This window comes from Callionymus lyra, chromosome 7 (assembly GCF_982586985.1).
Source record: "Callionymus lyra chromosome 7, fCalLyr1.hap1.1, whole genome shotgun sequence".
Classification (NCBI taxonomy): Eukaryota; Metazoa; Chordata; class Actinopteri; order Syngnathiformes; family Callionymidae; genus Callionymus; species Callionymus lyra.
In genome coordinates, this window is record NC_141824.1 from 14,454,079 (window position 1) to 14,526,167 (window position 72,089).

Below are 72,089 nucleotides of genomic sequence, written 5' to 3' on the forward strand. Positions count from 1 at the left end.
AATGTTCACATTTGTTACTTTTACCTGTCTAAACTCTTTGCAATTTATTTCAAATCATTGACTCATGTTTTGTTGACCGTATCTGATTTTTCTTTTCAGCCACGTTGTTGTCCACCTGAGTGTCGAGACACAAGTGGCCAGTTCAGTCCACGGGTCAAGGAAGATCATGGATCGCAGCAAGAACAAGGCCGACGGCACCTCACAAGTGGCTCTCTACTCAGTCATGTATCCTGTCTTCAAGCAGGTAAACAAGCCAGAGAAATTGATTTATTTCTCCCTCATTCATTTTATAGCGATGATTTCCTTCCAGCAGGGTCGCGAGGGGAACCAGCAACTCTTCAGATAAGAGCTGCTTCTCTTATATAAAGATTAGAATAATTAAAGTAATAATTATTTTTAAAGTGAAGAAAACCCAGTGCTTCACTGCCTGAAGCCTCGCTCTGCATTTCAAAACTTTATTAGTAAGTGGGTGGAATTATTAGAGAAATCTTCAAACGCACAAGAGGCTCCGGAGTTGATCATATTTCCTGCCTTTGATAATCTCATTTGCTTGTTAAATTTTGAAGGCAGAATTAAATCCAAGATAAAGGAAACAATAAAAGCCTGTTTTGTTTGCAGTTGGAGGAGGCTGATGTTTCAGCAGCACAGATTTTGAGATCAGCCTTCTTGGAGGTAAGCCGGTCTTTTTTATTGATGGCTAATTGGGATTTTCTTTTGCCTCGCATCCACTGAGGAAAATATTCAATGAGTTTCTGTGTTTGTGTGTGTGAAGGCGGAGAAGCAGAACCCGGGCCTGACTCAGGAATTTATTCAGAAAATGTTGGAGAAGAAGAAACCAGAAGTCAACTATCATGAGGCACTACTTCGGATGGCTGCTGCTGAGGTGGAAGGTCTGTCGATGGTCGTCACAAGCCTGCAGAAATTGTGTACATAAAGCCTTTGGATGATTTGAAATTTTCGCCTGAGTCCACTTGGAGGCGCTGTTTCTCCACGAATCGTCACATTCCAGTTCGTAATGCTCTTTAATTGAATTTATTGAGCAGTGAACAGCGATTTTTGGGAAATAATGAAAGTGTAGCTACTCCTGCACGCTTAGAAACGCATACAAGACAATTAAAAAAATAAATAAATCCCACCACATCATGCCACACACTAGACGTGGAGGAAAACCCTTCTCACCGATGCTTTTGTCGATCTACCTATTTATTTGTCCGTCCATATCAGCATTCATGTTTGCGGCACCCTGCCACGACTGCCAACATTTATTTCTGTTTTTCGTTCCCTCAGTGCTGCCGGAGTTAAGGATTGACAGGCGGGAGCCGGAATTCCAGGAGCTGAATGAGAGAGCCCAGAAACTGAAGCAAATCCTCGGCACCATTCCCGAGGAGATCGGTGAACGCGTGAGCTTCCTGCAGTGCATCAGGTGAGGACACTGTCTGTCTGTGTGGCTGAGTTTCATTCCAGCTCTTACCTACCATCAGGTGAAAGCGTGAGAGGAAAATAAAGTATGACATGTTTAAGCAGCAGGGTCATAACGTTGAACACTATTCATCATCTTAGAAAAACACCTTCAGAATAATTTCCTTCATCAGCTTCTTCTGAACAATTACATCTGATTCCGTTTGATTTGGCTTTTGTTGATCAGATCAGGCCCCCAAAACTGGTTCGAATGTCGAAACCGTCAGATCTTTCGGGGCCTAAAAACTCACTTGTTGTTCAACTCATTGTCCCAAAGTTTAGTCTATTCCTGCCAAAGGCTTCAAACGTGACCCTGGCCTCAGGATTATTGACGTGGGTGCCAGATGTGCTGTCGGATCAGGTTGGGGATTCTGCAGCTGCCAGTGACATCACAGAACACGGCCCGTACGTTGGCATGGTGACAGGGCAGCCTGTGATTGGCAGAAATTATGTTTTTGTTTTTTTGAGAAGCAGCAAATCTTTGATATTAATAATCCGCTGTCTTTGTTTCAACTCATTTGTGTTTATGTTCAAATATTAAACTTCTATTATATTATTACAATGTAACTAAAAATAATTGGATAAAAATCACATTTTATCAAAAGTTATTTTGATCATAAATTGGACAAAACGATCAGAATCAGAAAACTTTTATCGCCAGCATTGTAAACGCAACACCAGAATATTAAAAATGAAATAATATGCTGTGAAATGAAAAGCGATGAATAAACTAAAACACATTTTTATATTTTAATAAAAATGCATTACATTTAATTAAACAATATCCATGATCCGGGCAGCAGTCTCCTTGCTGAGGGGAGCAGTCGGAACGGGGTGTGTTCCGGGTGAGAGGGTTCAGCTACGATCTTGCCTGCACTCACCCGACGTCTCTGGTGACGGACAGTTCCTTTAGCGATGGAAGAGGAAGAGCAGCCGATCATCTCAGAAGAGTAGTCTATTCTGGTCTGTAACTGTTGCAGCAGAGTACCAGACGGTGGTGGAGAAGTGTTGATGGACTCAACTGATTTACTGCATCTTAATTCTTATTATTGGGTTTGCATTTCAATTAGGGAATAATAATAAAATGAGGTGAAAAATGAATTGTTAATTTTTGTGTTTTAATAATTTTAATTAAAAAAATGTAAACTATGTTTAACCCTTGTGTTATCTCTGGGTGAAGATTCACCTATAACACAAGGGATACCACAAACACATTGGTTTTGTGGCCATCGGGCACTTTGACCCAGAAATTGAGTTATTATCCACACTTTGACCCTGATCGATTGTCTAAATAATTATTAAGCATTTAATCTGTCACTGTCAAAACTTTGATATTGTTCACTTGATTGTTAATAAACTGATATACTTCCAGACGTTTGTGATGTCAAGGCTGCTTAGAAACTAACCACTTGTGTGTGTGATGTCCTCAGAGACCTCGCCAGCGCCATAAAGGAGTTGCTAGAGACGGTAAACACCGTGATCAAGAAATACCAGTATCAGAACCGACGGGTAAGTAAGACGCTCAACAGAAACTTGGGAAATTGATTCTAACGAATTCACTTTTCAGGCACTGGAACAACAGAAGCGAGAGTTCGTCCATTATTCAAGAAAGTTCAGCGACACTTTGAAATTCTTCTTCAAAGACGGAAAGTATGTTCTTTAGTGTCATATCATCCTGTGTGACTGCGTTAATCTTTGTATACGTGGAATGGATATCAGGGGGTGATGGACAGATTTTAAGGATTTGACACATTTTCAATGGCTTGAAATGTTGGTTTAGTCAATTAGAAGCATTTACTTCCTCATGTTGATACATCTTTGTGACAGTGGTGCAAACATCTTCATAGAAATGCTTGGTGAAAAGATTTTTTGTCTGTTGTATCCTCTAGAAAAGTTTTACACAATCTCGGGTCCCAGTATAACTCTGGTAAAAAACGATTAATTTAATTTATTTTCTATTGATTATTACTGTCTGAACGGAGTTTTGTTTAGTAAAAAGATCATAATGAACGTGAAGACGCTTGTTTCAATCAAATTTACTTAAATCATTAAACTCTAAACTACTGAAAATGGGTGAAACAAATGTATTTTTTCACTTTTTTAATGCTGACATGAAAGTAGTTCAAAAAAGGTTGGGGATCCCGATCTAGAACTATTTTTTTTTCCAGAGCTATCCACTGTTGCCTAGACCAGACAAGATCTGAATGTGTTGTCAAAAACTCACCTTCACCAAGTAGATTATTTATCGGATGACTTATTATTACCATGAGTCGAGAAATGTATTACAAATTAAAAAATAATCATTAAATCTAACCTGGCAACACTTAAACTATTTTCCAGTAACATTACATTTTGTCTACTTACACCAAATGTTGTCGTCTGTTCCTTATTTCACCATCAACTCCTGATTTTATATTAAACGCAGACATAAATGGAGTAACCGCAAATTAAAGAAAATAACACCTTTTAAATGGAACGTTCTAACAGCTGCTGTACTACACACTGCTACGTGGAAATTGGATGATTATTTATTATTGGCCCGTAGCAGCTAAACCCTCGTCACATGCTGATCGCTTTAGAATTCGTTGCCAGTTTATAACGAACCCCAAAAATATCTTGGTCCTGATTGAGGAATAAATCGGGTCAGAGCAAAAATGAAATGCACAAAATATACAATGTTGTGACGTAAGGCTGTTTAATAACATTATAGTTGGTTTATAATCATTAAAAACAGTCGTAACATATTTTTTAAAGCCTTATAAATGTATATAATGTATTTTTAAAGTTCTTGACATGTATTATACATGAGACTCAAGTTGAAAGGCATTATAAAACAAACACAAACAATAAAATAAAATGTCATTACACTGTAAAAACACCGTAAAATGAAATTTAAACAACAGATATATACAGATTAAATGAAATGGCGTCACTTAAAATGTGTATTTGGTTTATATTCTTAAAAATAACCTTTTTTATTGAAGAAGAATATTGATATATGATATTAAATCCCTGCTGGTCCTTGGTTGGATGTCAGTCTTTGACTTTATAGCATGAAACTGATGTTGCTTTTGTAGTTTTCCACGACCGGTCCGTCACGTACCAGAAAGAAACCGTTCACGTGAAAGTGTGAATTTGAGGATGGAATTCCCAGAAAATGCAGAAATACGAAACCTCACTGTTGCTTCCCATGTAAACGCTTGTCCTTCTTTATCAAACGGCTGCTTTCATCAAATCCAGCGCCGCTGAATAATTCCTCTGACCCACTTCCTCTGGAATCCTGCTGGTTTGTTTCCCTCACAAGCCTCGACGGTCCCTCTCCCGTCCCTCCCCGGCTTCTGGATTCTAATATTCCTCGCTCGTATGACTGATATTGTGCTCTTGTGTCACGCTTGTTTTCCAGGGCGATAAACGTGTACGTCGGCGCCAACCAGCTCACGCAACAGACCAACATGATCCTGCAGGCGTTCAAGTCTTCGGAATAGGAGCCTCCCGGTGACACACACACACGTGAACACGTTAGCGGTAGCATTAAGAATTCACATTTATGAAACATCTTTTTAGCTGTTCACTTAAAATTCTGCGGCTCAGGTGCAGGATCATGCAGCTTTTGGTTCAAAACAAATCAGATTGACAGTAATTGCCAGCAAAAAAAAAAAAAAGAAAAAAAAAAAGCTCTTTAATCTTCCCCTTCTAACAGATTCTTAGATCGATACTCCTTGACTGCCTTCTTTATGTGCTTCCCTGTGTAGGCTGCAGAATGTTCTGTTCAAAAGAAACTCATCTTTTGTGTCTTAAATGGACTTTGGAAGGTGACTTTTCAAGTTTAATGAAATGTACTGCTATGAGGTTTTCAGCGCACGTTCGAACCGTGGTATTTGATCTGTTCATATTTTAACTTTTATTTTATTTTATTTTTAATATGCCGGTCTTGGTGCCAAAACTTGGAGCATCCGCAGTGTTTAAAGGTTAAAGGTCAACTCCGTTTACATATTTAGCTTTAAATGTTCTGCCGCAAAGTTGCCTTTCTGTATTTACACTCATGTTTGTCACTAAATGTATTTCATGTACATTAATCATTCCAATTTATTTAATGTAAAATAAGCCGCGTTTTTAAATTCAAACGAATCACATCTTATCTCGGATAAAAATCGGGTGATTCTTATTAATAGAACATTGTTGTTATTCTGTGACGCCTCACTGATGTACAGTAAGTCAGAGCATATAAAAGTCAACCAAATATATTGTTGCCACAAAACTACATTTTTTTTATGGAAAATAAATGGTTTGAAGAAATTGATTCTGTATGTGATTTCTTGAGCTTTAAACCTCTTATCACACACTATTTCCATCGCCGTCGTTTAGGGTCAAAGTTTTAACTTTGTGTCGGATCTTATTCATAAAAAGTTTTACTTTTGGATTCATTAAATAGTTCTATATCTTAAGGAGCAACTAATATGTTGATTCAAGTGTCTCTTAAATATATGTTGGACTCTATTGTATCATCAGTATGTGTCTGATTTTGGAGATGAAATCATGTTTACCATAACCACACTCACTCTGTTGTGATTGGTCAAGTGTCCAGGTTTGTCACTGCGCATCATCAATCCTGTAATTATCAACCTCCAAATGACTCGTTGTATAAACAAAGTGGGGTGTGATTACAGCTGGCTGGAGGAGTGAAGCCGTTATTACATCATAATGGACTCCGCTCTCGTAACCTCTTGTTCGCCCAGATTTCACACCGGGGAGAACTTTATAAAGTAATAAGTTCTAAACATGGTCATGATCAGCGACTTACTGCGTCTTGGAGAGAAAGACTTCAATATTTGAAACACATGAGTGAGTCACATTAGTTGCTCTTAAAATACACTAATTAAATATGAATTAGCTCAATTAGTTTGTGAAGGGAAAACAACATCACATCCAAGAAAACAACACGAGCAACATCATGCATGGAGCCACATGGTAGAAGTCCTGAAGTAGCATCAGATCAACACAGAAGAGTTCAGACCATAGATCTGTAGGACTCTGTCTAGCATGTTGTGTTTAAAGCATGTTTATTGTCCTTGATAGATGACTGATGTTTGCCCGGAAGACTGTTCAGTTCTCTCTGGCTTCCCTGGCTTTTGTCTCTGTACACCCGGACCATATCCTCCGGAGAGTCAGTCTGACTTGTTCAAAGCTCAGGATGAATTGTTGCGTCCAATGTGACTTTCAAACTGGATCAGTTCGCCTGAGCCTTCGTGTTTATATTGTGTTAAAGATTAGATGAAAATAATCTGTAATCATGCTGTTATTTGCTCAAGAAGCCGATGCACTACAGTGCCGCCATCTTGGATTTTTTTTTTTTTAAATAACTACCCATGATTCCCTCTCCATAGCAATCTTTGTCTGGTCTGACAAAGACCCTCGTTCCTGTTTCCTGGTCGAGAAAATGTGGCTGTAAAGACTTTTATTGAAACCATTTCAAATAACTTCTGAAGTCCTCTACAGATTCTCAAAACTGGGTCTCTTTAGATCCGTAGAAGAAGAAGAAGAAGTAGCTCATTTCCAGTCAGATGTCGCTCCATTCTCTTCAACTGTATCCCCCCTTTTTTTTTTATTATTTCCTCCCAGTAATATGATCCAATTCTTCCCTTTTCCCAGCAACTTCATTCTTCTCCCTGTACAATAGTGGATTTTCCACGCTGGATTTGTGGCGTGTTATTTTGGGTTCCGCACCGGCTCCTGCGTGCGCCGCTGTAATCCAATTGTGCTGGTGTTAATTTTTCAAGCTTTATTATTGAAATTGCTGAGACCTAATTTTCTGATCCTGTCACCGTTGACAACCGCTATGATCAGCTAATTCAAGTTTCTCCGGGCTATTAACTTCCGCTGTGGGATTGTTGTTGGTCAGTGAAGCAGCAGAGGGAAGGAGATTGGATCTGTTTTGCTTGTGCGGTGTTACTCGAGTGTGTACTTTTGTTGGAGTCTTACACACACTCACATTTTGTCTAACAAATCCCAAAGAGACTATGTCGGGGGTTTTATGTAGTTTTTTCCGCGAGAAGCCGTTTCGTCCCGAAAGGATCACGCTCTCAAGGAGTAGCATTTTTATTTCAGCCTTTTTTTTCCCGGGTTCTAGTTTAATAAACACTCCAGTGTGTGTGTGTGTGTGTGTGTGTGTGTGTGTTCTACTGTAACTATAGTGTGTGTGTCGGGGCTAATTGTACTTCATTGTGACAAATGTTTGTCGCTGCAACACAACTTTTTGACGACTTGGTTGCCAGGAAACTTTGGTCCGAGCGGTTTTGAGTGCGAGACGTAATAAAAGAAAGAGAGGTCTGTGTGTGTGTGTGTGTGAGTGTGTGTGGCCACCGTCTTGGAGTCGGGGGGGCACTTAACAGTTGTGTGCGGGTGTGCCGCGGCCATTGTTGATTGGACTTTAAATGTCTAGAGCCAACTTAAAAACCCACAACTCGGATTCCTGCAGTCAGGACAGTCTGGGTCTTTTCCATTACGCTGCAGTTTACACGGGAGCAACGTTCTCCATCATCTTTTGACTGACCTTTATAAACTTCTTTACAGGTAAGTCTTATCTTCTACTTCATTTAATCATTTTTTTTTTCTTCAGTTCATCACTTTAAAATGATAATTCACATCCCCGACTGTTTTGTGGTCAAAGCTATAACTTCCTGTTGGTTCTTATTCATGCATTTTATCACTTTTGGATGAATTCAATAGTTCTAGTTGTATAAAGTTCAACTTATGATTGATTCAAGTGTCTTTTAAATATATGTTGGGATCTATTGTATCATCAGTGTGTTTGTAAAAAAAACTATCTTTTCGTTGAAACATTGAATATGTTCATAAGCCTTTTGATACTAATTTCACCTTTTCTGGGAATGAACTCTTATTTACCATAACCACGCCCACTCTGCTGTGACTGGTCGAGCATCAAGGTTTTTTCACTGTCATCAATCCTGGAAGTCTCCACCTCCTAGGGACTTGTTGTATAAACAAAGCGGGGCGTGATTACAGCTATTATTACGCCATAATGCACTCCACTCTCGTAACCTCTCGTTCGCCGATATTTTAAGCATTTAGAAAACGTTTAACTGCCATTTTGAGTTATACAAAAATATCCACCTTGAAAAAGTGCCACAAAAACTGCATATTTATTGCATTCATTTCCAGTCGCCCCCCCCCTTTTAAAAATGTGGTTTGTACACGATTAGGGTCTTTTTCATGATTCAATTGGATAAATCTTTTTGTTTTTTTTATTAAATTGTCATTAGCTTTCCAGGTGAGTAATGGTGAACACAAACAATTTCACTTGAGGTAATACAAAAGTGTATGTTCTTAACTTTTTAAACTTCATTCGTCAAGAGAAGAGTACTTTTTGTATTTTGTCAAATGAACGATATACTATATAGTTCGTATTGAACCCCTTATTTTGTTTTGATGTGAAGTTTTCATGAAACAGAAGTTTCATTATACACTTTCCTTATTTAAAAGACCACTAGGCGGCGCTCTGTGCTCTTTAACCTTTGAGTTTGGGTCACTAATAAAAAACAAAAAACAAAAGTTTTCTTAATGTTAAAGCTGAAATTGATGTATTTATTATACACACATACGTTTGTGTGTATTTATACGCTGTAAATTCAATGCTTAAAAAAAGGCGCCCGTGATAAATCTTTAATAAAGATCAGAGAATAGCAAAAACAGCGTGTAATTCTTATCACATATCTCCAGTTTTCAACTCTCCTTGTTGGATTCCACTTTCTCCCAGAACCCACTTCAAAGTCGTGGTGCTTTGACCATACATGATTGATGGCCTTGATGATGCCGAGAAGCTCTTCAGAAGAAGCGAAGCGGACCTCTCGGGTAGTAGTCAAGTTCAGGAGAACTCACTACTTTTTTCTGGGTTGGCCACATTAACCCAGGCTCGCTCGTCGTAACCATCCTAGCAAAAGTAAAGCGTTAACTTAAACTTGCTGTTCTCGTGTTACCTCGTCTGTTTCCTGTTCTCTGGGATGTGCCTTTATAAATAGATTGCTGTGGCTTTCATCAGCGACTCTCTGATCCGAGTGTCAGCCCGGCCCGATGCCACTCGCAGCACATTTGTCACGGAAACCTTTATCTCAGACTTTAAAAGAGTAGAGAGAATATCCACCGTTTTTAATGGAAGTCTTTTCAACCCCACGTCCTTTTAATCATGACCGAGACTTTTCGAAAATAATGAATTATTCCCTCCACTGGTGAGTCCACTCTGAACGTCTGGAGGAATATTTATGACTTGTCGAATTGAGTATTTGCCTCGTGTACTTCGATGTTGTTACCTAGAATTGCTTTTGTTCAGTCACATTAGACTTTTCAATTTAATGTAGCCAGCTAAACCTTTAATGTGGCTACATAGGTAATAAGTACAATAGATCGATATGATATTCCTATATATATATATATATATATATATATATATATTTATTTTTTAAATCTCTGATTTATGTATCATTTTGCTCAACAAAATACTTTAGGAATGTCAGAAAATAGCAATACTTTTCACTTAAATATTGATTCGTATCAATATTTAACTATACTTTATTGATTTTTGGGAAATTCACAATTAAGGTACGGTAAGGTAAAACTTTATTGATCCCTCAGGAGGTCTCCTTTGGGAAAATGTTTTTTTCCAATAGCCACAGAAAATACAGCAATTTTTCTTAAATTAAAATGGGAATATTCAGTTTGTTTTTGCATTATTAAGTTGAAATTAAACCTCCGGCCGCTAGATGGCAGCTGTCGTTACGTCCTCCGCACCAATGAACGGCGATAACTGAGGACGAGATGATGCAGTCGACTCCACAAGCTTTACCGTTGTGTGTTTACTGTGACAGTTTTTCTACCATCAATTTATTTAAATGAAAATAAATCAAACAATAAGTATACAAATGTATCGTTTCCCTTTTTTATTGAACATAAAAAAGTAAACTTAAAGGAAATATAGATAATTATTAAAAAGGCTTCTTTCTTTATTCAGCTAATTTAAAGTTGTTTATCTGAGTTTCATTCCAACTGCAAATCCGATAGTATTTCAGTAACATTATCTAAAAAATCTGAATATTTTAGTAATTGTGTATTCTCCTGAATTCTGTTTATTATATTTATATTTTTAAAGGGCTACTACAAATACTCAAGGGAAAATATTCAATTTAATGAAAGAAAATACTTTAACTTTCAAGTAAAAGTCAGCAATCAAGTAGATTAGCAACAAAATATTAATTAATATCATTGCATAGATTCAATATTAAATAAACTATTACTTGAGACAAATGTTTTTTTTTTTAAATCATTATTATTATCAATGATTTGTTTCTGTTGAACCCAAATGTGTACAGTGGATGTTTAGGTTCTGACATGCAAAGAAAACACAAAGAAACACAATTTATAATTGTTTGAAAAATCTTTCTCAATGAGTTCAGTTCAGTTTATTTTAAAGGACAAGTACAGTGACCAGTTTTATTCCATGAATATTAACATCTGTGTCTAGTAGTGAGTTTATTTCAAGATGAATTGTGTCCATAATATGTTGACTAAAATCAGATCAGTTGCCATTAACATTAAATAAAGTATAGCTTCATCTCAAATGTCCAAGATGAAACAAAAATCAACCGTAAATCCTGTCGACTGCTTATCAAAGAAGTACTTAAAGAAGCGAGAAGACGACTCGACTCCTGCCGAGACTCAAAAGTTTCTACGTCGCCACGCCAGGGAATCCTGCTGCGAACACGTATGGATGGGGATTATTGGATCTGGGAACATCTATCTTCCAACTTGAAAAGTATTGAGTTTCTCGTGCGACTTCTACAGACACGCTACACGAGTCTCCTGAATGCCTCTCAGTGTGTCGCCGCTTGATTGACAGGTGAGAGCGGTGCCCATAGGAACCGGGATGGAGGCGGCTCAGCTTGAGAGCAGGATGAACACGGAGGATTACGAGGCGCTGAAGAACCTTTTCCTGGTGAGCCGATGTCTCTTTTGTCATCGTATTGGTTAATCTCACATCAGAGCGTCTTTAATTCACGCAGAGAAAGGGGACGATGTTGCACAAACTCAACCTTTATTTTTATTCAAACACACAACAGGTGCATAAAAAGGTTGCATCCGGTCTCTTGATTCCAGAAGCGATGATGTCGAAAATCCATATCATGTCCTCCAAGTCAGTGATTTCCATTCCCCTGGTGGGCCGCGATGATATTGCAAGTGGGCCGCAAAATCGTGTCCAAAATGGTTTCATTTTTTTGTGGGAGGGTGGATGTTGTTATATAAAAATACACATAATAATGTTTTAAATGTTAAAACTTGTTAAGTTTAAAAGGATATTAAAATATTTCAAATATTATTTTCATTATATTGTTTTTCCTTTGAGTATAATTGATTGATTGATTGATAGAACTTTATTGATCCCTCAGGAGGTCTCCTTCTGGAAATAGTTTTTTTCCAATTTGCCACAGAAAATACAGCAATTTTTTATAAAAATAAATCAAAAATAAAATAAGAAGAAGAACAAAGAGAAATAAAGAGAAAGAACAAGATGATACAATCTAAGTCTAAAGATAAAGAACATGTGACAAGGAAATGAAACGCATTATAATGCCTTCGTATTCATGGGGTCGAAGGTCGGCCGCAAAGGTTTTTGAGACTTAAAAGTGGGCCCTGAGTTGGAAAAGTTGGGGACCACTACTCTAAGTGATCGATACAGCTTTATTCTTCCCTATTTGGGACATTTTTTGACCTTTAAAGTATATATTTTATTGAGTATTGTTTTGATTGTTTAAGCGCTTTGTGACCCTGGTCTAGAAAAGCGCTATATAAATATATAAATAACTTACTTAATTACATTTAAAAAAGGTATACTTTGCCCTTCAAAAGTACTGTAACACAAAAACAAAATGTAAGCTTATATTTCTTAATATTTACATCTAGATGTATGAAATAACTTGCGATGTATCACTTTATTTGTCAAGACAATATTTTTTAAGGTGAGAAAAAGTAAAGTAACAAGTAATCTTAAAGTAAATATGATTGATATATGAGGGTATAATAACCCTTGCTTGCAATAACTGCCTCAAGTGTGTGAACCATCGACATCTCGGAACTGTTGCATCCTCGATTTGTGACGCAATTACATGTTTTTACCGCAGTTCTTGTTAGTTTCTGGGGGGTTTTACATTTGGTTTTCTTCTTAAGGAGGTGACATGTATACTGGGTTAAGGATTTGGTGACGAAGGGGAAAAAGACACCAGTTGCTTACTTTTTAAAATAGCTCGTTGTGGGGGTTGTGTGCTTTTGAATCATTGTCATTACTGCTTTATAAAAGAAGATAATTTTCCATTTCTCTCATTGTGAATTGGCAGACAAAATATTTCAGTCCACTTTCGTGATTCTTTCTGCTGCTCATCACTTCCATAATCTGTAAATATTCATGAGCCTGGTCCAGAGGAGGCCATGCGTGCCCAAGAAGATGTGACTTAACCTCCACCATGCTTCACGGAGCTTGTATGCATCGGATCACGAGTTTCCTTTCTCCATCACTTGGTCGAGATTCCATATCTTGGTCTCATCAGTCCAAAAGATTGTGGTCCAGAACTTTTCCTTGTCATCTTGTTGCACATTTCAATCTGGCCTTCAGACTCTTACTGCTGATGAGTGGTTCAGTCTTTAAATCTCGTTTTGTGTTCGTCTGTTGCTCAGTTCACCAGTAGCTTCTTTCTTTTCCAGGATATTCCAGATTGTTGTTCTATGTCCAATGTTTGTCCAATAGCTCTGGTACATTTTCCCATCTTTATTCAGCTTCAATATGGCTGCCTTTCCTCCTGTTTTGTTGTTTTATCCTGGTCAACAATAAATGTACTTATTATAGGTTTTAACCGAGGCTGAAGAGTAGAGAAGTCATGCAGAACTATTTAATGTTTCTCTCAGTAAGTAAGTCATTTTTATTTGTATAGTGCTTTTCTAGACCAGGGTCACAAAGCGCTTAAACAATCAAAACAATATTCAATAAACTATTTACTTTAAAGGGCAAGAAAAACTGAGAACACAACAGGAGTTCCAGAAAATCAAGGAAAAGCCTGAACAAATAAAAAAGTCTTAAGATGTTTCTTGAAGGAGTCAGTAGACTGTACTAGACCAGTACAGTACTATGTAGACCAGAGTAGCATGTACGACAATATCGACATTCTTTTCCATTTGTGACACCACTGTACCAATTATTATATTAAGAAAAGTAAATATTTGTATATATATAATTGTTTATTGCAAATGTGTTTGTTAAAGAAAACGATTCTATTTTTTGAAATCTCTGTGAATACTTAAGCTGTTTGCTCATTACGTTCTACACGGCTAAATCAACATTGAAATTACCCGAGACTGAGGACGAGAGGATACAGTGGACTCCAGCAGCTTTTAAAGCTCATGTTTGGACATATTTTGGTTTCAAAACGAATTAAAGTATGACTACTTCTTCGCCAAGAGTCATGTGGTCTGTAAATTCTGCAACACCAGTGTCAAGTACTCAACAATACCAAAAATATATATTGTTGTTGCTACAGTATCGCAATATATCGCAATATATTATCTTGTTGTCCCTGTATTGTGATACATATAGTATCATTAGACTATTGCCGATACACAGTACGACTACAGATAGTTTTTTCTCACTTTAAAAATGTGTGGATTCAAACATAGGGTTGTATGATCTGAGGTTTTTAACACATCTAGCAGGAATAAAAGCAAATATTCCAAACGTCCAACTGATATTCTGGACTCAAACCCAAATGTCTTCAATGAACAACAGAAATAAGAGTTCATTGTAATGTATTTTTTAAACCCCCTAAAGAGTGACTTGATGACAGACAAAATGTGTTGGACAATAAAAGGAGGTCGAGAGCCATCTGCAGCTCAAACTTTTGTCACATTTTTCGTTTTGGCCCGAGCCAGGTCACCAATGGGACGGACCCCCATCTGGACACAAGCTGGGGTCTGACGGCTGAAGCCAGACTAAGGTCCCAGAATAGGTTTATGTGTCCAGTGGAATCAGCTGATGTATTTCTACAACATTAATAGAAAGAAAACAAGTCCAGAAATGACTATCATCCATGTTTATACAGCATTTTTTATCAAGTAGGAAAATGGAAAACTCTTATGACGGACCAACATGCATCACTCTTTTTGAAAGAGGAAATGGTGCTGTTGAGAAATTGGAAGATAACACCATTTCTTCAGTGTTTGAAAAAAAAAAAAATCTTAAGAAGTTAAAAAAAAGACCTAAAGAAGTTGAAGATCTTGAGGAGTTGAAAATATCTAAAAGTTTAAATATCTTAAAGTTAAGAAGATCTCGAGAAGTTTCAGAAGATCTCGAGAAGTTTCAAAAGATCTTGAGAAGTTTCAAAAGATCTCGAGAAGTTTCAAAAGATCTCGAGAAGTTTCAAAAGATCTCGAGAAGTTTCAAAAGATCTAAAAGTTAACAGATCTCAAGAAGTTGAAAAAAATAACTAGAAGTTGAAAAGATCTCGAAGTTTCAAAAGATCTCGAAGTTTCAAAAGATCTCGAGAAGTTTCAAAAGATCTCGAGAAGTTTCAAAAGATCTCTAGAAGTTTCAAAAGATCTCGAAGTTTCAAAAGATCTCGAGAAGTTTCAAAAGATCTCTAGAAGTTTCAAAAGATCTCTAGAAGTTTCAAAAGATCTCTAGAAATTTCAAAAGATCTCTAGAAATTTCAAAAGATCTCTAGAAGTTTCAAAAGATCTCAAGAAGTTCAAAAGATCTCGAGAAGTTTCAAAAGATCTCGAGAAGTTTCAAAAGATCTCGAGAAGTTTCAAAAGATCTCGAGAAGTTTCAAAGGATCTCTAGAAGTTTCAAAAGATCTCGAGAAGTTTCAAAAGATCTCGAGAAGTTTCAAAAGATCTCGAGAAGTTTCAAAAGATCTCGAGAAGTTTCAAAAGATCTCAAGAGTTTTCGAAAGATCTTTAGAAGTTTCAAAAGATCTCGAGAAGTTTCAAAAGATCTTAAAGTTAAAAGATCTTGAGAAGATAAAGAAGAAATAAGAAGTAAAAAATGATCACTCTTGAGATAAAGAAGTCTTTCAAGTCGTCCTCCATTATCAGGTGGGTTTTCACGCCATAAAATGACGATCTATGGAGGCTCTCAGCAGTCAAAAATAAGAATATCTCAAGTATAGGTTTTGCCAAAAAGAACTTCTTCGACGAATCTTTGACGAAAGCGGATTCCACAAAATCCTTTTTTAAAATTCTTTATAGCAATCTCTACTTGTTCATTCTCTCCACACAGACTTCCTCGGGCGAAATGCGTTCGATTTCCAGAGTCGAATTCATCAACCTGGCTTCTGCGAACGTCAGCTGTTGCTCCGAAGAGGAGTTCGGACTTCTGTTCGACGGCGTGGTCATGGAGAACTCCGGCGTGCCGCTGGACCAGGATGCAGGGAAGGATGGAGGAGGACGCGTGAGCTGGACTCAGCTGCGCTCGTTCCTTCAGACGGAGCTCTCCGAGAAGTTCAACACGACTCGGGTCGGCGTCGTTCCTCGCTGGAAGCCTCCTCGAACTTTGACCTCGCCGCACAGAGACCCCGTTCACAAGGTATTCGCACAGAGAGGAATTTAAAAAAAAAAAAAAGATCGCTGACTCAGGTTTTTCTCAACTTTATTAGACTCTCAGGTAAATCTGAAACGCTCGCTCCTCATCAGAAGCTTCTCTCCAGATAAACGGTTCCGCTAACATTAGCATGGAAATGAAGCGCCGCGGCGGAATTGACGGCTCAACGTTTTTAATCCCTTAAAGCGTCGCTATGATGTGTCAGTTGTTTTTTCGCACCTCCGGCTTCCTCAGGTCGACCCTCGACTTTTAAACCTTTATTTGAATGCTTTTGTTTTCTTTTTTCCGTCCGCAGGTGCTCGCGTCGCAGAGTTCCGGTCGATACATGACGGTGAGCAAAGGAGGAAGGATCGTGGTACGAGCCAGCGGGGATGGATCGTGTCTAGAAAGTCATCAGCTGGTCAACTGCACGGTCAGACCCAAGGACCTCTGGGTCACCGACATGGTGCTGCTGCACAACATAAACCAGGTGATTTATTTACTTAGTTTTGTCCGATTTACTCCATGATCTCTTCAAGAAAATGTGCTTAAAATGTCCTTAAAAAGATCAAATTGCGATACATAATAATGTTTATATGCTAAGGTGAAAAGAAATCTACAAATGTTCATCATTTTTACCAAAACTGTGTCCAAAAAGTCCAGAAAATCTTCATTTAAAACTGACAATTTTCAACCAAATTTTCATTCTTCAGTATTGAAATGGAAGCTTTGTTTAACCACCAAGTTTTAAACTTATGTTTTCTCGTTTTAAAATCATGATGTATGACTGTCCCTTTATTCACATACCACCCCGTAATGATTTAATTGTCAGGCTATTACAAAGACACTGTTTCTTTAAGTGGCATCACTCAAATTTTTACAGGAGCCAAGGCCTCAAGCAGACATTTTCCCTGAGATTATTCCATGATTTATTAGCACTGCAGAAGAGGGGATTTTCTTTGCTGTACTTTGCCGACCCGTAACACATGGATCATACATAGATAATATAGTGTATAAATATATATTATTTTTATTTTTATCATTTTCTGTATTTCCAAAATGGTATCTGGAAAGATCTATTCATCAGCTTCCAGTTTGATAGACAGTGTTTGAGAAGGAAAGGATTTAATACATTTTATTATTCACTTATTTATTTACTCATTATTATTATTTTAGGTCATTGTTTTATTTATTTCTATTCTTACATGGTTCATGATATTACCATTGTGTATGCAATACTCTATTCTGCCCTCTGTTAAACAAGTATTTGTAATGTCTGTCATACATGCCTGTTACACGTGTACTTTGTTCAGAACTAGAACATATCCAGTAATATTGATGTTTTCAGGATGAGGGGAAATTATTATTGTATTCCATCTTTATTAATATTATTAATTCTAAAGGTTTTTCTTATTCACTTCTATTTTTGTTTTGAATTTCTAGTATGTAATGTGATTTAATTCGACTTTGCTATTTCATTTATTTTTTTAAATTCAAAGTAAAAATGGCACCAGTCATGAGGAATGACCTTCCATTACTTAATAAACCATCTATAAATACTCTTCTCTTTAGTCTGTGAGGAATATAAAAAAAACAACTGCAACATTGTGTTCCAAACATCTTGTTTTTGGCACCTGCTCCTGCTAACCTCGCTGCTAACCAGCTGCGACACGTTTATTTAAAACATGCTCTCAGAACTACACATTTTTTCTTCTTCTGTCATCATCAACGACAGGACGATCATTAACGATGTGGAACAAAAAACGATCCATGTTTCCTCGCGCTGCCATCGATAGTGGATTTGTTTGTCAACACCTTTTACCGTTTCGTTCAGAGACGGATTATATCGACACGACAAACACACGACAGAGAATTGCTTCGGTTTAATGACAAACAACTTTCTTCTAATTAGTTGCTAATTATTTGACGCCGTTTGTTTTCAGATCGCCGTGTCTTTCACGAGCAGAGAGGTTTGCTTTTATGACGTTCTGGCCGACATGAACTTCAGCTGCAGATATAAACTCCAGGTATGATCGAGTGTATTGTCAGCTTTAGAGTTTATACACTTACGTATTGGTATATTAATAATTGGATTTACTGAAATTATTGATCGTATTTATTAATCAATTAACATGAGCTGGTGACGTCATAAAATATGTTTAATAAGAGCAGCTCTGCAGATTCCTTTAAATTCAAGTGAATGAATTAAATAATGTTTGATTGCATTGGTGACTTTTATTTAATTCTAAATTTAAATATGCCGTGCTATGCTGTGTTATTCTCTGCTATACTATGTCATTTTTTGTTATGTTCTGACTAGTTATGATATGATATCTGTGTTATGTGAAGTTATGCACTACGTTATGCTACACTACAATATACTATGCTACATTATGCTATGCTACATTATGCTAAGTTACATAGCTCTTTGCTACTTTACTCTATGCTACATTATGCTATGTTATGCTATGCTTTGTTATACTATGCTTTTTTACGCTACGTTATGTTATGCTACGTTATGCTATGCTATGTTATGTTACACTATGTTATGCTACATAATGCTATGCTACATTATGCTATCCTATGTTATGCTATGCTTTGCTATACTATGCTATGCTACGTTATGTTATGCTATTTTATGTTATGCTATGTTATGCTACGTTATGCTATGCTACATTATGCTATGCTATGCTTTGCTTTACTATGCTATGCTACCTTATGTTATGCTATTTTATGTTACGCTATGTTATGCTATTTTATGTTACGCTATGTTATGCTACGTTATGCTATGCTACATTATGCTGTGCTACATTATGCTATGCTATGTTATGCTAGGTTATTCTATGCTATGTTACGCTATTCTAGGTTAAGTTTGCTAGATTAATCTATGCTAGGTTATGCTCTGCAAGGTTACGCTACGCTTACGTTGCTTTGCTACGATGCGATTTGCCACATTACCCTATGGTACGTTACGCTATGCTACGTTAAACTACGCTACGTTACACTAAACTGCGTTAGGCTTTTCTACGCTTTGGTATTCTACACTTACGCGATGCACTGCATTTACGTTATGCTACGTTAAAATCTGCGATGTTACACTACAATATGTTGTGTTATTCTTCACTATTCTATGCTACACTATTCTACAATATGTAATCAAACACTATTGTATATGTTATCTATTTATTATATTAGCATTTATACATGTACTATAATCAATAATAATAATAATATTTTTTTTTTTCATAAAAATAAAACAATTGTCAGTAAGTCCAATTTAGTTGCTTTTGTTCATCCTGTAGGGTTTAAGCTACACACCCTGGTGTCTTGACTATTGGGCCGACCCCTCTCACCCTGATCAGGCTTTCCTCACAGTTGGAGACACTGGAGGGCAGGTGAGCGACGCACACTTGAATCCACAACGAAAACCGATGAGCAACAGAAAGAGCTTTGTTTTAATTTGTTCATCTGCGACTTCGTCTGCCTCCTCTCAGGTCACCGTTTTCCATTTCACCTCGGCCCACTTCTATCTGTTCGAGCGAATAACTCAGCAGGCGGACCTGGATTCGGGACACATCATCTTGTGGGACGAGTTAATCAAAGGGAAGCATCGCTCTTGTTCCACCGTCGCACATCAAGCTCATGCGTCGGCTTGGGTCAGGAAAGGTATGGCAAGATATTATATATATAATAATACAAAGTGTTTTGTTTTATTATTAAAAGGTTTAATTTCTAAAGTTTCATAAATTCTTTACAAAATGTGTATTGTAAGTATTCAAGACAATGGATTTGACCATACATTTCTTTTTGTTGATATTTCAGGAAAAGAAAATGTATATATTTGAGGTCATCTTTAAATCATTTTCATTATATGTCAAAATACGATTAAAATTTGAAAAATCTTTATATAGTACATTCATATAATTCAATATTTAATATTGAAAAATGAACTTCTTGTTCATCTCATTAAGGGTATTTTGTATTTACATTATTTATCTGACCCCACCGAAAAACATAAGTTAACCTACTTTAGATGAGTGTTTAAAAAGCTTTAATTACAGATTTAAATAATACAAAAATGTTTTTCATGACAACCTTAAGAGAAGAAAACCTTTAAATCAACTTCCATAAATTATATTCACTTCTCTTTTGAAGTGTTTTACCTTTTTTCTTAATGGTTTGCTCCGGTATCGGTGTTAAGTCATGCGTTATGCTACACTACTATATGCTATGCTACATTATGCTTTGCTACATTATGCTATGCTACGTTGTGCCATGCTATGTCACACCATGCTACGTCACGTAATGCTACGTTACGCCATGCTACCTTACGTAATGCTACGTTACGTAATGCTACGTTACGTAATGCTTTGTTACGCCATGCTTCGTTACGCCATGCTTCGTTACGCCATGCTACGTTACGCCATGCTACGTTACGCCATGCTTCGTTACGCCATGCTGCGTTATGCCATGCTACGTTACGCCATGCTACGTTACACTATGATACGTTACGCCATGCTACGTTACGCCATGCTACGTTACACCATGCTACGTTACACCATGCTACGTTACACCATGCTATGTTATGCGATGCTAAGTTAAGCAGGTTTACTCGGGTTGAGTTATGCGTTATGCTACACTACTATACGCTATGCTACATTATGCTTTGCTACATTATGCTATGCTACGTTGCGTCATGCTACCTCACACCATGCTAGGTCACGTAATGCTACGTTACGCCATGCTACCTTACGTAATGCTTCGTTACACCATTCTTCGTTACGCCATGCTACGTTACGCCATGCTACGTTACACCATGCTTCGTTACGCCATGCTGCGTTATGCCATGCTACGTTACGCCATGCTACGTTACACTATGATACGTTACGCCATGCTACGTTACGCCATGCTACGTTACGCCATGCTACGTTACGCCATGCTACGTTACGCCATGCTACGTTACACCATGCTATGTTATGCGATGCTAAGTTATGCCATGCTAAGTTAAGCCGGTTTGCTCGGGTTGAGACACTGGAGACCTTGATTTTTCCACCAACGCAGCAGGTAATTCTTGAGTATTTTGTTTTTATGCACAGTTGCACTAAAAAGTCATGAAGCACTAACATTAAATGCGATTTCATAAACCGATCATAGCTTATTTCGAGCAGAAACACCATCATATTGTTATAAAAGTGTAACTGTTCAATTGCATTATGGGTCTTGGAGTTTAAGTAGCGCCGTTTACTTCTCTGGTAGATCATTTATCATCATTTTTTAAGGAATCATTTGATGGATTATCGGTTTTTAACATGGCCTTGAGTTAAGATTTTCTTGTAACTCAACGGAGTCACGGGGAAGAAGGTCGGCACCGTTTGGACAAACATTAAAATTAATATTGCATTCCGTCCGTGGACGTCGTAATGAAGAACCGAGTCACTCACTTCACAGTCCCTCGGAGACATTTCTCTGCTGGTCCTGGTTAAGCTTCCCTGATAACAGAGAGTCCACTTAGTGAGTCGACATCACTCGGCGGGAGCGAAACCGAATGATGATGAATTATCAGCCGTGGCACTCTGAGACTGGGACCACATATAAATAAGCAAGACAAATGGGAAAACAAAGGGAGAACAAAAGGAGGGAGGAAAAAAAAAAGAAAGAAGAAAAGACCAAAACATTGAAAGCGCCGCTTAATTGAAATTTCCAAGCAGTGTGTGCTCCAAATCACCAAGAGAGTCCTGTATGAAAAGGCTTCCAGTGTGTGTATGTGGCGTTCGGGGACTGTGGGAAATTAAAAAAAAAGAGGGCGTGCATATACGCGTTTGCATACCTCTGGAGGAGACAAGCGGCTCTTTTGAAGTTACCCGGCCTCGCAGTGAGACTGGGAATTTGTGGTGAGACAAAAGTGGTTACTTGGAAAATGAACATTTAAAATGGACGTGGAGGGCACGAGGAGCAAAAAAAGCAAGTAAGACGGACGATATTATATCAACCGAAGTCCTCCCTGATGGGCGCTCATTTGCCGCATAGCAAATAATAAAAAAAGGGGTTTTTCTTTGAAGCAAAGATGCAACTCCTGCTGTTTGCACTTTAATTTCGGTGGCACCAACCAGCTGCGGTTGATGATATGTATCTGGGTTGCATCACAAATAGATTAATTTCTGATTTGTACGTGTCACTGACAGAGAGACGGATCCATTAATCAACACCGAGACAGTCTCTCGGCCACGGACCATCTCAGAAGATGCACCGAAACGCAATCGGATGTAATTATTCCTCGGGGCCGACCTTTGACCCGGGACTGTCGCATGTCATTTTTCGCAAAAGCTCGTGCCGTGTGTTTTGAAAGGCGGGGACGGACGGACGCTAATAGAAATGTGCGGCGTCCGATCTGGACGGCGCGAGTCAGAGGATTAATTGAGATGGATGGTGATGCTGGAGCCATTAGTTTTTTGTTTTTTTTGGGTGCAATATCAATGAGCAAATCAAGCCAGTCGTCGTCTCGGTTCCTCCTGCAGTTGACATTGATTTCAAAAGGTAGATAATGATGACGCTGAATCTCAAACTAAAGAATGTACTTGTCATCTGATTTAAGGCTTGAGAGTCACTTTTTTAATTTGTATTTTTTGTGGCTTTTGCGTCAGTTTTGTGTTTAACCATCTGAAAGTTGTCGTCTTTTATTCAAGGGCAAATAAAGGGTTGATTTAAGTGTGTCCTTAATAGATGTTGGACTCTATTGTATCATCAGTGTTTGTACAAAACTCTCTTTTCATTTAAATATTGACATTAGAAAATGATCTAAAGCCCCGCCTACTTAAAACTCTTTGTTTTTCTGTAAATAAAATCTTGTTTACCATAACCACAACCACTCTGCTGTTATTGGTCAAACATCAAGGTTTGTCACCGCGCGTCATCTATCCCAGAAAGTCTCCACCTCCAAGGGACCTGTTGTATAAACAGAGCGGGGCGTGATTGCAGCTGCATGGAAAAGGAGTGAAGTCATTATTACATCATAATGGACTCCGCTCTCGTAACCTCTCGTTCGCCCAGATTTCAGACGAGGGAGAACTTTTTAAAGTAATAAGTTCAAAACATGGTCATGATGAGAAACTTACTGCATCTTGGAGAGGAAAACTTTAACGTATGAAACACGTGAGTGAGTCAGGAAAGTTGGGTTTTCACCTCAGTTGCACTTTAAGAAGATACATCTTTCAGAAAGGCGAAAGCACTGAATTTTCTTCTCCTGATTATTGCAGCATCTCTACCTGGAGTACTATCATATGGTAATGAAGGAATAAATGGAAATTATACTTTGGTATTTAAACACAATTGCATTTAAAATTTCACTTTATTTTTTGTTTCCTTTTTATACTGGCCCCTTAAATAATTTTTTTAAATCCACCTTTTTTCACATTTTATAAACACATTTCCTTCGTAAGGTTGTATAGAGCACGAGCGGCGTCAATACGACATCAAAACGTCATGATTTTGTTACATTTTGGTATTTATTTGTTGTCCCATGTGAATTTATGAACGTTTAGAAAGTTTTCCCATTGACTTGTATGGCCGTTCAACGCTGCTGCTCACGTTACATCACGTCATATCTACGAATAAACTTCATCAAACCACAGAAAACTATTCCATCACTTGATTAGTTTGGTTACTGTTGTTGTTCATGTGCAGGAGCTCCTTGACAGAGGTATGCACTGTTGTTAACGTTTAATAAGGATCATTTTCAGGGTAAAATGTTTGCTTCCCATCAACACTGCAGATCTCTGAGTGCACTTCTTCACGTGTCCTTCGAGTTCCCAACCATGAGTGGTCTTTGGCAAGTCGTTCTTCAAGAGCTGCTTGACTTTTGCTGGATTTAAAGCTCCAGTTAAAAGCCACTCAACGGTAACCAAGAGCCAACTCTTGGTCGCATGTTCGAACATGACGCGTCGATATGATGAATTCTTGACACATTTAAGAGCCGGGAGAATTATTTGAAACTTTTACTCTCGCACTCCCGTTATTTATTCCTTCCGTACTTATTTAAAATGAACGTTTTTATAGATTTTAACGCACTTTATTTGACGCCTCTCTCTCGCACAGTTCTCTACCTCAGCGAACTGAAGGCGTTTGCCTCCTGCAGCTCTGCAGCCCGGAGCAGTTTGGTCATCGGATGGAGGGAGAAGGATGATAAACGTCTACGGGTCACTTCTTTTGCAACAAAGAGTGGAGTTTGGGACCTCGACTATCACCCCGACACCAACCTTCTAGGTCTGACCCCTGAACTCTGTGTTAGCAGATTATTTTTTCTGAATGTTAAATTCATGGTAAATATTTGATCAGTTAGTTAAACTGATTATTTTCTTACAATACCAGTTGAAGGTTATATCAATATGTTTGTACTTGATTAAAAGATTTATTTTATGTTTATTTTTTATTTTATGAAGGAAAAACGCATAAGGAAATGTATTTTGAAAAAGTTAGTCGTTTGTTTGGGATGAATTTTTGGTCAAATTAAGTCATATCAGACAAGTTTATCATTCACAAGATGAGGGATATAAAATAAGTAAGTTTAGAAACTAGTGGCCGCTATCCATCATTTCATGTTTTTTAAAATACATTTTACTATATAGTACAATATATTGTGTCATGGAACTATTGCTGAGTCAACAACATAAAAAAAAAAAAAAAAAATAGGTAAAAAAAAGTCAAATCCCACGGATTAAGATGAAGTTGTAATGATTTTTAATTTCACTTTCGAATCATTTAAAAAAATATTTTATGACATCATTTATATGATAAATTACTCCATATATTTCATCCACTTTCCTTTTTTCCCCGTATATTTTCTGATACATTTTTCTGAGGTTGACACATAAAATAAAAAGGTCTTTAGTCATAATTTGGCATCTTGAAACTCCTACTAAAACAGGGAAGTGAAAAAGTTTACTTTACATATAAAATTCAACACGGAAATAAATAAATAAATAAAATCTAGAGCCCCTAGTGGTTAAAATACATTATTACATCACTATATATATGATTATATACAAATAGAATGAGAACAAGATACTATTTAATACAAAATATACGACTAACCTACTTGAAAATACAATGCTACTCGACAAAATATAGTATAGATACTACTAAAAAAACCTTTATGTAACATGTGTGAAAGTGCTGAGTCCTTTTGTAAGTTGATATCTAGAGAAATAATTCGAAATCATTAGATCAAGATTAAGACGACACAAGAAAACTAGTCTAATAAGACGACAAAATGAAGATTCTTAGACACTGAAATATACTGATAAATGTATGCAAACCAAATAATTCATGATCCTTCCTGAAGGTACTAGCGACTGGATGACGAGGTTTCATGACACAGTGTTGAAGCATGAAGCTTCATGAGGCGTTTCATGAGGCCTCACCAGTACATGGTTAATTTCTCTCAGTTGAAAGATATAAAGGATCAGTATTTGTTATGACACCAGGGTGTTCCTCACTAAGTGCGAGTCGGGAAATTAATTAAAAAAAGAATAATAGAGAGAACAGATACCTGTCTGCAAAGTAGGGGCTTGAGAGAGCGGCTGGAGGGGCTTCAGATTGCAGCTGTGCCACCAAGATTGTTTTGGGGAAAGTCGACACTATTTGCAACTAAATTAAATACTTTGAGCAGATTGTATAATTTACTTTGAAGCTCCAGAGCTCTTGGCATATAAAAAATAAGGAAAAATCATCCACAATCCTACGATTGACGTCTTTAAACGTCTCTTTGATTCCAGCGACTGCAGGCGTGGATCATAAAGTCCGGCTCTGGAACCCTTTCATCGCGTCCAAGCCGGCGTGTGTTTTCCACGGACACACAGGTCCAGTAACGTCCGTCCGCTTCATGCAGACCAGGAAGCAACTGCTCAGCTTCTCCAAAGACAAGGTGACGAAGGCTCAGAACTCTGCAGCGAGAATTCTGACCCGCTCTAGTAGAAGAACTCACATTTCTCCGATCCTTAAAACTCTTCACTGGCTGCCAGTTTCTTTCAGGATCAACTTTCAAATTCTGGTTCTTACTTTCAGATCTATTCATGGTCAGAGTCGTCCTTCCATCAGTGATCTGATCCAGCCTTACACCCCAGCTCGGGCTCTGAGGTCTGTGGATCAGAATCTACTGATGGTTCCTGAACACGGTTCAGGACCAGAGGAGAGAAATCCTTCCAGACTGTTGCTCCTAAGCTTTGGAACGATCTTCTTCTCCCTCTGTGTTTGATGATCTACTGACTCCTTCAAGAAACATCTTAAGAAGTTTCTATTTGTTCAGGCTTTTCCTTGATTTTTTTGGAACTCCTGTGTTTTTCTAAGTATTATTTTGACCTTTAAAGTATATACTTTATTGAGTATTGTTTTGATTGTTTAAGCGCTTTGTAACCCTGGTCTGGAAAAGCCCTATATAAATAAAAATGACTTACTTACTTACTTCCTTAACATTCTGTCGAAGTTTTGTCTCGAAATATATGCAAAAGTTTCAACCTCTAAACGAAGGCCGTGGATGTTTGTGCTGCTTTTCTTTTTTTGTCTTTCCCTGTTGTCACACTTGGCATGTTTGCCGTCTCGTTGGCTCTTCTAAAGAGAATGAATATTTTAGCGGTGATTTATGTCCCATCTGCCTCCTGCTTGAACACCATCTGCCAGTTGGAGAAGCTTTTGGAAGCTTTATCTCGGGTTTTTCTTCTGGAAAGCGTCCGGGGACCACTGGCAGTCATCTGGTTCTGCAACACAATAAAGTTGAGATCGTGGGACGAGTTTATGAGTTGAACTTGGATCTCCCTGATGTTTGATGGCCACTTATCCCCCCCTGACCTCAACAGGTCCTCTGTGTCTGGGACCTGTCCAGTCAGCTGTGTGTCAAACGTCTGGCCGGTGTCTTTCCGAACTCGCCGGAGGACGCTCACGCCCTGCTCGTCTACTTCGAGGAGCGCGAGAACGTCCTGCTGACGTTCGGCAGCTCGCTTGTGCTGCTGGAGGCCCACGAGGAGAGACGGAGAACCCGGAGCCACGATCACTCCGTCACCTGCGTGCTCTACAACGGCCTGCTGAGACAGGTGAGTCATGTGACCACAAGCGTTTCCTGTCGTGGGCCCAAATACCTTAAAACAATCAAATTCAACGCTATTAAAAGTGGATGTAGATCATCTTCAAAGTGGTGTGAGCAAGCTGCACATTGTGAGGTGTTTTTTAACGCTTGTGTTATCTCGGAGTCAAGGTAAATGTGTTTGTGGTATCCCTTGTGGTATCTCTGGGTTAAAGTGAACAACCTCCACCACTGCATATGTATTTATAGAAGCCATGGAGGTCATCGACCTTGGCCCAGAGATAACACAAGGGATACCTCAGACCCATTTGTTTTCGAGCCTTCGGTTCACCTTGACCCAGAGATACCACAAGGGATACCTCAGACCCATTTGTTTTCGAGCCTTCGGTTCACCTTGACCCAGAGATACCACAAGGGATACCACAAACACATTTATTTTCAAGGCTTTGGTTCACCTTGACCGAGAGACATCACAAGGGATACCACAAACACATTTGTTTTCGAGCCTTTGGGTCACCTTGACCCAGAGACAACACAAGGGATACCTCAAACACATTTGTTTTCGAGCCTTCGGTTCACCTTGACCCAGAGATACCACAAGGGATACCACAAACACATTTATTTTCAAGGCTTTGGTTCACCTTGACCGAGAGACATCACAAGGGATACCACAAACACATTTGTTTTCGAGCCTTTGGGTCACCTTGACCCAGAGACAACACAAGGGATACATCAAACACATTTGTTTTCGGCTCACCGGGGCACTTTGACCCTGAGACAACACAAGGATTAAACATTTTTCTGATTCAAATTTGAATTCCTGCCCAATGATTAAATAATCTAATGCTAAAATAAAAATAAATGGTCACAAGTAGCTCAAAAAGTGGAGTAAAATATTGTCCTATCATGTTATTAGATGATTATTGAGATGCTTAGAGAGTGAAATGTTGGTTAAACTTTAAAATATTGTTGCTGGAAAACATCTAAACAGACAGGTCGCTTGCTCACATCGCTTTGAAGATCATCTACCCCAGGTAAATGTGCAATGGACTGGTGCTCAAGCATGTTTTATTCTCTGCCTCAGCACTCCAGTTTCCTCCCACTTATTGAACTTGTAACTCAAAATGGTCCCTGGACTTGGGATCAAGCAAATACAGAGTTATTAAATTGATCCTTTTGGTCGTTAAAATGAAATTATTTCCGCGTGTGAGCCAAACCTTTTAACATTTTATCAGATCTTTTTGACAATTTCTTTTTTCTTATCTTTCTCTCTGTTTATTAATGAAGAATATTTGAAATCCTAATACATCATGATTCCACCTATTCTACTTTGATTGACATGTAATAATCTTTCGTGGCTTAGAGACGCAATTCTAATTAATATTAATAAAAATTGAATGAGGAATATTTGTGTCTCTCACTAAATTTCTTTGACGATGAAGCAAAAATAATTAAAGTTGTTTTTTGTTGTATTATAGTATTCTGAATTTAACAATTTAATGTTGCCCGCAAAAACGTAAATTAAATAAAAGTTTGCAATGTTCTTTAATGTTCTTTTTTATGTTTCAAAGTTTCACATTTTTATATCAAACTATGCCAATTATTAACCTGAAAACAGAAGACAAGGTAGAATTTAATGGAAAAAGTATGTAGTGGATTACATAGATGTTAAATTGGTCTAAAATAATAAAAGATGGGACTGATATTAGATCTGTTTTGTCTCTTTATAAAGCAAACATGTGTGAAATGAACACTTGTGGCTCTTTGACTGTTTTAATGTGGCCCTCATGAGGGAAAACATCATGTAGAAACAAAAAATACAATTTTAATTAATTAAATGAATGAATTAACTTATTTATTTTGCACTTTTTCAAACAAAAACATTTCTAAATTATTTGTACATACAAATATCAAAACACCAACTAAACAAAAAAGCAGAATAAAAAAACAACCCTGTTAGGAGTAGGAAGAAGTAAAGTACTTTTTTAGTATTTTGTATTTATTTCCATTATTCATTACTAGTCTCCATATTTGACAATAGGGTTTTAGTTTAAGGAGATTTAAGTGAATATATATAAAAAAAACATTTGGAAAAATATTACTAAAGTTTAATAAAATACAATAATTTTAGCATTTTAAGCTTCATTTTATTAGTTTATTTTATACTTTTCACTCCATTTTTGCTTGATGGTTCCTCTCATCAGCCACTGTATAAAAGTCCTTCTTTCTAAAGTATGACCCAGAAGTAAAGATCAATTCTGTATTTATATCTTTCACATAAATACAACCAGAAAAAGTGATGAAACGATAAAAGTCTGTGCGTTCACTTTCTCCGCAGGTGGTCAGCAGCGACGCTTCCTCGCGCGTCATCTGTTGGCGGACCGACACGGGTCAGAGGGTCAGACAGATCCACCGTTGCCACGGCGACGCTTCCATCTCCACCATGGCTCTGGATCGCACCATGACGCGGTTGTTCACGGCGGGCGCCAACGGAGAGGTCAAAGTGAGCGAACAGCTGCACGCACTCGTGCACGATTTATCAAAAAAAACGAAAAAAAACACACCTTTGAAAGTGCAGATGTCTCCTCAGAGAAGCTTTTAAAAGCTAACTGAGGACATGAAGGCGTTCATTGCATCTGGACAGATGTTTTCTGGTAACTTTTCGTTGAAGAAAAAGCCTCACTTGAGCAACACAGATGTTCTCTGATGACAAACATCCTTTTGTAATCAGTCCAATCAGCCGCGCTCGTGCTCTACGGATATAAATAAATAAATAAATAAACGTTTAAAAACAGGCTCCACGTGAGCCAATTAGTCACAAGATGTGTCGCCGCCACCGTCCTCATCAACGATGAACCTGCAGTGAAGAGCCGCGTGGAATCTGAAATATTGACCTTTTAATTACAGAGTTCCCGTCGGGGCCAATCAGCGCCTCCTTCGCTAAATACCACGTCTCGGTTTCAAAAGACATCGTTTAGAAGAAGAAAGAAAAAAACAAAACACGGTCAAAGCCGGAGAAACATTAGCTGAGCCGTCATGTTAGATGGATGCAGGTTAATGGAGTGAAGAAGAAGAAGAGAATCTTTTCAGGGGGAGATCGTCGATGCACTTTTATGAAGTCGATCAATACCTTCACTTTTGACGCGATCTCTCCGGACAACTTTTCAAATGATGAGTGGTTAGTGAGCAAGTAAGTGACTTGACAAATGGAGTTGTTTAGATTGAAAGGAAGGACTGGATGACGAGTTAATTCTTCCCTTGTTTCTTTCTTTTAATTGCTTAAAATTAAAGTCATTTTGATTCGACATTTACTTCTGTCGCTTGAGAAAAGGCTCTTGACTCTCTTATGCTAGGAATTAGCGGCAGAAACGTCAATAATTATAAAGAAAAACAAATATTTCATCACGAAAGTACTGATACGACTTTTGGGAACTGGATGAACCAGCTGTTCTCGCTGGTGAAAGCTCCCACTTTGGATGTTTACACTGAATACTAAGTCGAAGTAAAAGAGTTTTGTTTATCCAGTGAAGTTTTTGATGGAAGCTGTTGTATAGACTTTTAAGAATTCCCTTTAATCTATTGAAATATTAAACGTAGAATTTGATTATTGAAAATTATTTAAAGCTTCATTTACTATGAGAAACATTCGTTTTTTTGTCTTCTTTTGATAGAATATCTCATTAATGACTACAAAGAGGAGAATCATATTATTTTAAAGTGAAATATTTAAAATAATTAATCTTCGCTAAATCAGTTTACGATTACGATGACGAAGAAAAATGTTTTTCATAAAGATTGAGCCAGTTATTTGTATTTGGTAACACAATACTGTACTAAAACATTAGAGTTAATTCACTCTTCATTAAAATGTATTGCAAAATAATTTTGGTAAAAAAAAAAAAAATACATTTATAAATATACTTATTACAGAAGTATAGTTTAGATTACAGAAGTACAGTTTAGATTACAGAAGTATAGTTTAGATTATAGAAGTATAGTTTAGATTATAGAAATATAGTTTAGATTATAGAAGTATAGTTTAGATTATAGAAGAATAGTTCAATTTACACATTAAAGCAAGATTTTTCTTTGTTTAGAAATGACATTTTTTGCTGTTTATCTTCAGAATTTATCAATAAATAAATAAAACAAAACAGGAGGTCATTGCTAACGGCTAACAGAAAGCAAGTCTTACCCACGAGCTAGCATTAGTTTTGTAGTTTTCCGCGAGTTGTCAGAACTAGCTAGCAAAATCTCGTATCGCAATCAAACACGAACCAAACATTAAATAACACAATATGTCAAGAAAGTCAGATGAGTTTTGTTCGACAACAAATCCTTCAAACCCTTCTTTAGTCCAGATGGTATCAGAGGTCATGACCAAGATGTCACAATTTTGTCCTTGTCCCGTTATAAACGTTTTCCTAAAAGTTATTTTGCTAGCAGACAATCCAGGAAAAATGAAACATAAATGATCTTTGTTTTCTCTTGTCGTCAACAGCTGTGGAACTTCCGGGGTCACTGTCTGTGCCGAATGAACACGGTCGTGGGTCGAACTTCTGAGATCTCACAGATCCTGTTGCTGCCGAGAGTCCTGCTGGTGATGGGATGTGAAAGGTGATGAATCTGCTCAGTCAACACAGAATATTGAGGAATATTGTCGGCCACAGAGACGTTGGAACATCGTCCTTTGTATTAATATCAAATAGCTCAGTTATCAATGGTTAAAGTGAAAATAATTAGTAGTAGTACAAGGACTGTGAATACATCTGCCAAGGAGCTGATTTCACATGAAGCAATGTTCTAATCATCATCCATGATGTTGGCATGATTGTGATGTTTTCGATTCACTGCTTTCATTTTTCATTTTCAGTCTAGTCTTTGCCTCAAACGTTTGATTTTTTTTTAAAAATAGTTTTAGTCCACTTTACTTTCAGTCCGGTTCAGTTCAGTTCACTGAACATTTTTGGGCATTTTAGTCCCTTCTAGATCTGTAGGACTAATTTTTATTTGTTAACCTTCATTTTGTCCGTTTGTGTTTTAGTAAAAAACATAACTGTAGGTTAGTGTCTTTAAATTGTATTTTAGTTTGGATTTTGTTTGAGAAAAAAAACCCTTAAACTGTATTTAATTGTCCTTAAAGTCGATGAAAGTTGTGTTTTTCTTAAAGTTATGTTACATTTTTTTTAAGTTAAAAAAACAAGATTGAATTTAGGGTCTTTAAAGTTGATGAAAGCTGTGTCTTTGTTTAAGTAAAAAAACAACAACAACAAATGTATTTTATTCTCCTTAAAGTAGATTAAACTTGTGTTTTTCCTTTATGTCTGTTTTTTTTTTTTTTTCAAGTTAAAAAAACACGACAGTAGTTAAGGGTCCTTAAAGCTGATGAAAGTTCTACTCTTGTGTAAGTTTTGTTAAAGCCAAAAATACATGTTTTTTTTTCAAAGTTTTCTTTACTTCAATTTTAAGTAAAGAGAAATAAAAAGAGAAAGAACCTTCTTTTTTTTATGCAATGTCAGCTGGTAAAGGGCATTGTATTTGATGTCACATTTTTATATCTTTGATTTTATAGTTCAGATAAAATGGATTAAACAAAATTAACAAAACAAGAATGGTTAAAATTCACTTTCAAAACCAAACAAAATTCCACAAAACAAAGCCCAGACTCGACCAAAAAAAGTCACGTTAAGTTAATGTCTTGACTTCATTTTTATCACAGAGTTCCTTAATTCTTTTTTATTTCTGGAGTCATTTTGAACGTTGATCCATTATCGAAGTGACCGCTTCTGAATCGTCATAAAACAAGAGTTACTGTATGGAAACACGATTGATTCAGAGTCAAGTGGCTGTTTCTGTTTTTCAATTACACTCACCATCACTCACTCCCTCCCTCCTCCTCCTCCTCTCAGGCTGCTGACGGCATTCCATCTGAATTCCTTCTCGCAGCCCGTCGTCGAAGCCACGGAGTGGAAGAGTGATGCTCGACGTGGAGATGTGTTGTGTGCGGCTTTCCAGCATCCTCACACACTAATCACAGGTGCGTGCTCAGCACTGCAAATATGTTGTGCTAATGTATATATAGCGGCTCCATCGGGGCCCAGACTATCCCTGGAAAAACCTCTTCCGGCTCTCCTGGGAGAACACTGAGGTGTTTCCAGGCCAAACGCAAAATAAGCCTCTTTTTTTTTGGCAATTCTTGAATCATGAAAGTTGATTCATCAATTAAATTGCTGGGTTTTTTAACAAGGTCGTGTGAAATGAGCTCCTTGGCAGAGGTATGCACTCTCTGTGTGTTTATTATGTAGCATATCGTATACAAATCTACAGGTGTCTATTCATATAAAATACTAGGTTTGTCTGTCCTATATACAATATAGCTACAATATCTTGAAAGTCAGTACATAGACTATTGACCTCTCGGTGTCAGTTTTAGTCAGTTTAGTCAGTTTTAGTCAGTTTTTGTCAGTCATATGTCCAATTTCAATTACATTTAAACAATGTTAATTACATATGATATAAGGATGCTAAGATTGTCCTTTTTTTCACAAGGGGGCAGAAGACCCCCATGGAAATTCAAGTAGGACCAATCTCACCGAAATTATTCCATATTTAATACATAATATAAGGATACTACGATTTTCAATACTTTTTCATGTGAAGGGGGCACAAGGGGGGTAGAAGACCCCCGTGGAAATTGAAGTAGGTCCAATTTCACTGAAATTTAAACCATATTTAATACATATAATATAAGGATAAAACATTTTTCGATACTTTTTCTGAATTGTAGAGGGGTGCATGGGGGGCAGAAGACATGGAAGTTGAAGTAGGTCCAATTTTGATGAAATTTGAACCATATTTAACACGAATATTTTTAAGGATACATAGATTTTCCATACTTTTTTAATTGAAGGGGGCACAAAACCCCCATAGAAATTCAAATTGGACCAATTTCACTGAAATTATACGATATTTAATACACAATATAAGGATACTACAATTTTCCATACTTTTTCTGAATTGTAGGGGGACACAAGGGGGGCAGAAGACCCCCATGCAAATTCAAATAGGACCAATTTCACCAAAATTCTACCATATTTAATACATAATATAAGGCTACTACGATTTTCGATCCTTTTTTAATTGAAGGGGGCACAAGGTGGGCAGAAGACCCCCATATAAATTAAAGGAGGTCAAATTTTACTGGAATTAAAACATATTTAATATATAATATTAATAATAATATAATAATATAAGGATGGTTTTCATATTTTCAACTCCGTTTTTTTTTTACCCATAATCCACCTGAACTAACCTTGCTAGCTTCAGAGTTTTGGGTCTTATTTTGTTTTCGAACTTGTTTTTTTCACATCATTTCTCGTTTCTTATTCTACATCTTTATCTTCTCATTAAGGCCCTTTTCAAAGTGACCCTAACGCACCTGAAGTACCTAGATTTGTAGAGAGTAAATGTATATTGATGGGCCTTAAAACAACCAAATGTTTAAATTATGTTTGATTTGTGTTAGCCGGTGATGCTAAAGGAAGAAATGGTCCATCAGCAGAACTTCATGGAAATAGATGATCAACTTCTGAGCTCATCACTTTCGTGCAAGAATGAACCAGATTGAACTGGCCGTCTTCCAGCGAGTCGTCCACTTGCATGAGCCTCAAACCTTCAACTCTCTATTTGTCACAATTTTCAACTCCTCACTTTTCACTCCGGCAGCACCAGCTCATATGCCCCGGAGATGAGTCGACCAGATAGAGTCGGCGAAGGGTTGGAGAGGTAGATAAGATCAAGAACATCCTCGGAATAGTGAAGAGAAATGGGTTTTTTTTTTGGGGGGGGGGGAATTATAAGTCGGGAGAGAGAACAAAAGGACTATTTGGAACAAGTTCTTCAAAGTTTATTTGATTCCTGGTTCTGCCGGCACAGAACACACACCTTCAATTTAATCCATAATTTAGGCTATGTTTATTAGACGTCTCCTCCATGGCTGAGGGAAGAAGTGAGACGGTGCACTTTCTGTTTTGTGTGTGGGTGTGTTGGAGTGTGTAATTCAGCTGCAAAGAGAAGGTTGTCAAAGTGGGAGCGAGAGAGGGAAATTATATATGTTCAGGGTGTGTTTATCGAATCTTGAAACGGCTGCATTTTCTCACTTAAATTACACGCATTTATATCTCCCTGCATAGTCTTCGTCACGTGTTTGTGTGTGTGTGCGTGTGTGTGTGTTTGTGTGTTTATTCTTTAATCTTGGCGTCTCCTTCTATTCATAACCTGCTGTCACTCAGCCAACGGCGTCATCATATTGAAGCCTCACCAAACCCTTGGCAGCCGGTCTGATGAATGCAAATAGTTTCTGCTCATAAATAATGTTTTCTATAGCTTCAAAATAAATGTCAGCACTCTTCCTCATAACACGCTTGTCATGAGATGGAGGCTCTCGGCGAAGATTGAAAAGTTGTCCGGGGCCCCTCCGTCTGCCATTTGTTGTGAGACCCTCGTCGTCTTGAAAAGTGTTTTTGTTTCCCCTTGAAACTGGACAGAAACATGAACTATAATATAAAAAAGGCAACTTTTTTATCACCACATTTTCCAGTTAGTTGATTATAGAATTTCACATTTAAATGTACTTTCATTTTATCATTATAAAACGATATAAAAGTACATCTTTAATTTATAAAATCATAAAATATACATTCCTTGTTTTAAAGGGCACCTAATGTGAAAACCTAACTCTCCTGACTTATTCAAAAGTTAAATGTATCATTAAGTTGCTCCGTTTTGAAGTTATTACTTAATAAAGTTCACTCCCGTCTGAAATCTCGCGAGATTTAGGGTTTAAATTAAACATTCTGACGTCACACTGGTTCAAACGTCCTCCCCTAGAAGCCCTAAATCAGTTAAGAACCTTCATGTTAATCGTGAAACAAAATAAATATTCACGTAAACATGGTGAAAGTTACTTCTGCCTTTAGGTGTTTTTGTAATGTGTACATTAAGCAGCAAACCTTATTTTTAGTATTCGTTTTTAATGTACAAAACTGGAGTTTCAGGGGTGAGTTTGAAATTCACGTGAGTCCTTGAATGCAACTCATGTTTTTGTGACCAATGAGAGCAGAGTGGGCGTGGTTGCTTGGACGAGACTTCTTCTCCAGCCAAAACAGCGCATAAGTGGGCGGGGCTTAAGAGTATTTTCTAATGTAAATATCTTTATTAAATGAGAGTTTTGTGAAAAAAGAAACATACTGATGAGTGTAATAGAGGTCCTAGAACAGTTTATGACACACTTAAATCAGCACATTAGGTGCCCTTTAATAAGAATCTATTTAAATGTTTAGGTTTTTAGGAAGGTTTTCAACAAAATATTCTTGATATTGTTGCTGATGCTTAAACTCTAATATCTTGGATTAAAAAAAAAAAAAATCTTAAAGCAACAGCACTCAAAATATAAAGTGTAATTGTAAGCGCGATTTGGGACACACCCAGAATTATGGCTATTACTGGAGACCCCTGACTGAAATGTTTTTTTTTAGGGAGTGATTAAGAAGCAAATGTCATCATATGATTTAAATAACATTATTTTTGTCATTACCCCTTTGACTTTGATATTTTATTCCGTTAATACAAGTACAGTTACAACCTTTATTTGCCCCAAAAAGTGCGAGACAATCATGTTTTTGAAGATCCGGCTTCACTTTCTTTATCAAAATTCCCTCCCATTGAGCCAAAGGTGTCAAAAGATCTCATTGAACCAGCCAGCTGTCAATTAAAACAGCTGATTTTCTAATGACATTTTTTTGGAGGTGAACCGTGTTTAATTTAATGGCTTCAAATACTTTACTACTAAATTCACTTGTGATCCTATCGGCATAATATATATATTATGTATATATAAATTATTCCTAATTTAACTAAGCCCCCGCCCCCTGTTTTTCCGTGTAATCCCTCTGGTGGACTTTCATTAGTACTGCAGCAATAATAGCTTATTTTCACAGTCAAGAGTATTAAATAACTTCCTGTAAAAATAAAAAAAATCCATAAAATTGAATAATTCAATCAATACAGAAAATAAGACTTTTTCTGCATAATACTGCTTTAAATATTCTATAACACATAATTGTTCCATCTTAATAAAGCGAATATCTTTGAATTCAAGCTAATATATGGCGTTAAAGCAATGATTGACATTTGTCGCATTGAAGTGCTAAATGAAAATGTTAAAAGTTTGATCTGAACAGACTCAGTCGTCTCGGCAACAATCACCTGTGATTGAAAGGAGCTGCAGTCACCACAATATTTGGGTTGTGACTTAAGCTTTCTCCTCCACATCCAGTCGGTTCTGACGCTCGCTCTCTAACCCAGCAGGAAACATGTCTCCTGCATACATTATATTCCACCTCTTTCTTCGCTCGTCTCATTCCAACCCGAGCATCCAGAAAACAAAACATGGCGCAGAAGAAAGACGCCGTGAAACGAAGACTTCTTCTTCTGGCAGATGATGCTGAGAATTTGAATCTTTAAATATCTCCACCCGAGACGAGCGATGAAGTTGCTACACGTGTCGGAAGCTGCGAGAGATCCTGCAGCTTTTGTTCTCAAGTTTAAACTCTTTAAATGTCAGGGAAACTTTTTTTTTTTCCCTCATCAAACACCAGATTCTTGAGAATATTGTGATTTTAATCATATATAAGTATCTAGTTTTCTCTGCCAGTTCAGATGCACAAGAGGTTGTTCTGGTCATTAACGTTCCTGAACGAAGGGGGCTTAAGATGGTGGCTTAGTTACTGCATAAATATGTATGATTTCTACTCAGAAATCAGAGACATTTGGGCGACAAGGCTTTTCTAAATACAGTGAAAAATGTGCTGGAGTTGCTTTACATATTTATTACATTTCCCCGGATAATAAAAAAAAATCTTAAAATATTGAAAACACAAAAACATTATTTAAAAAAGTAATAATGTTAAAATTAATTCCAATACAATTTAAATGATGTGTTTATTTGTATTATTATTGAATAAGGTTTTATATTTCTAACTAATTTCATCAGATTTTTAGACGAATAATTGTGTCTATTTTTCATTTTAATGGACATTTTTTGATGGATATGAGTCGATCTATGAAACTTTGTATATGATTGTATTTTTTCTGAAAATTAATCTACAGTAGGACATGAATTTTAAAATTAAACCACAATATATGAGACACTGAAATATTTTTGCTTCGATTCCTGTTCATATTTTCATTTGATTGGATAATACCCCAATGTAAATTACATAAGTCACTTTATTTAAGACATATTGCAAAAAAAAAAAAATCTTCTGTCATTAATGTCCTCATTTAATATTATAAACTTTGTATTTTTAATAGGAGACTTAACTACTACTATCAAACTTCTACTCTTCAAAGCGTAGGTGTTACAAAGTGACTGAAGCTAGCACTGTTAACAATTTGCTAAGCTAGCAGGTACACAATTTCCTTGACTTTACATTGTGGTTAAAAACAAACAATAGCTTGATTGGAAAAATTTCCGTCTGTAAGTTTAATCAACACTAACTAAAAAGTGTAAAAAACACAAAAGAAGTATTTTTAAATCGTCAAGAAACCTGCTTCAGAGAACAAGGGGTGGTGTGAAAATTGTCCGAAAAAATGTATTACATTAAATTTATGGATAAGGTGTAAAGCTTTGTCATCTGTGAGGGTCTCAGAGTTGAACAGAAGCATCTATTTCATTGCTCCTGAACCGAGTTCCTCTTAAAAAAGGAGTAGAAGACACGGGTCAGACCCAGGACGCTCTGGAAAGATTCTCTTGTAGGTTGTTTCCAGAGCACCTCAGACCTGCCAGAGGAAGTACTTCAGAAACACTTCTCACCTTTTGTAGAAGTTAAATCCCAAGAAGCCATGTTGAAGGAAGCATCTGTTGAAAACCTTTTTATTTTCATCCCCACGTTCACCTTTTTATGAAAGAAGGAAAACGTGTCGACTGAAGTCAGATGTTAAATGTCGAGTGGCTTCATGCAACGTTCTGAGTAGAAGTGCAATCTTGTGTTGATTGCTTGTTATCCTTTTGACTTTTTCTCACTCCATGAATACATTACAGTCTTGTCTGAGACGAGAACTAGTCGTTAAAGCTGCTCTTATGGTTTCAGGAAGCTATCACGGAGAAATAAGCGTGTGGAGCACCAGCACAGAGAAGGTTCTGAGGAAACTGGAAGGACCCTCTGGAAAGGAAGGGGGCAACAACCAAGGTTACACATGCACAAACACATGCTATTTTGATTTCATAGTAATAATGAACTTGCGGCTTATCTTTGTTTTGGTCTGATATTGTTAGAATTAATGGTGATGTTGTTTTGAATGTTTGATCCTGGACTATTATTATTTTTACAGAACATAGTTTGCTTGTTTGATCATGGACTATTATTATTTTTACAGAACTTTGTTTTACTTGTTGATCCTGGACTATTATTATTTTTACAGAACGTAGTTTTCTTGTTTGATCATGGACTATTGATATTTTTTACAGATTCTTGTTTTGCTTGTTTGATCATGGACTATTGTTATTTTTACAGAACTTTGTTTACTTGTTGATCCTGGACTATTATTATTTTTACAGAACGTAGTTTTCTTGTTTGATCATTAACTATTGATATTTTTACAGGTTCTTGTTTTTCTTGTTTGATCATGAACTATAGATATTTTTACAGAACGTTGTTTTGCTTGTTTGATCATGAACTTTTGATATTTTTACAGAACATTGTTTTTCTTGTTTGATCATGAACTATTTATATTTTTACAGATTGTTGTTTTGCTTGTTTGATCATGGACTATTGATATTTTTACAGATTGTTGTTTTGCTTGTTTGATCATGGACTATTGATATTTTTACAGATTGTTGTTTTGCTTGTTTGATCATTGACTATTGATATTTTTACAGATTGTGGTTTTGCTGGTTTGATCATAAACTACTGTTATTTTTAAAGGACGTTGTTTTGCTCGTTTGATCATGAACTATTGTTTTTTTACAGAACGCTTCGATAGCTCATCAGTGGTCACCAGATTGTTGTTCCTGTCAGGACGCACACATGTGACAGCAGCAGGTAATATATTTAACATACATTTCAACCTATAAATATATATTTATATCCATTTTTTGACCACGTGACCATGTCACCAACATTTCTGATAAAGTACAGTACACAACAGGTTTTGCAAAAAAAAGAAAATCGTCTTCTCCCTCCACTAGTCAAACACCAATAAAGACTTTTGATTTGTTAAAAACTGCTTGTGTCACCCGGTTAAGATATTGGAAAAAATGCACCAAAAATGATAGTCACTTGGGTTAAATGCTACAGCTATGGTTCTCTAACAGTTTACTTATTAAACAGAACCACAGTCTACACATTTGCAAAGGATTCTGGGATTGTAGACTCGGCCATATTTGTAGTCTCTGTAGTTTTGCTTTTGCTTAGCCGTTCTTTTAGTAAACTTTTTTTTTTCATTAGACCTTGAAGATTTCATATACTTAAAAATAAAATTCTATTATTTTGTTTATTTTATGAAACGGAACCAGAATTTACCAAACTTGCAAAGGATTCTGGGATCATAGACTCTGCATCGACCCTAATTATAGTCTTTTTGCCTCTCTAGCTTTTCTTTTTGTAAAGCTCGTAAAAAAGAGTGTTTTTCGTTCATTTATCTACTCCTGGTGAATTTGGAAATCATCTTCCACATCTTTGGCCACAACAACTGTTGATTAAAGCGTCATTTGACAGAAACGACAGCTTTAAAAAAGGACATTAATCGATCTTTTCCAATGATAAATTCATATTTCAAATAGAAGTTTGATTTGTGTCAAAAAACATTTTGTGTCCTAAAAAAAGAGAGAAAAATACACATCATAAAATTAAAAAAATGACTCTGCCTTGTTACACACACACTCGGGGTCAGGGCCGAGTCCAGGGTCGCGTCGAGGGGGAATGCTGGGAAGTGCAGCGGTCCAGAGAGCAGAAGCCAACAGCGTTAAATCAATAGAGAAAATGAAGCGACTTAAAACACGGATCCTTCCCTCCATAGTGTCGAGACACGAGTGAGCGTTCATCGTCTCGCGCAAAGTTTATTTCAAGTTAACGAGACTCTGGCCTCGCAGTCAAGGGTTCGACGGCGAATCATCGATTATCCGTTTTTTTTCCTCTCCTCGCAGGAGGCGCAGACTTGGTGTCGTGCGGAGGTTCAGGAGTGGTCAGGCTCTGGAACACTGTTCACAACTGTCTAATGGGTCAGTTCACAGCCCACCATCCAGAACTCGGGTCCATCGTCATGGCTGTCAGCCCCGGCGGAAAATACTTGGTGACGGCTGATCGGGGAGGAAACGCTAAGATGTGGGACATCGAGGTGAGTTCAGGGAGGAGATGAAGGTGTGTTGCTGATATGAGAATGTATTTGAAGAGGTCTGGAAATATTTCTTAATATGTCCGTCCATATTTTTAGTTGGTGCTGGTATTATTTTGGCATGTTTTTAAAACTTGTTATTTTTATCATAATTATGCTTCTAATATAATGTTTATAAAACCACTAATACAGTACATTAATTAATAAAATTAATAAAAAAAAAAAAAAGAATACTCTCAATATTAAAACCAATGAAGGTGTAAGAAAATAAATGACAAAAAAAACAACCGAAGAAATAAATAAATCGTCAAATAATTTTTGCTCTCGACTTCGAAGAAAAATGCAGTAATATTATTTTAGAAAAAGCTAGTTTCGTCAAATGAAGTTTATAATATATTTATTGATCATAATTAAGTACTTTTATCTTTATGCTTATGTTATGAATGTTTTTATTTGGGCACATGAAGAAATCAAAGTTATATATATTGATATAATCCGAAAAAAGAGCAAGATCAAAAGCAAACACACCAATAATGTAAAATCCCAATTTTCACTTTGAAATTTCTGATATCATGATTTTACTTTGAACATTTCAGGAAGTGAATACATTTATAAAAGAAAGCAAAAATAATAATAATAAAAAATCAAGACATGCCAATCTGGGGATTCTTTTTTTTAAATAAAAAATATGTATTTATTTATTTATCGTGTATTAATAATTATTTTATTGTGTGCCATGTTTATTTCTTCTCTTTGTGTGTATTTAATGTAAGTAAGTAAGTAAGTAATTTGTATTTATATAGCACTTTTCCCAGCTTGGAATCAATAATGAGTCAATAATAATCAAGTTTATGTATCTAAAAAAACGGCAATCATCACCAGTTAAATGAGACAAAACTAACTTGTTTAAATAACAAATTAACTAACTAAAAACATTATTTTAAACTATAATTAATAATAGAATTCCTAAAAGAGGGGAAACAATCGAAAACATCAGATAAGAATTCACTTAAAAAGATAAACTCAAAAAGCAGCTAAACAAATGCTTATTTTTCAATTAAAATGTATTTAATAAATGATGATGTCAGTATTTCTAGTCTCTTCCTCAAACAGCAGATGTTGATGTTCTCACAATATTTAGAGCTAATACGTGACTTTGAATCATCTGTCGTTGTAAATGATCTAAGAATACGGCGCTATAGTCTGGATCTGTCGTCACAAACCCCCGCCTCTCGCCCGCTGACATCTCCAGTGTAGACGATGAAAACCGATGATTCTCATCATCTTCAAAGACGTGTGGTTACGATCAGAACAAAAGTCGATCTTAATGTGAAAACTTTTCCAATACGGCGGCGTCTCTCTTTTCTCTTTTTGCATCGAGCTGGATTGTGTGTTTCCATCTCCAGACTGTGTTCGTGTCCTCCTTGATTTTATATCCAGTCGACTCCAGGACTAAGAGCCGTTCTCTGTCTCGTCAGTTGAAAACATATATTGTGGCGAAAAGTAGAATAAAAAGTTAATCAATTATACGTCTTACAAGAAAAATAAGAAAATGCATTGTTGTCAACATGTGTTCTGCTCTGCTAACATTAATGCTAACACTGGAGGTCAAGGCCCGGGGGCCAAATTTGGCCTGTCAAGTCCTTTTATGTGGCCCAGCTCGATGTTTAGCTCTTAATCCAAATGTTGATGCTGATACTGTGACTTATAAAGAGGCCAGAGATTAAGATAAAATAATGATCGGAGATTAAAAAAACTGATGGAAGTGGACGAAGACATGACGTTAGTTAAGAAAGATCAATCTTTAAGAAAAATTAAGTTACTAGAAAAGTCGTACTTCCTGTTACAGAGTTTTATTTGATAAATATACATTTTTTTGGTGCTTCAACCTTGAAAGCCATAATAATTTGGCCCCTAGTATGATTGTGTTAGGAAACGCACTTGGAACTACACATCCAGGTTTAAAGTCACAACAACTTTACTTGTACAAGGAGAGATTAATACAGAACCTTCTCCTAAAAATGTCCGATTTCCATTGTCAGTCATTGATTATCCGAGAGACGAAAATAACTGGAAAAGTTACATCTGGTCTAAAATTAATCGTAGGGTTTTTCCTGATAGTTTACCCGAGTCAACCCACTGCGTGTCCTCTTAAGACATTACTTCATGTTCCGTTCTCAACTAAAAACCAAGAAATAGTTTAAAACAAAAGCAATGTTTAACATGTTAATAGGTGTGGTTGAGCTATTTTAACACACTCTAGCATAAGTTATTTTCCATCTAATTGACTTCGACACCCCTGGATCAGACCTTCTCTTTCTTCTACCTGCACCATCCATCTCAACTGCTGGTCCTCGCGGCGGCAGAAGAACCTCCAGGTTGTTATTGCCTCCACACTCCAGGCATCAAACCCTGTCGCCGCCGATGAAAACGGCTGCACTGAGACGGATGCGTTTCATTCGGCTGCCACGTTAATTGATGCTAATGTATGCATATATGTAGCCGTGTTCAGGAAGTTTCCTCCCGCTCGCAGGAAATCTGCTCTCCTGGCAAGACTCGATTGTGTTATCGGAGAAATGAGTGATTGAACTCGATGGTGTTGGCGGAGGAAATATTTCGGTCAACAAGTTCTATGGAAGATGAAAGGATGTGTTTAATGTAGATGCAAGTACGCTTCCGCGGGCAGCGTTTTTATTTAACTGAAGGAGGAATAAACACATTTTTGAGGAGGGAAAACATTTAAAATTCAAGTTCATTAACCCTTGTGTTGTCTCTGGGTCAAGGTGACCCAAAAGACCCGAGACAAATGTATTTGCGGTATCCCTTGTGTTGTCTCTGGGTCAAGATTAACAGGGAGATGGCTCCCATAAATACAAATCCAGTGGTGGAGGTCGTTCACTTACTGTACATTTGGTTTTGGGCCTTCGGGTCACATTGACCCTAATATAACACACAGGTTTATTCTGAAAAAGTAAATTAACTATATTTACACTAGAAGGCTCAATATTTTTCAATACATACTTTGGGGGAAATCTTTCATATTTATCAAGCAATGGGCTTTAAACTCACAGTTTTTGACAAAAAAACATAATTTAAAAAGAAAATCACAATATTTTTCTATATTAAATTATAACAATGATACAATTAAAGAAATTCTATATATCAATAATGGTCAGAGACAGGATGAACCCACAAAATGTAATCTTGATGGAAAACAAATATGTAAATATTTATGAAATATGTATATATATTTGTTCTCATAAAATATTACTTGATATTCAAATAGGGAAATATTTCGGTGAACTTTATTTTAAGAGCTTCAAAAGTTATGAAAAAATATTATTGGGAAAGATTTTAAACATTTTTTGTTAACAAAATCCTAAAGAAAGAAAATGTCCTTAAAATTCAACTTAGTTGACGATAAACATGATATGAATGTGTAATAAATGTTTATTTAAATAATAATAATAATGCAAATAAATAATAAAGTCTTTTTAATATAAATCCATAAAAATAAGAGACTCGAAAATCTTCTTTTGGAAATTGGATTTCAAACAATAGTAGTTACAGCAAGTTTCAGAAGAACAAAGGTTAAAACAAAAGAACAAAGCGCAAGGGATGTCAAAGTGCAAGTATAAAGAACATGGGTCAAACAATTTAAATAATATATATTTAATTACAATTGTATTTTGTGAGAACAATTGTGAGGTTAATATAACATTAAAAATAATTAATTAGCAAGAAATTAAACACATTTTAAACCTAACCTTTAGTAAAACAATAATAAATGTATAAAACGAACAGATTGACAGCTTTTACGAGACAAAGTCCCCCCAAAAAAACAAAAAATAATGAATTAGAAGTAACGATTCTATCCTGTATCAGTCACTTTATTAATGAACAAACCGTAGTCAAATGTTTTTAATAAAAAGTAAAGGTTTCCATCTTGCAGTAGCAAACATGTTCTTAATTCAGGCTCAGGTCACATGATGAGGTCATGCAGATTCTTCTGCATGTTGGATTTAAAGTGCACAGATGTCTGGTTGAAGCAGAAGTGATGGATGAATGAAGGTCCATGAAGCTTATCGCTCGGCAAAAACTCAGCAGGTTCTCGTCACGTCGACCTCCACGTGACCTTGAAAAACAAAACTTCCTTCTTGAGTGTTTGGACTTATGTTAAGTTAATGACTTTGTCTCCAGGATTACTGCCTGGAGAAAGATGACGGGGTCACAGCTGAGGCTCCGAGACTCCTCCGGACCTCCAGACTGCATCGCGGTCGCGTGACACACCTGGAGATTTGTCTTCACGACGAGCGACTCTTCCTTCTCTCTGCGTCGGCGGACGGCGACGTGGCTCTCAGCGACTTACCTGGAGACACCGTCGGCTTCTTTGGACAGGTGACCACACACACCACCAATGATTGGTTACCTCGTCTTTGTCCAACCACAGGCCCACATGAACGCGCCTGGATAGAAATGTCTCCTGCATTTATTATCTTTTTGTCGGATATTTATCCAACAGTATCAGCGAAGTGTGATCTTTTCATCCTTGAAGCCTCAATTTATCTTCATTATTTAAGACATTAATAATCTCTTTTCCTCCGGGTCACCTTGACCCAGAGGTCCGAAAACAAATGTGCTTGTGTTGAACGATCTCCCTGGCTTCCAGAAATGGAAAAAAAAACAGAGACAACACAAGGGATACCACAAACAGATTTGTTCGGCCCCTGGGTCAAGGTGACCCGGAGGGTTAAACAACCACATAAATGGACTTCGCCCCAAGGAGTTTGGCACTAGTGATATAGATGTAGAATTGTTTTCCTTTTATTCATTCATTTGTTGTACAAATTTAATAATATATTGATATTTTTAATGTAAAACATTAGAAGTGATATTTAGAAGTTTTAAAATGGAAGTAATTATTAATTTGTGGAAGACTTCAAAGGCAACTAACGTCTCTTAAATAGATAGATAGATAAAACTTTATTGATCTCTCTGGAGGTCTCCTTCAAATTGTTTTTCCAGCCAACAAACAGCCATACAGAACAAGAACAAAGTTTCTCTAAAAAGAAAGTGCAAGATGACATAATCTAAGTCTAAAGTGAAAGATGTTGGACTCTACTGAACTCATCTGTACGTCTGTTTTTACAAAACTCTTTTCATTGAAACATCGACATTAGAAAATGATCGTAAGGCCTGCCCTCTGAAAACACTAAAATATTGTTTACCGAAACCACACCCACTCTGCTGTGATTGGTCAAGTATCAAGGTTTGTCATCGCACATCATTAATCCATGAAGTCTAGGGATAAGTCCAAGGTACTCGTTGTATAAACCAAAACATCAGGGCGATCTTCTCTGCTGCAGGAGGAGTGAAGCCATTATTACGTCATAATGGACTCCGCTCTCGTAACCTCTCGTTCGCTGGGATTTCAGACGGGGGAGAACTTTATAAAGTAATAAGTTCAAAACATGGTCTTGATGAGCGACTTACTGCGTCTTGGAGAGAAAGATTTCAACATTTGAAACATGTGAGTGAGTCAGCAGAGTTAGATTTTAGCTTGAGTTGACCTTTGACCGTTGAACAAGAACAATTAAAATAAATACATTTAGTATTTAAATGGAAATATGTAGAAATGAAACATGTTTATATTCAACTGTTATGTATGTACAATTAAATAGAAAAAAAGTTAAACATTACATATATAAGATTTGTGGAGGTATTTGAAGTGATTTTGTGCTTCAGCAAATGTAATCGACAAGTAAAGCTTAAAGTCAAGTAAATTGTAAAAAGTACATGTTATCATAAATACATTTTTATGATGATAAATTTGAATTACTTTGTTATTAATCTTAATGTGGTTAATTTGTCAGTGTTAATGCAAATTAAAAATTAAAAAACCCAATTTAAAAAAAACTTTAAATATTCAATTTCAAAATTATGAATGTATATTATTACTATTATTTATTTAATAATAAATCTTGTATATAACACAGTATTTTTTACACCAGAGCAATACAGCGGCAACACTGGCAACGTATCTGCTGCTCGCTCCGAGTCTAATCTCGGGTTCACACGGTGATCTGTCACTCACACCGACTTGTTCATATCCCTGCTGGTCTCCGTCTGACGCTCGTCTGCAGCAGGAGTCCTGGAGCCTGGAGGGACTTCACCCACAGCAGGGGTCGCAGCAGGGTCACTGAGAGACGATTGCCCCGGGGACCACACAAGGTCGACAAAGGTCACCTGCGAGAAGAGGTACGACTGCCTCAGAATCCCTTCAACAGTTCAGGTGAATAGAATATTATTTACTTGGTTTCCACTGACAGTATCTTCCCAAAATAAAATCTATTTATTTTTTCATTTTTATTGTTGGACATGGATGTTTTTCCATTTATTAATTAATTTTATCACCCTTTTATCCATAAAGACTTTAATTAAATTATTATAATTGTATATATTTGTTTTATATTGTTGGAAAATGACAACCTTTAACCCAGATATTCCAACGTGGCTCAAATATTGATCTAATGTTTTATAAAAAGAAAGATCAATGAAAAGATGGAAAACATTATAGAAAATTAAATTAAATAATAATAAGAATTAACTTTTTGTGAAATCAAAACAAAATTGATTTAATAAAGAAAAACAGAGTTGGTCCAGTAATGGTTTATAAATAATGCTACAAGAAAAGTCTTTGTAGAAATAACACCTGAAGAAGAGGAACATAGACGTATAAGCAGACAAAAAAATGGAAATTAAATACATTAAAAAAAATATATATATATATATATATATGTATATTAAAATAGTTGCATTAAAACTTCAGGTCAACCCTAAGGGGGGTAAAAAAAATTCAAAGACCCGAATATATGACTAAAAAAAGATGTAAAAAGAAATGTATATCTATGATGAAGATGTTAATCTTTGTATCAGTTTTCCTTTATTTCCTTTTTTTTGCATTACTTCCTTTGATCTATATCTTATATTTGCACTTTGTCATTACTTGCACTTTGTTCTTTTTATTTGCACTTTCTTCTTATTTTTAATTAAATTATCTTGTGCTTTGTGCTGTAAACCCAAGTTCCCGAAGGATTAATAAAGTCAATCTAATCTATTCAGGAATACAAATAATCCTTGAAAAAACCCAAAGATAAACAATGATTATAAAAGAAAACAAACACAAGTTTAAAAGGAAAAGTAATCACAATAAACTCACAGCTCCAATGTTGCATTTAAGATTATTGTGTCCGAATGAAATGTATGAAGATTAAAATCAAATATTAACGATGGAAAGTGACATTATTTGATCTGCTTCTACTCTTATTGACTTTATTCCTGAAAGTATGTTTGTGTTTCACTAGCAAACGATCGACTACATCATAGTTTCTCAACTAGAGTGGTTTCCTCAGCAGGAGAACCTGAAGTGAGTGTGAGCGCAGACATGAAACGAACCCTCGCGATGACGGATTGCTTGTTCAAGTCGAGACGAACGATGTCTCCGGCGCGGGTCAGCGGCGACGTTGTTCCACGCGGCATAAAACTGGATCTGGGTCACGGTTACAGTCGCCGGCGTTTATTAGCTCGGTAATGATGATGGAGCTGAAATGAGGAAAGATATTAAATTGTTCATAAAGCTTGATCAGGCCCGCGGGCGAGACGCTCCCTTGGCTCAGGTGCCCTACTTGATCTTAATGAGATGTAAAATCAAAATGATGTCACAGAGTTGTCGCAATAATTCATCCAGACACACTTTTCTCCGTCCTCTCTCCCTTGACCACCACTTGAGCCAACATTTACTCAAAACTTACAAAAACTTAACATAAAAGAGAGTTCAAATAAGATGCATCAAAAATGGATTTTTTAAAATCAGATTTAACTAATAAAAAGCTTTAATTAAAGTCAAAAGTACAACTAAAGCGTTTGATTTGAGGAAGCTTCATGAAGCAGTGTCATTCATTTCAGAGTCCACTAGATGGCGGTCTTTAATCTATAATCCCTTTTTAATTAATGAATTAATTATTTTTTTTACTGTGGTTATATTAAAATTTTAGTTAAAAAGATACATCTATATTTATCGATAATAAGACATGCATTCATTTGAAAAGAGATATTTCTTTTTTTTGTCTTTTAAAACAAACTAATATTGATTATGACAAAAGTTATGGATAAGTTATTTGGATAAAATAAATAAAAGTGATTGAGGAAATAACCATGTGGGACAAAAATAAGAACCATAGTCATGATATTAATGAAAATAAAATATAAAAACAAATGTGTTTGACCCAGATATAACACCAGGAATACCTCAAAAACATTTATTTTCGGGCCGTTGGGTCACCTTGACCCAGATATAACACCAGGGATACCTCAAAAACATTTATTTTCGGGCTGTTGGGTCACCTTGACCATGAGATAACACAAAATATACCTCAAACTAATTTATTTTCTTGCCTTCGGGTCACCTTGACCTTGAGATAACACCAGGGATACCTTAAGCACATTTATTTTCGGTCCTTCGGGTCACCTGGACCCTGAGATAACACAAGGGATACCTCGCAGGCATTTATTTTCGGGCCTTCGGGTCACCTTGACCCTGAGATAACACCAGGGATACCTTTAACAAATTTATTTTCGGGGCTTTGGGTCACATTGACCCTGAGATAACATCAGTGATACCTTTAAAATTTTTATTTCCGGGGCTTTGGGTCACATTGACCCTGAGATAACACCAGTGATACCTTTAACACATTTATTTTCGGGGCTTTGGGTCACCTGGACCCTGAGATAACACAAGGGATACCTCGCAGACATTTATTTTCGGGCCTTCAGGTCACCTTGACCCTGAGATAACACCAGGGATACCTTAAACACATTTATTTTCAGTCCTTCGGGTCACCTGGACCCTGAGATAACACAAGGGATACCTTTAACAAATTTATTTTCGGGGCTTTGGGTCACATTGACCCAGAGATAACACCAGGGATACCTCAAAAACATTTATTTTCGGGCTTTTGCGTCACCTTGACCCATAGGTCACACAAGGGATAGCTCCAACACATTTATTTCCGGGCCTTTGGGTCACCTGGACCCAGGGAGTACACAAGGGATACCTCAAACAGATTCACTTTCGGGCCTTTGGGGCACCTTGACCCAGGGAGTACACCAGGAATACCCCAAACACATTTATTTCCGGGCCTTTGATTACACAAATCACAGGGAAATAAACACATTTAATTCAATGGAATCAAATTGTATTAAAATGTAAATGTATTATGATTCTTTGTGACGTGTGTGTGTGTGTGTGTGTGCGTGTGTGTGTGTGTGTGTGTGCGTGTGTGTGTGTGTGTGTGTGTGTGTGTGTGTGTGTGTGTGTCTACCAGTATATGAGGGAAATTGTAACTATATGGAAGCTAACAACAGCAATAACACCCTAAAACAGGTATATACAACAAAACTGAGCACAAAAAACAATCGCCAATTTCAACTTTACGATATAAAAAGACAAACTTTTGAAGCGCCTGAAGGGTGTGATCCCACAGCGAGTGTGTGTGTGTGTGTGTGTGTGTGTGTGTATGTGTGTGTGTGTGGGGGTGGGGGGGGGCGGGGAGATCAATACCCGCTGTGTGCGACTGCGACTGTGTGTCCTTTACTGAGCTCATCAGCGAAAGTTTGTGGGGTTTATTTGGTGGAAGATCCAACTGGCAAAAAGAACACCGGGCTGCCCGCCAGTGAGTGGGCATGAGGTGAGAAAAGGGAATGGCCTCACTCCATCACCAGCTGTGTGTGTTTGTTTCCCCGTGTGTGTGTGTGTGCGTCGAAAAAAAAAGTCCATCACAGCGGCCGTTCGACCGAGATTGTCAGGTCGTTTCCAGGCGCCATCCATGTGTGCCGGATATTGACAGGTCCCAGCACGAGCGAGGAAAAAATCCCCTGCTGACCCCTGCATGTGTCACTCAACTCTCACGCCACGTTTCAGATCTTAAGAACGGCTTCTTTAAATGACGAGCTCTCACTTCACACACACGCACACACACGCACACGCACACACGAGTGTAGGTGCACAAGAGCGATAACAGGCGAGCAGGTTGATTGTGATTTTTATTGGGGTCTCACTGCGAGCTCCACCTGTTCCTGTAACACAGTCAACAACTATTAATGCTCAGTTCACGTGACACTTTTGAAAACTTTCTGTCTCGATTTGAGCGTCGCACTCGTCCGCTCGTCCGTGAACAGTTTTTTTCTTCTATTTAAATTGTTTTCTTTTTAATTCTGACCCAATCTAGTCGGCCTCATCCATAGTCAAGGTTGAATAAGAGACAAAATACTGGTCATTTTCACCAATTTCGCCATTTCCATGAACTGACTTGTTACTATCTGGACCAATTACATTTCCTCAGGGGCCCCACATATATACTGTGACTATTTCAGGGGCCTTCAAACCAAAAGAGAGGAGGGAAGAGATGAAATATAATAGAAAAACTTTAAAAATAGAAGCAAGTAAGGATGGTAAAGAATAAAATATCAACATAAAAAAAACCTTACATATATATATGAACTTTTTGTGTAAAATAAACTGATTGAAAAATAATATTTTCCACTTAATATTGTGTCAATATTTTCTACATTTATTTTGAGTGGCAATTAAAAAAAAAAAAAAAAAAGTCAGGAAAAAGGGGAAAGGATAAAATCTGAAAGAAAGTTGTTTTTGTAGAGTTAATACACTAATAATACAACTGTTTGCTGTCGGAAAAACTACTCAAGACAGTATATTTGTGTATTTACGGGGCCAGCAGAGGTAAATTCACTGCTTGGACTGGCCCCCAAACTGCAGGTTAACTCGCATTATATCGGGGGTTCAAACTCAGGCGGGCAAAAATATTTAAACAATACAAGTCAAGGGATGAAAAAAAAACTGTAACAGGAAGTAATACTGTGATTGTGTTAAATTGATTTATATTAATTTATATTTAGATATTAGGATGTTATCCTAATTTTCTTACTTTGGTTTGGGCTTCTCTGTAAATTATATAATAATCTCTTTTCCTCATCCTAAACAATTAAACATCTTTATTGGAAAAAAATGAACATTAATGTACTTTGAGCAAACAATTGGTCATGCCACAAAAAAAACTACATAGCAGTATTTTTAGAACGTATTAATTAAAATATGAAATACAAAATATATCCCAGTTGATAAAGTGATGAATTTCCTTCAATTCCTTCAACATCTGAAATTGTACCAAGATGTTAAGATTTTGGTAAAGACCAGAAAGAGTTGGTATTGTAATCTGTAATGTAAAGATCTGATTTTCAAGGTTCTTTAATTTATGACTGGAAGAAGCAGGATACAGTATAAAATCTGGTTAAATTCTTTAAATAAATGAACTAAATTGAACCTATTACTTTCCACTATATCCACCTTCATCCAATATTGCACTGTTCTTACACTATTTTAGTATTTTTTGTATATATATATTCTGTCTATTACAGTCGGATAAAAAAATCATCGTATATTGTTGATATATAGTTTGCCAATGAAGCCGTTTGTGATTCTGGTTATTAAAACAAAAGTTGGTAATAAAAATATAAGAAAAAGATAAATCTAAATAAAAAACCCACCAAAATAAAATCCATTACTAAGAGTTCTGGAAGCTTCACAACAACGTTAGCTAGCACAGCAGTTAGCCACTGTGGCTACAAGTGAATGCTAACATGTCAGTGGTGGCCCAAACAACAAAACAAGTCTCTCTATTTCAACTAAAATGAGATGCTTTTTGTTTTAAAAAAAGAAGTGGAAGCTGGTCATTTGAAGGATTAGTCTGCTCGGAAATAATGCTAAGCTAATGTGTCGTCTATTGGCGGGAAACGCTGTCCACAAGTAGTTTTGTTGCAAATGTTTGTTTCTGTTAATCAATACAATAGTTACTGAGTGAATGAACACTTTTTGTTTCTATTAGCCTAATAGCTCCTTGTACATTTATAAAACGACAGTTACTGTTATTCAATTTTCAACATCCCTGATGTTTTAAAGTTTCTGGGATGTTTGGCGAAAAGTTTCCGACACACCCACGCTTTACGAGGAACTCGGTAGTTTGTAGGAGTGAAGTGAAGTCGGCATCTCTGAGACGAGCTCGAGTTGCTCGGCATCGAAGAACTTGTTTGTGATTTGAAGGAGATTTTCAATGATGTAGATTTGAAGCTTCGTGGACGACTCATAGTGGCTTATCTAGAAAAAATAACTAGAACTAGGACGTAAACCTCAGCCAGATAAGACGAAGTTTCTCTTTGTAACCTCTGAAAAGTGGTTAAGGTTCTGACCGATGGTCTGACTCTGATCTAACTAAAGTTTGAATGTCAAGATACTATCATAACCATGAGTCGCCCGGCTAAAGGGGACATCTCAGCGGGGTGAATCTAATTTTCGTTTATCCCCGAAACAATTAAAGATTATATCGTTTCAAAACAAAAGTGTTTTAATGCTGCAATGACTTGCTTATTACTGACTAAATGGCTATAAATGAATCACTGAACCCGAGTGTGAGAGACTCTGAGGGATGGATGCTTCTCCAAATGACACCCCAGAGGATTTCTAATGACTTAATATTGTATTTTCTCTATTTCTTTTAAGTGGGAGTTGATTTTTTTTGTTTTTTTTCACATCGCCACGAAGTCCCTCAGGCTCCTTATTGTCGAGGCACTTTCGCCAGATTGTCTTCTGCTCAGAAGGACACGTCCAATGTCTGACCTTTCACTTCCCCAATTGTTTCTTTCAGGTCTCATTTGAAACGTCAAGTTCCTTCTGTTAGTGGATATAAAAAATCTTTCCCTGGGTGAACTTGAAAACTTTACTTTCTTTACAGCTATTATGATACAAAACTTTTTTTTTAAAAACCATTTGTGATACATTTTCAAAGTTCTATCATGGCTGGACTGTGGCTACTGATAAGAAATGCCACGATATTTTTTACAAACTGAGGTTAATGGTTGGGTTGCTTTTAGGGTTGGTTGCAGTTTTGATCAGATTTTTGGTGTTTTTTTTGGGTAGTTTCACCTCGATTTTGGAGATTTCTTCATTATTTGTTCTTGGAGCCTGTTGATGTTGTATTTTTTATTGTAGTGAAGTCCTCTTTTACTTGTCTTTTTGCCAGACATCCAAGAAACTTTAAAAACTAGGAATGTTGAAAAATTAAGTGTGTTATTTAGTACATTAACTTAACTTAACTAACTATTTAAGAATTTTCTTGTCAACAAAAAAATAATTTTTGTTCATGTTTATGTTGTGAAACGATCCTGTATTTAACTTGATCAACACACTTTACCAAATCAAAATTTTGTTTTTGTTAAATATGTTTCACAAGTGCACTTACGTCACATTATTTTGAAATATCATTAAAAAAATATACTGTCCAAAACTAACCTGAGGAGTTGGCAAGAGCTTTAAAAAAATAAGCCTGAAAGTAACAATAATAAATATATTGGAACATGTTCTTTCAGTATATTTTCCCCACTTTTCTTGCTTTGTTATTGGTGAGTTTTTTTTTTTCAATCAAAAGGGAAACATTTACTTTTATTTTCCTGTTTATCATCTTACATTTTCATAATAAAGGACGTGGTTCTCTTGGCACATATTTAACCTTATTTTGCGACAGGGACTGGTTTAATGCTGGCGTTGTATTCATTGATCAAACTTCAGATAAAAAACGTCAAAATTAAGTCTTAATTTTACTCATTTTCACTTTTTTATTGGTTGATTTTTCGACTCAACTCGACTGAAGCAGGCAACTTGATTTGAAATAGAATCTTTCTTCAAAACAAAACACCTTTTGTTCCACACGAGCAGGATCTGTCTCGCCTGCAGTTAATACAAAACTCTGCAGCGAGAATTCTGACCTGCTCTAGTAGAAGAACTCACATTTCTCCAATCCTTAAAACTCTTCACTGGCTTCCAGTTTCTTTCAGGATCAACTTTAAAATTCTGGTTCTTACTTTCAGATCTATTCATGGTCAGACTCCTCCTTACATCACTGATCTGATCCAGCCTTACACCCCAGCTCGGGCTCTGAGGTCTGTGGATCAGAATCTACTGATGGTTCCTGAACTCGCCTCCGGACCAGAGGAGAGAAATCCTTCCAGAATGTTGCTCCTAAGATTTGGAATTGTCTTCCTCTCTCTCTCTGTTTGATGGGTTCCCCGACCAGTGGTTGAGGGTCACTGGGCCAGATCCCGAAACCTTTAACAATTTAAATATTTTCCCGCCATTTTTTAGCTTAGTTCAGCTGTAGCCTTTAGCTAAATGATCGTGGTTTCGCCAGCTCGAGCTCAATCTCTTGACCGACGTCTGGCTAAACCGAAAAAAAAAAAAATCCAAGATGGCCATGAATGCGTTAACTCATCGTCATTTTCTGAAATAATGACCCTTGGCAGAGGTTTGCATGCTCTCAGTGATTATTCTATCTTACATAAATAAACCAATCGAACTGGTGCTAAATGAAATGAATGATAGCTAATGTATATACAATATTTAATTTTCACATTTAAATCTTCTACATTCTGAATTAAATCTTCTATCATCAGGTCATGGATAGTATTTGCCACAAACACGTGTTAGCAAAAGGATCAATTATGACCCCTCACTTTTATCTCACAACCACCTACTTTACACCGACTATCAATTTACACGTCGCTTTTCATCCGTGTCACCGCGTTCCCTTCCACCGCGTCCGAAGGCCGACTACTAATGATGGCGCCGGAGGTCATCATCATTACCGCGGCCAAAACTTACCGGCGGAAAATATGCCGCGCAATAATCACAAACACATCCCCCTTGACACCTTCATCTACATTTCAAAGTAGGTCCGGCTAGCAAAGCATGCGCGCGAGCGCTAATTCCCTTTTAATTACTTTCGGCGAATAGAGGCGGCGGGAAGAAAAAATTTGCTACGATGAAAAAGACGAGGGGAAATCGCTCTTGAGTCTGAGTTCGTGAACACAAAGTGAAAACAAAGCGTCCTTAAAGAAATGCGTGGATTTGTTGTTTCTAACACGACATCATCCGTCGCAATATTTCGTCATTGTTCCTAAATATGTCGTCGTCGTCGATGTCAAAGATTGGCTTCATTTGTATGTATGAGTTTTCGGCGGAAGGTAAATGAGTCTCGGCGCCGGCGTCAGCGCCGCCTACTGCGGTGTCATTACCATAAATCAAATTCACATTTATCATATCATTGAGCTCTCGTTTCTGCTATTGCTTGGTTAATTTTAGCATTTATGGCAAATCAGATTTATCACTGGAGAGATAAATAACTCCAGGAAGCGCACGTTTACCACACACACACATATGACTAAAAGGTGAGATGTTTCCGACACTAGAGAGGCTTTTGTTTTTAGTCTGATTAATGCCTTTTTTTAAATGAGCTTTTAGTACTTATTGTGAAAAGCATTAGAGGGTTTTGATTGAAGGGCTTTTACTTTTCAGTTTTTATGTTTAATTCTACTGTTGTGTTTATGTAGATTTGCCTTTTATCCAATAAATATTATCTCGACTGATGGATGATTAATCTTTGATTTGGAATTTTAAGAATTTTTATCTCTCGATTAAAAATAAGAATTTCTAAAGCTGAAAACATTTCGTATATTTATAATGTTTTTAGTTTTTTTTTTGGTCATTTGTTTTCTTAAATTCCATCATAAAAAAGTATATGGAGGTACATTTTGTTTATTTTTATTTCAGAAAGAATTGAATCATAAAAAAAGACTTCAAAAATGTTTACACTTTATACGCACAATAATTAAAAAATAATCTAATTCAAAATTCGATCCCTTTTTTTTAAAACATCAAAACTTTCTTCACTCAAATAAATGAATCAAAACAAAAATAATCGACTTCAGAAATGTTTTATTTCAATCATCAAAAAAACTTTTTTTACTTCAGTTAAAAAAATATATAATAAAACACATTTTAATACTAAAAAAGTGACTTTAAAACTGTTTTTAATATGGATTTAATAAGATGCGAATGTCCTACCTGTGGTATGGCTTGAACTTAAAATGTTTTACTTAAATAAAAAAATCGGTTTAAAATAACAAAAAGTTTAAATAGAATTTAAATTGTTATATTGCAATTAATGATATAATATTGTTATATTTATTTTTACATGGACATATACGCATGACAATTGTACTGTCATATTGATGTATCTATATACTGTAGATACTTGTGTTATTGTATATATTGCTATTAGTGCTTATATTTTATGTATTTATTTTGACGTATTTGTAATAATTTTAGACAATTTGCAGCCAATTGAAGAATAGTTATTATTATTTTCCTACTACTTGTTTAAGCTAAGTCATATTAAAGTAAAGTAAATAATGTTTTATTTGAGTTAAAGTATATAAATTGACACATTTTCTAAAAAAAAAACCAAGATTTGTAATTAATAGATTAATGCATTTAAAATTACAATAACAGACCCACAGCAAGTACACAAATAAGTGGTATTGACATTATAATGTTTATTGTTTATTGTAGTTTAGCAAGTAAGTTTACAATAAACTATCGACAGTCATTGTTTTTGTCGAAGCTAGTTAAGTATTAGCAGTTAGCATTAGTAATTTATGTCACGTCATAGTGTAGAGTTGCTGACTCATGCTATGTCGGTGTCTGGATGGAAACGTCTCTTTGTCTCACCGTCTGAGAGACGGAGATGATGGAGTGTGTGTTTGTCATTAGAAATTATGGAGTGTGTGTTTGTCATTAGAAATTATGGAGTGTGTGTTTGTCATTAGATCTGAGCATCTCTGCTGGTTCTTGTGTGTCTGTCATAACAGGGGGTTGTTGCTCCGATGAGTTTTTAATTGTGCAGCGATTACTGCTGCACTTGTGCGACGACATCGTTGTGTCTTCATCAGTCGTCCTCGTGTTGTGTGTCTCTACAATGACTTCCTACCAGTCTGTGTATGTTTATGTGTGTGTTCAGTCTGTGTGTGTTTGTGTGTGTTCAGTCTGTTTGTGTTTGTGTGTCTTCTGTCTGTGTGTGTGTGTTTGTGTCTTCTGTCTGTGTGTGTGTGTTTGTGTCTTCAGTCTGAGTGTGTTTCTGTGTCTTCAGTCTGTGTGTGTTTGTGTGTCTTCAGTCTGTGTGTGTGTGTGTGTGTTCAGTCTGTGTGTGTTTGTGTGTCTTATGTCTGTGTGTGTTTGTGTGTCTTCAGTCCTTGTGTGTTTGTGTGTGTGTGTGTGTGTATTCAGTCTGTGTGTGTTTATGTGTCTTCTGTCTCTGTGTGTGTGTTTGTGTCTTCAGTCTGTGTGTGTTTGTGTGTCTTCAGTCTGTGTGTGTTTGTGTGTCTTCAGTCTGTGTGTGTTTGTGTTTCTTCAGTCTGTGTGTGCGTGTGTGTGTTCAGTCTGTGTGTGTTTGTGTGTCTTATGTCTGTGTGTGTTTGTGTGTCTTCAGTCTGTGTGTGTTTGTGTGTGTGTGTTTGTGTCTTCAGTCTGTGTGTGTTTGTGTGTCTTCAGTCTGTGTGTGTGTGTGTGTGTGTGTGTGTGTGTGTGTGTTCAGTCTGTGTGTGTTTATGTATCTTCAGTCTGTGTGTGTTTATGTGTGTTCAGTCTGTGTGTGTTTGTGTGTCTTCAGTCTGTGTATGTGTGTGTTTGTGTGTCCTCAGTCTGTGTTTGTTTATGTGTGTGTGTGTCTTCAGTCTGTGTGTGTTTATGTGTGTGTGTTTATGTGTCTTCAGTCTCTGTGTGTTTATGTGTGTTCACTCTGTGTGTGTTTATGTATCTTCAGTCTGTGTGTGTTTATGCATCTTCAGTCTGTGTGTGTTTGTGTGTGTTCGGTGTGTGACTTAAAATGCGTGTTTTATTAGGTGTGTGTATGCATTTGTGTCTTCTGTATTTGTATGTGTGTTTCCTGTGTGTGTGTGTGTGTGTATGTGTGTGTGTGTGTATGTGTGTGTATGTGTGTGTATGTGTGTGTGTGCAACTGGTCGTCTGAAGATAAAAAATGGGGAATAAATGAATTTATTATTCCAAGTTTACCTTTAAATATTAAGATTGTGCTTCAGTTACCACACACACACACACACACACACAAACACACACTGGCACACACACATACACACACATATGCACACACACACACATACACACACAGTGATGCAACAAAGGTGTCGTGAAGGAAGAGCATGAACTGAGCGACATCTTGAGTGACGGGGAGAAGTGTGTTAGGATTAGTGAATCAAATGAGCAGAATCGTAAATGAGATGAAGGAGACACTTCCGAGGAGAAGGAAAACCAAAATAGATGAAAAGCAAAATATGCGGGAAAGAAAGAGTGGAAAAGAGGACGAGAAGCAAAGGTTCGACACCCGTTTGCTCCGAAGAAACAAAACATTTCTGACTCGCATTCAAACTTTAAATTTTCTTCTAACTTAAAAAAAAGTCTGGCTCGTGGGCCTTTTTTATTCTTTCTCACTCTCTTTTTCTCTCTCTGTCTCCCTCCTCTTACTCTCTCTCTCTTTCTCGCTCTCTTTTTCTTTCTCCCTCTCCCTCCTCTCTCTCTCTCTTTCTCTTTTTATTTTATTCTTTCTCACTCTCTTTTTCTCTCTCTGTCTCCCTCCTCTTACTCTCTCTCTCTTTCTCGCTCTCTTTTTCTTTCTCCCTCTCCCTCCTCTCTCTCTCTTTCTCTTTTTATTTTCTTCTTTCTCGCTCTCTTTTTCTTCCTCTGTCTCCTTCCTCTCTCTCTCTTACTCTTTTTTTCTTTATCATTCTCCCTCCTCTATCGCACTTTCTGTCTCCCTCTTTCTTTTCCTCTTTTTCTCCCTCCCTCCTCTCTTTCTCTATTTCTTTGCTTCTTTCTCACTCTGTTTTTCTCTCTCTGTCTCACTCCTCTCCCTCTCTTTCTCTTTTTCTTTTTTTCTTTCTCGCTCTCTTTTTCTCACTCCATCTCCGTCCTCTCTTTCTCTTTTTTCTTTATCATTCTTCTCTTTCTGTCTCCCTCTCTCTTTTCATCTTTCTCTGTCTCCCTCCTCTCTCTCTTTTTCTCCGTCTCTCTTTTTTTCTTTTTCTCTGTCTCCCTCCTCTCTTTCTCTCTCTCCCTGTCTCTCTCTCTATCCCCCTCTCTCCCTTTCTCAGTCTCCTTCTTCCCTCTCTTTTTCTCTTTCTCCCTCATCTCCTTCCTTTTTCTCTGTCTCCCTCCTCTCTTTTTCTTTTCCTCTGTCTTCCTCCTCTCCCTCTTTCTCTCTAGCTCCCTCATCCCTTTCTTCATCTCATTATGTCTCTATCCTCTCTCTTTTTTCTTTCTGTCTGTATCTGTCTGTGTTCTTTCCATCTTTCTCTCTGCCCCCCTTATATCCCTCTTTTTCTCTTTCTCTCCATCTCACTTGTTTCTTTTTTTTCTCTCCTTCTCACCGTCTCCCACCTTTTACTTTTTTCTCTCTCTCTCTGTCTACCTACACTCCTTTTTCTACACCCTTCTCTCCCTCCATCCTATCTCTTACTCACTCCTGTCTCTCCCCTTCTATTTCTCTCTCTCTCTCTCTCTCTCTCTCCCTCCCCCTCTCTCTGTCTGTTCTTCCATGAAATTAAAGCTCTAAGCTTGTGTTTAATCAGGGTGTGTTGTGGAAACAGTGGATCTGACGTCGGACCCTCGTCCCACATGTCCGTGTGAGCATGTGTGTCGTCCTGCGTGTGTCGCTGACATATAAACTAAATAAAAAATAAAAGCGTAATTAAACGATGACGTTCGTCTCCCGGCGACTCGACAGACTCGTTCAAACTGTTTTAATCCAAAAGTAATCAGCATTAGCAGGTGGCCTGACGTGACTCGCCGGTGATTAACGGTGAATTCTGCTCTGTTTACCGTCGAGGGCCGGATGCATGTTCTCTCAACAACAAAGCTAATTAAACAGCATTTACAGAACGGAACTCGGCGCCAGTGTTTGACATGGCTTTTGTTTTTAGGAGCGACGGACACATGGAGTCTGAGAGAGGCTGGAGCGAAGCTCCTCCTCACACTAGTGCATGATGGGATCAAACATTAGAAATATGAGTTATGTCCTGCCAAGTTACTGGCTAAATTCAATGAGAGAACAAATCTACTTCTATTGCCTCTTATCTTATTTAAAGTGTAATTAAGGGTTGGATTAATTTAACATAAATACTAGTTCAAAATTATCTTAAATCTGCAGTAAAAAATGTTTAATTAAATACACATAAATGCTTCAAAAAAGGCTTTTTACAGATGACTATCGCATTTTATTATGTTATATTAAGACAGAATTTAGTTCAACTTTTCAAACTAAAGTGATGCATTTCTGGAGAATTAAGTAAACACGGAAACATTATTTTAATTTAAACAATACAAAAAACAAACAATAATTTAATAAATATAAAGCCTTTTTGACAATCAGAACAAAACTATTCTGATTGCAACACAAGTGCAACTAGAAAATTGTGTTGACACTTGAAAGTATTAGTATTCAAAGTAAGAATCTGTGAAAATGATGGCGTAAAGAAGAAAGAATGATGTTGTAATAAAGTGAAAAAGGTTGAGGTGAAGAGAAAAGAAGAAAAAAGTAGTTGTGTAAGTAGAATTAGTAGTAGTGGTGGCAGTACAAGAAGTAGTAGAAGTAGTTGTAGAGTTATTAGTAATAGTAGAAGTAGTAGAATAATTATTAGTAGAAGTAGAAGTACTGGGAGTAGAATAAGTAGTAAGATTAGTATTAGAAGAAGTAGTAGAATAAGTAGTAGTGGGAGTACTAGAAGTAGTAGTAGAGTTATTAGTAATAGTAGAAGTAGAATAAGTATTAGAAGTAGTATAATAATTAGTAGTAGAAGTACTGTGAGTATAAGATTAGTAGAATTAGTAGTAGAATGAGAATAGAAGTAGTAGTGGGAGTAGAAGAAGTAGTAGAATGAGAAGTGTAGTAGTAGAAGTAGTAGTGGGAGTAGAATAAGTAGTAGAATGAGAAGAAGTGTAGTAGTAGAAGTAGTAGTGGGAGTAGAAGAAGTAGTAGAAGTAGAATAAGAAGGAAAAGTTCAAGTTGAATTAGTAGTTAGTAGTTAAATTACTCGCCTCAAGTAAGTTTGTGTTGCAAGATTGGAAATTAATTTGTACAAAGAGATGATTAATGTTACATGAAATATTACCCAGTCCTGGATTTCAACCTGTGACTTCCTGCTCGGTCGTCATTTATCTCCTTCACTCCTTCCTTAATGTACCTGTGATGAGAAACTCCACTCGATCAGGTTCATATACTTTCAGTGTATTTATATGAAGTCGATCAAAGGCTGCCACAGAGTCTGGTCTAGATGGAACCCTCCGTGGTTCTGACCTGTAGCAAACCATCAGTCCCGCATGAAGTCTAAGATCCCTCCAAGGGCCTGTAAATCCCACCATAGCCGGGCCCCCACAGGAGCCTCAGGCCTCGTGTACTCACATATGCCATTACCTGGAGTCTCTACTGACCTCCTTCCAGACTCACATAAATTCACACCTCAACTAAAATTCAAAAGCTTCATGTTTTATTGAATGATCTTGTAGTTCTGCTGGTAGTATTAATATGAGTAATGGTAATTAAGTTCCTAATAGTTGAAGTAGAGTGATGACTCTTCCTTCATTGGCTAGTGTTGTAAATTATAATAGAAAAGCACTCCGTGAACGCAGACCTCCCCCGAGCTGCTCATTTTTACCCTTGTAAGATATATTTTTAAACCTGTATTTTCCTACAAAATACAACACACACATACAACAGGCACAGCGTTGTATGAGGTTGTGCTGCCGCTCTGTCCGCCATGTAGTGATAAATCCTTCAAAGACTTCATTGAACCAGATGGTAATTCTGAAGCAATCCATCAACATTTACTGAAAATTGCTTCAAAATGTTCGTGGTACTGTAAAGCCATTAAAAAATATTAGGTTGATTATGTATCATAAAATATCTTAAGAGGCGTCATGATACACTGGCAATAAAAGTTTCTGATTTTGATTCTGATAGAATTCTCAAGACCACCAGACGGCGCTCTTCGCTCTACAAATACTTGGCGCTGAACTAGGGGTGAAAGAAAATATTGATACACCTAAATATCGCAATATTCATTACACGATACTGTGTCGACATTGTATTTGACCTCCACGTAATTTGATTTTAATTTACAATAAACATGCAAATATTTACAGCGCTTGTTTATTTTTTCATGTTGCAATGACATTTCCGGCATCTCCTGGCAATGACTGAGGACGAGGGGATACAGTCGACTCTAGCCGCTTTTAAAGCTGATGTTTGGAAATATCATGGTGTCCAAGCAGTTACGACTTTGTTAAGAATCATGTGGTCTGTAAATACTCCAACACAAGAGTCAAGTACTCGGACAATACTACGAATATATCCTTGTTACAACAGTATCACAATATATCTTATCATTGTCCCTTTACTGTGATATATATGATATTGCCAAATTCAGTAAAACACAACGCAATTATTTAGCTTGTGAAATTGTGATGAAATTATGTTCTGGACCCAGAATTGTCGTTGTATTAAGTGCAGAAACCCAATATACATATTGGTCAAACATGAGTACACAATAGCTTCACAGGTATTTTAACGTGGTACATGTTGGATTCGAACTTGAATTGACCAATAATAGTTATGTTTGCCTTCCATGGACAGATATTTGTATTTAAAAAAAAGGAAACAAATATCATGTATCTGGTAGTGAAGGGTTAACTAGATTGTGCCACTAGATGTCACTCTTCTCTTCGATTATTGACACTTATCCCCAATTAAACACAATTTTCTGAACTGAGAGCGCCACCTACTGAGCTCTAAAAATGTAGACACTGTTTCATGAAGCCTCATCAACCCAACATAGTTTGTAAATGAGATGAATGCGGACGAACGTCTACAGAACTTGAGAATGGTTATGAAAATAAATGAAAATGTAATTACATTTTGTTTTGCTCCTCACTTTAATATTTAATTCATCGTTGTTGCGCGGCTTCAGTCGAGCCAACTCCTCGCTGTATTTACTATCGACACTCCCGGCTACGACCACGAGTGTCAGGGCAGATTTAAAATGCGCCGTGGAAAACAGTTTGTCGCTCCGGCACTAAACACTATTTGTGACTAATGGAACGTCCGCTGTCTCGCAGCCAGTTTGTCAGCCATATTGAAGAATCACGTTCCCCTCAAGTGTCTGAGCATTTTCCTGATCACGATGACGAGAACCCATACTGATCATTCCTGTCTGACGGACGCTGAAAGAAAAGCTCCTGCAGGCGGCAAACATTCCTCAGGCCGTACCTTCCATCAACCGCGCCGCCATTAATAAGGCGCCTGCTTGACACGTCACCTCTAGGTGGCGACGGAGACACACATGAGTGAGGAATTACTGCAGGTGCAGGATGAGGAGATGGAGTGAACGCAATGAGTTTTTGTTTTACCAGTCTTGCTTACAATATGCAGCTATCTTTGAAAATGATGCTAAGCATTAGCAGCATGATTCTTAAATCACGCAGCTAGCTTCTTTAATTATACTAACAGTAAGCCCCTAGCTTATTAAATGATGCTAACCATTATCAGCTGGCTACTGAAATTATGCTAACCGTTAGCAGCTGCCTTTAAAAATTATGCTAACAATTAGCAGCATGATTCTAAATAGATGCTAACCATTAGCAGCTGGCTACTGAAATTATGCTAACCGTTAGCAGCTGCCTTTTAAAAAATGATGCTAACAATTAGCAGCATGATTCTAAAATGATGCTAACCATTAGCAGCTGGCTACCGAAATTTTGCTAACCGTTAGAAGCTGGTTCCTCATCTGTTGCTAACAATAGGTAGCTACAATCTGAAATTATGTTAACCATTAGCAGCTGGCTACTGAAATTATGCGAACAGTAAGCAGATATTATTATTATTATTATATATTCTGAAATTATTCGCTTAGCAGCTAACTTCTGACATTATGCCAATCGTTTGCAGCTGGCTTCTCAACCGATGCTAACATTTAGCAGCTATATTCAAAAGTTATATTCGGTTAGCAGGTAGCCTCTGAAACTATGTCAACCGTTGGCAGCTGGCTTCTCATCTAATGCTAACAATAAGTAGCTAAGTTCTATAATCATGCTAACCAGTAGCAGCTGGCTATTGAAATTATGATTACAATTAGCAATTGGCTTCTCAACTGATACTAACAAGTATAGCAGCTTAATTCTCAAATTATTTTAACCGTTACCAACTAGCTTCTAAAATTACTCTAACAGTAAGCAGCTATTTCTAAAATCCCGCTAATCTTTAGCCGCTTACTCCTTATATTATGTGTAACAGTAAGCAACTAAATTCTCAAATTATTCTAATGGTTAGCAATTCGCTTCTTAAATTATGCTAACAGTAAACAACTAAATTCTCAAATGATTCTAATGGTTAGCGACTAGCTTCCTAAATGATGCTAACAGTAAGTGGCTAAATTCTCAAATTATTGTCAGCGACTAGCTTCTGAAATTACACTCACAAAAAGCGTCTAGATTATGAAATGATGCTAACAGTAAGCAGACATATTCTCAAATTATTCTGATGGTTAGCGACTAGCTTCTAAAATTACGCTAACAGTAAGCAGCCATTTCGGAAATTCCGCTACTTGTTAGCAGCTAACTTCTCAAATTATGTTAACAGTAAGCAGCTAAATTCTCAAATTATGGTTAGCGACTAGCTTCTGAAATTACTCTCACAATAAGCGTCTAGATTATGTAATGATGCTAACAGTAAGCACATATATTCTGTAAATGATTCTAACTGTGAGCAGATATATTCTGTAAATTATGCTAACTGTTAGCATCAATCCAGTAGCCAGCTGCTAACAGTTAGCATCATTTACAGAATATATCTGCTTACTGTTAGCATCAATCCAGTAGCAAGCTGCTAACAGTTAGCATCATTCACAGAATATATCTGTTTACTGTTAGCATCAATCCAGTAGCCAGCTGCTAACAGTAAGCAGATATATTCTGTGAATGATGCTAACTGTTAGCAGATATATTCTGTAAATTATGCTAACTGTTAGCAGCTTGCTACTGGATTGATACTTACAGTAAGCACACGTCACCTCTAGGTGGCAACAGAGAAACACACTAGATAGGAATTACTGCAGGTGCGTGACGAGCAGATGCAGCAGTGAAAGCAATATGTGAGTTTTGTTTTACCTGTTCTCCCACGCACGTTGTTTTACTCCAAAAAAATAAAACTTAATCTTGTCGGAGCCACAATTTGTCTCTTTAATCCACGACGGAACAATAGTTGATGCGATCAAACAGCATCAGCGTGTTCCCTGGTTATTAAACGTCATGTCTGACCCAGATTCCTGCGCAGCGGCAACTGTCACACACTCCACCTTCCCTCCAGTTAAATACAATAGAATTGGTAACGTGAGAAAAAGAAAGGAATAAAAGAAAGGAATGACACGTTATTTTATTTCAAGCGAAGCTCTAACAACGCCGCTTCTGTCAAACCTTCAACCACAGCCCAAATAACTAATTCATCGGCTTCCACGGGCGGCTGGTGATTTACTGTATTCACCTGATCCGAAGTACATTTGTTTTCAGTTTGTTACAAGAACGTTGATTTATCATCGTCACCTCCTCTCGCCCGGTTACGGCGCGTACGCCATTAGTCTGTCTGCGGCAATCATCGTCTTGCGTTTGCTTTATCGTCCCCAATGGGAAACGTGGCTTTTTTTTTTTTCTCCACGCGTTCCATTAGGCCGTCGACGGATTAAAACGCCAGGTGATAAGAGCGATGACAAAAAACCTCAAAGTTCACCGATACACACTGGCGATGGGTCGGAAATATGGGAGCAAATGTGTGCCATTGGATTCTAAACGCTCTTTACGGCGTCAAAATTAGTCTTTTATTTTGAAAAAACAACAAATTTCAAGAACTTTTTAGTGTTCGACGGCTATATTTTGTCATTGCATTAAAATGAATAAATGTGTAAAAACAATCCAATGTAAAAGAATATTCAGTGTAAATAATTGAATGTTTTAGAAAAATATATTAATTGAATTATTGTTTTTAATTTATTAAATAAGTTTTGATTTTTAAACCATCTCAATTATTGTAAAATGTTAACTATTTTAATCTTACTATATATTATCTTTAGGAAAATCTATCTTACCTAATTAATTGTTGTTGTTTTTTTCTCTATTTTTCAGACAACCATTCACAAACACACTCATACCTATGGACATTTTCCCCAAGTTCCCAATCAATCCTGTATGTTTTTGGACTTGGGAGGAAACTGGAGTACCCGGAGTAAACCCACGCAACACGGGGAGAACATACAAACTCAACAAATGATGTTGTTTTTTTTTTACATTTATTTTATTTATAGATGTAAGATCTCGCGGTGGATTTAAAACATTTTTTTATTAAATAATTAGGTTGGTTTTAAGATATTTTATTCATATTTATAAGATATTAAAGTTTGTTAAAGGATCGTGTTTTGTTGTCGAGGAAACACTAGTTGTATTTAAATGTTGTTGTGTCATTAATAAGGTGAATTAAAGTCGTATTCACATCATAATTTTGATTAGTTTTATTTTCTAAATGTTATTTCTATTTCCTGTCTTTTCTTTCTTTAAGTGATTGCTGCAAAAATTCGACCCAACATTGTTTTTACACTGTTTGCGTCATACAGTTAATACCTTTTTATAGAAGTTTTACAGCTACTATATATCATCTATCATCGTGCATTTATAGGTCACCTCTCTTAAGTAAAATTCCCATCAAATTCCTTTCCTTCAACATCAATGTGACTGTTATTAAAAGTCTTTATGTAGTCTCTATAGAACAACCTCATCCAGGTCAAAATAATACTATAAAACTGACCTTTTTTTAAAAACGTTTACGATGGCTATCTAACAATTTTATTACTTATACAACTCAACATGTTTTTATTGGCAATGTTTTTCCATTTTCAAAAAATAATTTCTTCATTTTTTATCATTTTTAAATGGAATTTATATAAAATTAAATATTACAAAACTTATTTTATGGGATATTGTGTTCAATATTCTTGATTTTAATTTAAAAATATATAAAATTTACTTTTATTTTTTAATTTTTTTAGAATACTTAAAAAAATACATATTAAAGTTGAATAGTATACTACGGAAGCGTGGAGCTGCCAACGTTTCCATTACATGATACTGAAGTATTACGTTATCACATGGTACTGAAGTATTATGTTATCACATGATACTGAAGTATTATGTTATCACGATACTGAAGTATTACGTTATCACATGATACTGAAGTATTATTTTATTACATGATACTGAAGTATTATGTTATCACGATACTGAAGTATTACGTTATCACATGATACTGAAGTATTATTTTATTACATGATACTGAAGTATTGCGTTATTACATGATACTAAAGTATTACGTTATCGCATGATACTGAAGTATTGCGTTATTACATGATACTGAAGTATTACGTTATTACATTATAGTTGAGTATCATGTAATAACGTAATACTTTAGTATCATGTAATAACATAAGTTTTAAGTTTCTTTTTAAATGTTTTTTTATTTTTTAGTATTTTTCTTTGTTATGTTTTTTTTTTACGTTGGCAGCTCAACACTTCCGTAGTATACAATCAGATTAACACTAAAGCTTATTTAGGAATGTTCTTTTATTTATTCTTTCTTTTTTGTTTCTGTTTGTTCTTTTTTTTTTCTTCTTGACGGCCCCTTACGACAGTCACAGTGCTATGATTATGATGGTTGCAGGCTGGGATATGTTTAAGAAAAGCTTCTGTACTCTATGAAACCTACTCACTATCTGTATCTTCCTAAGACTTTTAAATTAAAAAAATATATATATAAGTTTGAGAGTGAATTCAAATCACATCATGAATTCGAGCTGAAAAATCTGGCAGGGTCCACAAGCGTTTCCGTCCCTCCCACACAAATGGACCCCAGGAGCCACGGAGGTGACGCGCTGACCTGACGTGTTCTGGCATGTATGGAAATGTCAGTCGGCTGGAGTCTCAGCTCCACTTTAATCAAGTCTAACATGAGGCCAGTTACCAGCTGTGGTCGCCAGATACTGCTCGTCCGGATTCGTCAACTTCTGCAGGCGGATGCAAGACAAAAATATAACATTTGAAAATTTAATTCATTATATATAAGAATATTAATAAAGTGCATCGCAATATTTTGTTAAAAATCATACTGTATTGTTCAAAAAAATGTTATTTTCTGCTTTTTCTTTACCATATTTATACATTTTATTCTAAGATGAATTGAGTGTGTTTATAATAAAATAGTTACAATTTTAATTTACAACTAACATACAAAAAGTCATGGGATTTATTCATTTTAGTGTTGCAATTAAAAATCCTGGCTGCTAGATGGCAGCAGTCGCTATGTCCTCTGAAGCTAAAGGAACTATTAAATCCTGGGATTACTGAGGACGAGAGGATACATTAGACTCCAGCAGCTTTTAAAGCTCATGTCTGGACAAAATATTTTGTGTAAGAACAATGAAAGTTAGGAATTACGCCCCCCGCCAGTAAAGGAACAATTTATTCCTGCAAAACCATTGGACAACAGTAAGCAGCCATTTCGGAAATTCCGCTACTTGTTAGCAGCTAACTTCTCAAATTATGTTAACAGTAAGCAGCTAAATTCTCAAATTATGTTTAGCGACTAGCTTCTGAAATTACTCTCACAATAAGCGTCTAGATTATGTAATGATGCTAACAGTAAGCACATATATTCTGTAAATGATTCTAACTGTGAGCAGATATATTCTGTAAATTATGCTAACTGTTAGCAGCTGGCTACTGGATTGATGCAAAACCATTGGATGACTGAGGATGAGAGGATACAGTCGACTCCAGCAGCTTTTAAAGCTGGACATAATTTGGTTTTAAAACAAATGAAAGCAGCTACGACTACAGTTCTTTTACCACACATTAACCAACCATGAAATCCTGCAAGATCCGGGCGATGACTGAGGACGAGAGGATACAGTCGACTCCAGCAGCTTTTAATGCTGGTGTTTGGATCTAGTTTTGTTTCAGAACAAATGAAAACGGTTACGACTTTGTCAAGAGCCATGTGGTCTGTAAATTCTACAACACCAGAGTCAAGTACTCGGACAATACTACAAATATATCCTTGTTACTACAGTATCACAATAGTTAATATCGTTGCCACTCTATCGTATCACCAGATCCTCGCCGATACCAACCCCTATTACATGCCGGGTATTTGTTTGTTATTGTCAATATAAAGATAATATTTAATAAATCTCAATAAAACAGTTTAAATGAGAACCAAAGCTGCGTTTTCACACCAATGACATCCTGTTTACCGTGTTTGGATTCTTGAACTTCTCCAGGTCTAATTTATGTCTTTCATATCCGTGGCCATCCTCCCTTCATGACACTCATTACCGCGTTGACGGATGAATGTTCGTTGCCGCGGCGCTTAACGGCAATGTGGGCGCAAAAGAGGCCACGCAGACCATCAGTTTAAACAACTGCCCATGATGAAGAGCTACTTGTGTAGCACACACACACACACACACAACACACACACCTCCATCTTTTCCACTCATCCGCCTCCTCTTGCCCTCTCCTCCACTATAATCAACCCCTCAATTTCTCATTTGCCCTTTCCCTCCAGCCCTCGGTGCCCTCTCTGCGAGGACCCGGACCCGGGCTCTCATTACCTCGTCCTCGCCTCTGCCTCGTGACATCTAGTCTCCGATGACCACGAGTCCCTGACACCTTGATGTCTCTCTCTTGACCTTTCATTCCTTCCAGCCTTGTTGCCACCGATCCTCGTCCACAACAGCCTCCTCTTCTCCGCCGCTGGTCCGACGTCCTACATGTTCCCTCCATGAAGCCGTCTCCTCTTCTTCTGTCTGTCTCTGTTCAGGTCTCTGTTCAGGTCTCTGTTCAGGTCTCTGTTCAGGTCTCTGTTCAGGTCTCTCCTCGCCGGGTTTGTTTCTGATGGAAGAGGAAAAATAGAAAAATGATCTCAGAATCTCACTTTACAGTTAGAATTCTCTTTACGAGCTAATGAAGAAATATTATATTATATTGTTATAGTGAATCTAAATGGATAATTCCAAGTTTATAGTGAATATGAATGGATCATACCAAGTTCATAGTGAATATTAATGGATAATTACAAGTTTATAGTGGATATGAATAGATAATTACAAATGTATAGTGAATTTATATTGTTATTCCAAGTTTATAGTGGATTTAGATGAATTATTCCAAGTTTATAGTGAATATAAATGGATAATTACAAGTTCATAGTGAATATGAATAGATAATTACAAGTTTATAGTGAATATGAATAGATAATTACAAATGTATAGTGAATTTATATTGTTATTCCAAGTTTATAGTGGATTTAAATGAATTATTCCAAGTTTATAGTGAATATTAATGGATCATTACAAGTTTATAGTGGATTTAAATGGACAATTCCAAGTTTATAGTGGATTTATATTGATATT

The 72,089-nt window shown here is 36.8% G+C and overlaps 2 protein-coding genes across 3 annotated transcripts in view; both read left to right on the plus strand.

Moving 5' to 3' along the window:
* Positions 1–5,748, plus strand: part of pdcd10a (programmed cell death 10a) — a 9,600-nt gene extending 3,852 nt beyond the window's left edge. For both annotated transcript variants that reach the window (XM_087795742.1, XM_087795741.1), the window contains 7 exons: positions 100–244; positions 619–672; positions 773–890; positions 1,288–1,423; positions 2,889–2,967; positions 3,026–3,108; positions 4,862–5,748. In XM_087795742.1, coding sequence (XP_087651868.1) covers positions 167–244; positions 619–672; positions 773–890; positions 1,288–1,423; positions 2,889–2,967; positions 3,026–3,108; positions 4,862–4,943 — 630 coding nt within the window. In that variant the 5' untranslated portion in view covers positions 100–166 and the 3' untranslated portion in view covers positions 4,944–5,748. The remainder of the gene's footprint in view (positions 1–99; positions 245–618; positions 673–772; positions 891–1,287; positions 1,424–2,888; positions 2,968–3,025; positions 3,109–4,861) is intronic.
* A 5,644-nt stretch (positions 5,749–11,392) lies between these two features.
* Positions 11,393–46,026, plus strand: LOC148075140 (cilia- and flagella-associated protein 337-like). The gene is made up of 16 exons (XM_087794896.1): positions 11,393–11,461; positions 15,788–16,093; positions 16,404–16,577; positions 18,031–18,114; positions 19,390–19,482; positions 19,582–19,753; positions 24,179–24,346; positions 25,858–26,006; positions 26,935–27,168; positions 29,497–29,661; positions 31,660–31,775; positions 33,068–33,195; positions 39,311–39,409; positions 41,365–41,555; positions 45,753–45,950; positions 46,003–46,026. The coding sequence occupies exons 1-16, from the start codon at positions 11,393–11,395 to the stop codon at positions 46,024–46,026; spliced, it is 2,370 nt and encodes a 789-aa protein (XP_087651022.1).
* The last annotated feature ends 26,063 nt before the right edge of the window (positions 46,027–72,089 follow it).

Excerpts from the sequence above, each read along its gene's own strand:
- LOC148075140 (XM_087794896.1), top strand. The coding sequence starts at position 11,393 with ATGGAGGCGGCTCAGCTTGAGAGCAGGATGAACACGGAGGATTACGAG. Across the intron at positions 19,483-19,581 it reads TTGGAGACACTGGAGGGCAG|GTCACCGTTTTCCATTTCAC; the intron begins GTGAGCGACGCA and ends GCCTCCTCTCAG. Across the intron at positions 33,196-39,310 it reads TCCTCACACACTAATCACAG|GAAGCTATCACGGAGAAATA; the intron begins GTGCGTGCTCAG and ends TTATGGTTTCAG.